We start from the raw sequence: 72,089 nt of genomic DNA, 5'->3' as shown, positions 1-72,089 counted from the left end.
TGGGGCGGCAGGGTAGCCTAGTAGTTAGAGTGTTAGACTAGTAACCGAAAGGTTGCAAGTTCAAATCCCTGAGCTGACAAGGTACAAATCTGTTGTGCTGCCCCTGAACAAGGCAATTAACCCACTGTTCCTAGGCTGTCATTGAAAATAAGAATTTGTTCTTAACTGACTTGCCTAGTTAAATAAAGGTGAAATAAAAAAATATACCCACACATACAGGCTAACCCCTCCACATACAGACAGTCATTTGGATGTTGGTTAATATGACATGTGAGAAACATTTATACAGGAGGTGTTAGTCGTAATTAGTAGCAGTTTGATGTTTTGACTTTAAAGCTTCTAATTGTGATTGGTTGGAACCATTTGTGGTTGATGTTTGTCAAAATAAAACTTTTTCTAATGCATATATTGCTTGTTTTCCTTATTCCACATCATATGTACTATAGAAAACCTTGGTGTTTCAGTACCCTCGTAGCACATTGTTGCCCTGAGGCAACAAACCAATATCTGGTTAGGGGGGGGACATTTTAAAAATTCATGCCATAGAGGGATAAGGAAGCCATTGTTTGAAAACAACCATATACTCTTGAACACTTTCAATGTTAGCAACAATTTGAAAACGAACTAAAAAAGTGCAGACTACAGTTACTGATGTTATTGGGAAACCCAGACTTAGTTAAACAACCACTGCCTTTCCATTGTGTAGACAGCCAGCCACTGAATCCACATGGGCCATTTTAGTCCTGCACTCAATAAAAACCCTCAACCTTCCTGGGCCACACAAAACCGCTGACAGTGTTTACCCCCAATTGTCCGTTCCATATGCCACAAGCAAGGAGAACAACTGTGGGACACAGAGTTGGATGTCAGTTTGCAACATTAATGGAACTTAGCAGCTTGTCTCGCTTTGTGTGTGTGTACAGAATGGTAGTGCTTGACACAATTCAATAACAAGTGAGTGTGTGATATTTTGTGTCTGCCTGTGTGTATATTCATGCAAGTGTGTGTACCCACATGCATGTGAGTGTATTTGTGTTTGCCAATGTTTAGGCTGAGCAGTGATGTGCTGTCAAGTTTGGCACCTGTATTGTAATGGAGAACAGTATGGATGGACTGCAACAGGAGCAGCCAGCAGCGTTTCACCTTGAGACAAGGGTCACACTCCTCCCTCATAATCCATAAAGCAGACCATAATAGCTTTTGTCCCAGACGTAACCCTGCTCAAAGTTAAGTAGAACAATATGGCCTGGGTGGGCCCCTCGACATTGGACGTCTACATAGGCATGACCTGGGAAATACACACATGTTGGAACGGATACAAATGCTCACACACACACACACACACACACACACACACACACACACAGTATTTTAATCGTGTCAAAATCTGTCATTATGTTAGACATTTATATGACCATCGTATAGGGAGAGTGTTGCACTTGATTCCAATTTAAAAAAGAAACATCATAATTATGCATAGAGGAGAAAACATATATTCTATCCAAGGGAAAGAACCTATCCTCTGTAACTAAATACAAATTATCATTTGAGAACAGCCTGAGACAGGAGCATTGTACCTCATTGGTTGCATTGTAACACTGATTCCACCTCCATGCCTGTATCCTAGCTTGCCTACAACCAGCTTCACCACATCTCTCCAACTGATTCCTCATAGTAATCTGATAAAATAACTGCATATAATGTCATTACTGGCTCCCCATTGATGCAGAAAGTCTTAAGAAGTTATCGGAAATCTGCAGTCACCTCATACCCACTGTTTATCTGCTTTTACCGGCCACAGACAGAGGCCATTATAAAGGGAGAGAGAGAGCTTCTGCCAAACTGTCCAGAGGCCTGATGTTAAATGAGCTCGGTGGCCCCTGTGTCAGCTCTCCTCCTCATTCTCCCCCCATCCATCTGTATCTCTACAGACATCACTCCGCCGAGCACACACCCGCTGTCTGAAAATGGGGAACTGAGACACTCTTTTTGTCCTGAAATCATATTATATTGTTACGTCTGGTCTGGTCTGGTCTGGTCTGGTCTGGTCTCAAAAGAATGGAAGACTGACGGGAGGGAATTATTTAATTGCCGCTGGGTAATCCAATCAGACCCGGTTGCGATGTCGGACTAAAGATGCTATGAGTCTGGCTGTACTTCATCAAAGCACTGCTGTTTCCTGACGTTCCGACTTACCTTTGTTTTGGTAGAGGCCGAAAAGAGCAAAGCCCATGAATTCACATTTATGATGTGTAGTAAACACCCTCAAAGTAATACCTTTCATCTATTAAAAGGACTATACACTGTACAAAAATATAAATGCAACATGTAAAGTTTCATGAATTGAAATAAAAGATCCCAGAAATGTTCCATATGCACAAAATCTTATTTTTTTCAAAGCTGAATAAACAGGATGATCATTACACAGGTTCACCTTGTGCTGAGGACAATGAAAGGTGCAGTTTTTTTTCCCTCAACACAATTCCACACAAGTTGGAGAGAGAGACTGTATTGGAGAGAGAGACTGTAGATTCCTCCAACAACAGCTTTATTAGATTAGCAAAAATTAAGCAATCAACATCACCGAGAATGGTTCAGAGTTGAATGTTTAGCAAACATAGCCAGGTCTCTGCTTTCATAGAGAAAATACAACCCCTTTCTGTATATGTGGCAGTCAGCAGATGGTGTGTAAAAGGTAATTCATTGTCTGTGCAAACTTAAGATCAGTCTAACTGCATTCACATCAACACATACTATAGTGTACTCCTTTCTGCAAGTTTCCATACATGTGACTTTTTGTAGATAGTAAAGCCACGGGATTTCACATGCTGCGGTTGCACCCAAATGCCTCTAGCTGTAAGCACAGTCTTATGACTAAGTCACACCAAGAAAGGTTTGTATGAGGTTCGAAAAAACTCGAGCATATAACAAGAGACTATTCTTTAAGCAGTAAAACACGGGATAGTATGACTAATTATGTAATTTTCCACGACACGTGCAATTGTCATAATGAATGCGGGAAGGTCCACCAGAAATGTTGCCAGATAATTGTATGTTAATTTCTCTACCATAAGCCGCCTTCAATGTCATTTTAGAGAATTTGTCAATGCCAGCCCAGGACCAAGAGATCTGTTTTTTTCCCCTGCGGGATCATCTGAGACCAGCCACCCGGACAGCTGATGATATTGTGGGTTTGCACAACCAAAGAATTTCTGCACAAACTGTCAGAAACCATCTCAGGGAAGTTCATCTATGTGCTCGTTGTCCTCACTAGGGCCTTGATCTGACTGTGGTTTGGTGTCGTAATCGACTTTAGTGGACAAATTCTCACTTTCGATGGCCACACATGCTGGAGAAGTGTGCTCTTCACAGATGAATGCCGGTTTCAACTGTACCGGGCATGGTATAGGCAGGCATAAGCTACGGACAATGAACAAAATTGCATTTTATCAATGGTAATTTGAATGCACAGAGATACCGTGAAGAGATCCCGAGTCCCATTGTCGTGCCATTCAGCTGCCGCCATCACCTCATGTTTCAGCATGATAATGCACGACCCCATATCTCAAGGATCTGTACCCAATTTCTGAAAATGAGATGTCCCAGTTCTTCCATAGCCTGCATACTCACCAGACATGTCACCCATTGAGCTTGTTTGGGATTCTCTGGATTGACCTTGAGATGATTGGGATGCTCTGAATCAACTCTGAAGTGCCAGGATGGACTCTCCTGCACTCCTAAAATCTGTCTGGTCACGGTATCTCTGTGCATTTAAATTGCCCAGGACAAGCACACCTGATTCAACTTGTCAACTAATCATTAAGCCCTCAATGAGTTGAAGGTGAGTTTGTCCGGGGTTACAACAAAAATGTCTGCTGTTGGGTGTACTGGAGGACTGGAGTTGGGGAAACACGGATTTGGCAGAAGCTCTAATCCAAAGCAATTTAAAGTTTAGAACTGTCTAGGTTTGTGAACATTCCCCAGAGAATCACAGATGGCCTTTTCCCCCAGTCCTGTGGTCAGGCCTAATTACAGTGCAATCAAAAAGTATTCAGACCCCTTCCCCTTTTCCATATTTTGTTACGTCACAGACTTATTCTAAAATGTATTAACTACATTGTTTTCCTCATCAATCTACTGTACACACAATACCCCATAATAAACAAGCAAAAACAGGTTTTTAGAAATGTTTGCAAATACAATAAAGTATTCAGACCCTTTGCTATGAGACTTAAAATTGAGCTCCGGTGCATCCTTTCCATTGATCATCCGTGAGATGTTTCTACAACTTGATTGTAGTCCACCTGTGGTAAACTCAATCGATATGGAAAGGCACACACCTGTCTATATTAGGTCCCACACTTGACTGTGCATGTCAGAGCAAAAACCAAGCCATGAGGTTAAAGGAATTGTCGGTATAGCTCCGAGACAGGATTGTGTTGAGGCACAGATCTGGGGAAGGGTACCAGAAAATGTCTGCAGCATTGAAGGTCCCCCAGAACACAGTGGCCTCCAACATTCTTAAATGGATGAAGCCAAGACTCTTCCTAGAGCTGTCCGCCTGGCCAAACTGAGCAATCGGGTGAGAAGGGCCTTGGTCAGGGAGGTGACCAAGAACCCGGTGGTCACTCTGACAGAGCTCCAGAGTTTCTCTGTTGAGATGGTTGTCCTAGAAGGTTCTCCCATCCATGCAGCACTTCACAAATAAGGCCTTTATGGTACAGTGGCCAGCCGGAAGCCATTCCTCAGCCTGCATGGAGTTTGCCAAAAGGCACCTAAAGACTCTCAGACCATGAGAAACAAGATTCTCTGGTCTGATGAAACCAAGATTGAACTCTTTGGCCTGAATGCCAAGCATCACATCTGGAGGAAACCTGGCACCGTCACTACGTTGAAGCATGGTGGTGGCAGCTGTGGGGATGTTTTGCTGTGGGGATGTTTTTTAGTGACTGGGAGACTAGTCAGGATAGTGGGAAAGATGAACGGAGCAAAGTGCAGAGAGATCATTGATGAAAACCTCCTCCAGAGCACTCAGGACCTCAGACTGGGGTGAAGGTTCACCTTCCAACAGGACAACAACCCTAAGCACACAGCCAAGACAACGCAGGAGTGGCTTCGGGACAAGTTTATGAATGTCTTTGTGTGGCCCAGCCAGGGCTCGGACTGTAACCCGATCAAATATCTCTGAAGAGACCTGAAAATAGCTGTGCGGTAACGCTCCCCATCCAACCTGACCAAGCTTGAGAGGATCTGCAGAGAAGAAAGGGAGAAACTCCTTAAATACAGGTGTGCCAAGCTTGTTTCGTCATACTCAGGGCTGTAATTGCTGCCAATTTTCAGTAGTTTATTCTTTATAAATGTGCAAAAAAATATATAGAAACCTGTTTTTGCTTCGTCATTATGGGGTATTTTGTGTAGATTGAGGATTTATTTATTTTTTATCCATTTTAGAATAAGTCTGTAACGTAACAAAACGTGGAAAAAGTCTCTCAAAGATAGGGGTGAAAATGAATGGCACCCCTGTTTTCAATACCTCAACTTGCGAGAATAACAGCACTGAGCACGTTTTCTCAGATGTTTTATGAGATTGGAGAATATATTGGGCGAGATCTCTATACCCAGATCCTTGATCTGCGCTTTGCCCTCTTCAATTCCAACCACAACATTTCAATTGGTGGTCATCAAGTGTGGACACTGAGATGGTCATTTCAAAATGTTGATGTTGTGGTCAATTAACCATTTCTTTGTGGAATTTGATGTGTGCTTGGGATTATTGTCTTGCTGGAAGATCCACTTTTGGCCAAGTTTCAGCCTCCTGGCAGAGGCAACCAGGTTTTTGGCTCAAATGTCCATTACAAGGGCCCCAGGACCAGTGGAAGCAAAAATGCCCCATAATATCAAATATCCACAACCATATTTTAAAGTTGGGTCGAGGAAGTTTTGGACTGGTGGAGACATTTCAGGGCTTCGTGTCTCATTGTTCTGTATCTGTCCAGTTGAAAGTGAGGCTTGGCAATGTACAAGGGGGACGAGTGATGGAGTTGTCCTTTTGTCTTTCTAAACTAGATTTAAAACTAACTTTCTTGAAGTAAAAATGTAAAGAAGAACATTTAAAATAACTTTATAAAAAATAGAAAGTAGGAGGATGGAAAAAACTTGCTCTTCAGGATACTGGGGAAGGGGTACTATTTGATTGCGAGTGGTTGGATGAGTGGTTTGTTGTTGTAATAAGCTTTGTTTTCCTTTGTCCAACAGCAGCGGACTGAAAGGATTACTTACGTCTGGTCGTAATCAGAACAGGTAAGTATTAAGTATGTTTTTAAAAGCCATGCATGTTTAGGAAGTCTATTTGTTTGTTTCCATTTAAAATGACCTAAAAAATTACTTCATAGCAATGTAAAAAAAATGTTTTAACTGATGTGAGCAAGTCAAATATCAACCTCCAAAATGTAAGATATCAGCGGAAGTAAAAGAGGATAAATCTGGTTGAAGTACCTCAGAAATCCACTTTTAAAATGTTTGAAATAGAGGTTTAAAAGTGCTAAAATTACTCAATATTTAAGAAGCACAGAGAGGGGGTGCTGGATAAAAATCTGTGTGGGTCCGTTCTTGGATAATGGTTTTTAGCGAGGGGTTCCCCACTGACCTGAGGGCAAACTTGTGTCCCAGAACAGCCATCCTGTTCTTAGTCCTGCCATCTGGTGGATGTAGTGGTTGTTGGTATACTTGGGGAGTCTTGATTGCCAGGTTCTGTATGGTTTTTAGCTTTTTCAGATGAGAACCTTCCATGTTACGCCAGGCAGGACAGGCATATTCGAACAGATTCGATCCTGTCAAAAATGGTTAATAATTTGGGATGTAACTAAGGACAGTTTTACAACATACCTGTATCTCTGAAAGTATATATTTCTCAGTTATCAGGGTCACACCAAGATGTTGTGGAACTTATATAAATAAATATGAAACTTTGTGAGAAGATGAAATGTGATGTTAGCCTTCTAAATGAGAGAATTGTTATTCATTTAAATGTTTAACTAGTCAGTGAGCACAGACAATATGTCGGCATCATGGATTGCCCCTTTTCCCAGAGTGCATAAAACCCACTCGTGACAAAATTTACATTAGACTAAGCAGGCGGACGTCACGAATGGTTAAGAAATCTACAAAACTAAAGTTTAGAAAAGGTAAGGACGGGAGTCCCCATGTTGAAATGGCTACCATTCTATAGACCAGTTACGTGCAGTTCCAGCTGAATACGTTACAAATGGTTTAAAGACTACAATACCAGAAAATGGTAAGATCCTCAAACTCTTGAGTGAAGAAGACTACACAGGAACATTCAGTCTGCAGCTGTCTGAATACTGTTAGCCTAAAACTCGACCGAAGAAGAGCGAGAACAGTTTCCTCTCACCATTATAGATACCTCTAATGTCTCTATTCTCGTTCAAATATTTTTTATTGAACACACACAGGAATGGTGTATAGGTATAAAAGGCAGGTATACAATTCTTATCTAAACATAAAAGAGCAGACAGAAACAAAAAGACCCAGGTTTCTGGGTACAAAACAAATATTACAAAACAAGACATACAGAACCAGGACAGGTAGAAAGAAAGAGGGTAGGTGTCACCCCCCACTTATTCCCCCCCTTTATCCCTCCCCCACTTCTTCCCCCCCTTTATCCCTTCCCCTTATTCCCCTCCCGCCTTCTCGGGTGGCGGTGCCAGCACATGCTGCCCAAAGGTGGATTAAAATATTATAATTGAGAGTGCGTTAAAAAGTACAAATTCACAGCGTCGAATGGTCCAAGTAAGAGAGGAAAGGCTGCCAGGTTTGATCAAATGCTGATAATTTATTGTTCAGAATATATCTAATCCTTTCTAAGTGTACAGTGTTTGCCAATTCGCTGAGCCATAATTTGGTAGTGGGCGCTTCCTTCTTTTTCCAAAACAACAAGATTAGTTTTTTTGCCGAAATGAGACTGTAAGAGATGAGTTGTTTTTGAGGGTTGGTTAATCCGTTTAGGGAATCAGACACTCCCAGGATTATCAGAAGCGGGTCTGGGTCAATTGAAGTCTCCAGAACTTCAGAGAGGATCCTAAAAATTCCACACCAGTAACCATACAAGCTAGAGCATAGGGCAAAGCAGTGGAGTAGTGTACCCTGTGCAGCCTGACATTTATCACACATAGGGGATGTATCAGGAAATATCCTATGCAGTTTGGTTTTGGAATAGTGTAATCTGTGTAATACCTTGAATTGTATGAGACGATGTCTGGAGTTAATGGAGCAGGTGTGGATATACTCCAAGCTATCTTCCCAGTCTGCCACCGAAATGTCAGTCCCTAGTTCTTCCTCCCATTTTGCCTTAATGGCATCTGTAGAAGGTGTGCTAACCGATTGAAAAGCATCATATAAACGAGATATCAGTTTGTCTGAGGTGGGGGATGTTTTTATGCATCCGTCAAACATGGAAGGCTTAGCATTCCCAAATGTTGGGAGGTGTTTTCTAACATAGTCTCTGATTTTAAAGGTATCTGAAAAAGTTACTTCTGGGAAGATTATAAGTTTCCCTCAGCAACTCAAAGGAAGCAAAGGTCCCTTCTATATATAAATCCCCTATGGTACTTATCCCCAACTCTCCCCATTGCTCAAAGGTGTTATCAAGGTTAGAGGGGGCAAAGGAGGGGTTTCTGGCAACAGGGAGCATGAATGACATTGGTCTAAGCTCAAAGTGGGTTTTAATTTGCTTCCAGATTCGGACTGTGCTATGTATAATAGGATTGTTACGATAAAGTGACCTCTCCAGATTGACAGGCGACAAAATCACAGCACCAATAGAGAAGGGGTGACACTCCTCCCGCTCCATACTAAGCCAGCTGGGTGACGGACGTGCGTCATCCAGCAAAAACGTAACAGCGCGGAGGTTAGTGGCCCAATAATAAAATATAAAATTTGGGAGAGACAATCCTCCTTCCATTTTGGATTTGCAGAGGTGTTTTTTACCTATCCTGTGTGTTTTATAATCCAAGATGAAAGGATTGATAATTGAGTCCAGTTGTTTATGAAAGGATTTAGGTATGAATACTGGGATGTTCTGGTATAGGTAGAGCAGTTGTGGGAGGAAGACCATTTTAATGGCATTAATTCTTCCGAGCAGAGAAATTGGGAGAGTTCTCCAAAATTGTATGTTTGTCTTGAGTTTTTGCATCAGAGAGGGGAAATTCTCTTTAAATAGTAAGGAGTATTGTTTGGTAACTACAATTCCTAGATAGGTAAATTTTTCTGAAGATAACTTAACTGGAAGATGTTCTAGCCAGGAGGTGTTTTGTAACCGTATGGGCATTAATTCACTCTTGTTCCAATTTATTCTGTATCCCGAGAAGGTACCAAACAAATTAATCACATCAAGAATAGCTGGAATACTAGCTTGGGGTTCTGTTACATAGAGGAGAATGTCATCTGCGTATAGGGAAATCTTATTTAGAGTATCTTTAGTATTATAGCCGTGTATTGCTGCATCAGATCTAATCGCCTGAGCGAGAGGTTCAATGATTAGGGCGAAGAGCATAGGCGACAGCGCACAACCCTGCCTTGTCCCTCTGTAGAGGTTAAATCGGGGCGACAATGATTGGTTAGTGAGTATTCTCGCACAGGGGTTCCTATATAAAAGCTGGATCCAATTTATGAACCCATCTCCAATATTAAATTTCTGTAGGACTTTGAATAGATAGGACCACTCAACTTGGTCAAAAGCCTTCTCGGCGTCAAGAGATATAACGGCAAGGTCCACGTTTGGTAACCTCTGAGAATACATAATGTTGAAGAGGCGCCTGAGATTGAAGAATGAGTTTCTGTTCGGGATAAAGCCGGTCTGGTCCGAATGGACCAATTTGCCAATTAAAGTGCTAAGCCTGTTAGCCAGGGTTTTTGCTAAAATCTTTTGGTCTGTATTAAGGAGGGATATTGGTCTGTATGACCCTACCTCTTCCGGATCTTTACCCTTCTTATGTATAACTGTAATGAATGCTTCATCCAAAGTAGATGGGAGAGCTCCATCCTCCTTGGCCTGAACCAACATTTTGTGCAGGTAGGGAGAGAGCATGTTGCTGAATGTTTTATAGAATTCACCAGGGTATCCATCTGGGCCCGGGGTCTTGCCACACTTTAGAGTTTTAATTGTTTCTCGAATTTCTTCAAGAGATATTTCCTTATTCAGGAAGTTAGAATCTTCCTGATTCAGGGCAGGAAGATTACAGTCCTCCAAAAAGTGTTGCATAATTAAGGGGTTAGGATCTGCTTTAGATGTATATAGAGTCTCATAAAACTGACGGAATCTGTCATTGATGTCTTTGGGGGAAGAGAGTAATTCCCCAGATGCAGATTTAACTTTGTGAATCATTCGGTCACTCACATTTTTTCGAAGTTGTCTGGCGAGTAATTTGTGTGGTTTGTCACCAAACTCAAAATATTTTTGCTTGGCGTAGAGAAAAGATTTAGCAATTTTAGCTGAGAGAATCTGATTATATTCAAATTTTAAAGAGGTAATTTTTTAATGTTTCTCCATAGATGGATGTCTAGCATTCTCCCTATCCAGTAAGTGAATTTGTCTCTCCAGTTCTACCAGTTTTCCCCTGTTTTGCCTACTCCTGGCAGTCTGATAGGAGATGATACAGCCTCTCAAATAAGCCTTAAGTGTTTCCCACAGTAATGCTGGGGAAGTCTCTGTGTTGTCGTTGGTATCAAAGAAAAATGTAATTTGGTCTTTAAGGTGTTCACAGAATGTTGGTTCTGTGAGGAGCTGAGGATTTAACCTCCAGACCCTCTCGTTTGGCACGATGTCACCCAATCTCAGGGAGAAGGTGAGTGGACTGTGGTCCGAGATTATAATATCATGATACTTCACATTACAGGTATAGGGGAGTAGTTTAGCATCAACCAAAAAGTAGTCAATTCGAGTATAAACTTTGTGAACATGAGAGTAAAAGGAGTATTCCCTACCCTTAGGGTTAGTGATCCTCCATATATCAAATAAGTTAGAGTTCTTTATGTAGGTATTCAAGAATTCACTTGAATAGGAGGTGGGGGTTCGCCGGGTAGAGGATCTGTCCAAATATTGGTCTAGCACACAGTTAAGGTCCCCTCCAATGATCAGGTTAGTATGGGAGATATCTGGAATCAGGGCAAGGACTCTTTTGAAAAAAGAGGGGTTATCAATGTTTGGCCCATAGATATTTAGTAGAGTTACAGAAGTAGAGTGGATCTCTCCTATTACGATCACATAACGACCCTCTTTATCCACAATAGTGGTTTTATGTAGAAAGGGAATTCCTTTCCGTACCAGAATCGCTGTGCCTCTCGTTTTGGCAGAGAAGTTAGAGTGATACACTTGTCCCACCCACCTACATTTAAGTCTGCTATGAGAATTGTTTTTCAGATGGGTTTCTTGCAAAAATATAATATCAGACGAGAGCGCTTTCAAGTGGGCTAGGACCTTGCCTCTCTTAATTGGTTCGTTTAAACCCTTGACATTCCAGGAAGTGAATGTGAGCCCTGCCCCCCTCTCATTTGTAGTTCCTATGGTGGCCTGCATAACATGTAACTCAATAAAAAGGTAAGAAAGCGCACCAAACCATCACGATCAGCATATGTAGCAGCTACACCCGAGCAGTATCCAACCAGCCCCTCCCCCCCTGCAAGCACCTTTACTTCCCACCCTGTTCCTCTACTTTCCCCACTATTTACCCCCCCGATCAACCCACCTTTAACAGGCATACACAAATAGGAAAGAAAAAAATAGAAAAATAAAAATAATAAACACATTGTCTGGCCGATGCCAAAAAAGCACGGCGCGACCTCGAACAAGAGGTAAAACAAAAATAAAATCCCAACTATACGTTCACCTCTCACTATCCTAGAACTTCTACTAACATATGAACTGAGGAGGCTCCCGCGAATAAAGTGTTCAATTAGCATCTAATAAACCTAGAGAGAATAAGTTGCAATTTAAGCATATTGCGCACTTAAGCGTCATCTTGGGTCAATCCCTGAGATAAGCAAGATATAGCATCACAAGATTATATTGCTAAGCAATGCCGGTCTAAACATGAACCATCAGCAACCGACATAGACAGCAGTACATTTACATATTGTGGGTTAGATCGGAAACAAGAATTTTTCTAAATTAAACGTACCCCCCAGTCAGAAAATAAATAAATAAAAAGGTTATATATATATATATATACACACATACACATACATACACACACACATACATACACACATATACGTACATACACACAAAAAATACATATAAAAGTATATATTTAAAAAATATATATACATATACACACACACACACACACACACACATATACATATGCATATATACACATACATACACATACATACACAAACATTCATGCCCCAGTGTAATAATCTACACTAATTTAAAATATACACAAACATAACAGTAAAATGCTAAGAGAAAATAATTATAAAGTACAAATAATAATTATATGTACGCACACCTACACAGACACTACAGAGGGCTGGTGGGGATCTAATCGGGAGAGCGGCCCTCGGCTAAAACAAAGGCAGAACGGCACAAAACATCAACTTGCTATTCAGGTGTCTGTGTCGGCCCCTTCCCAACCATCACCCCAAGTCCCCTGCAAGCAATAAATAAATGGTATTGTAATAACAATAAATGTAAGAATTGAAAAATAAATAACGAAACAAAACAAAAAATGGGGGAATATAAGTATATTCATCCGAAAGTGTCAATGATCAAACCTGGAAGGCATCCCAAATAGGCATCGCTCTGAACACAGCCAGAATGAAAGTGACTTTAACTGAGAGCTCAGACCGCCCTCCACAGCATCTTACATATTCGGTAGCCCTTGTTGAGACCGTTCAATACGGTTTCACCCGTTATGGTATAGTATGGATTCGATTCCATGAGCAGACCCTAACACACAATGACAAGGCACTCTAACCTGTACGGGGGATTGGCGTATGTTGCCGGATAAACTTCTCTGCGTCCAAAACCGAGGAGAGCCAAATCTTCTCACCGGAAGGCGGGGTAATTCTTAGTCTTGCAGGGAAGAGCAAGGCTGGGCGAAGATGGAGTTTGTAGAGTTTGGTCATGACATCTCTGTAGCCGCCGCGGTGCTTTGCCACATCGGGCGCATAATCATCATAGACACGGAAGGGGTGCCCTTTATGTAACAGGTTGCCCCTCATTCGGGCCTCGCGCAGGATAAGATCCTTGGTCTTGAAACTGTGACAACAGATGATTACTGGGCGAGGACGTTGGCCCGGTCCAGGCACTGGGACAAGGGCGCGATGTGCACGGTCCAGCTGGGGGTCCGAAGCCAAATCATCCGATCCCATTGCATCCTTCAATAGCTTGGCGAAGAAATCGGTGGGGCGGGAGCCCGCCTCTACCCCCTCTGCCAGACCAACAACGCGAAGGTTATTACGTCTGGAACGGCCCTCCAGGTCGACCACTTTCACAGAAAGCCTCTGCACACTATCCTGCAGTGACGAGCATAGCTTCTCTAACTCGTCGATCCTACCAGCGTTGAATTCAGAAGCTTTCTCAAGGTCCACAATACTCTGGCCCTGCGAAGCGACCGTTCGAATGGTGCTCTCGATTTTGGTGTCCAGTTCAGCAATAGTAGCCTTAAGATCCTCAGCTAAAGCAACACGTAGTTCTCCCAAAGCCCGGGTAAGTTCTTTAAGTGTCACGTTGTTGCTTGTGCCTTCCGCCATGTCTGTCTCGTTGTTTAGTGTGGAGTAGGCCTCCGATGTGGATTTATTGTCCTTTGGTCGCTTATTACTCGGCATTTTTACACAGAAATTTACAATGTTGTATTAGAAAGAAACGTTTGCTGTAAAAAGTATCATAAAGTAGGTTAAGTTAGATTATTTCGCAAAAAAGCTGCAGGAGCCTCTCACACACCGCCGTTCACTCCAACATGCTAGCTCCGCCCCCCCTAATGTCTCTATTCTAACGAACCGAGCCCAGAGAACCATCGGGTGGTACTTTGAAAGATCCATTCTAAAGAACATTTCCCTATCCAACAACCAATGGTACATCTGACGTATGCACTATAACAGACATAAGCTACAACTACAAAGGATCTGGGGGACAAACCAGAGACTTCTGTCAAACTACTCTCCACAGACGGACCGGCGATTTCAACAGAGAGACAACAAAGGCATACAATATTATATATATACGTTGCAATTCTTTTTCGAATGAGCGGCCATTCATGTGCAAAGTATTCACATTTCCATGAGCATAGTTATCAGTTGTATGTACTATAGTGAAGTCCTTTGTCTTTTCTCCCGCTCTTTCTTACATGTCCCTCCCTTTCCATTTTGTGGAACAAGCCGTCATATCGGTTTAGTCCACTAGGGACCTTTCATTGTATTGTGTTAGTAACCAAAAACTGTACTGTGTGTGTATGTGTGTGTGTGTGTGTTTATGTAATTCTGTGTGATTAGTTAATTAGTCAATAAATAATTAAGCCAATTTGTATATTGCTGATTCATCATTTATGCTAGGGTTCGTGCAGATATCCAAGGATTTTGAGACATTCAGAATGAGACTGATAGAAGGAAACAATTAATTGAATGACTGAGATAAGATATTTATTATTTATTGATTATATCTTTAAGAGTTAATTCGGAAAATGATAACTCGTTAAATAAACTTTCCCCGTGGTGTCCCAAGATTGCTAAGGATTTAATTTTTACAGGATTAATTTAATCATCATAATTATTTAACATAGTTAATCGATTTGCTAAAACAATCGTCATCACATTAATGATAGCCAAGACACAACAATGCTATGAAGAAAATGTCTATTTCAGAAAAGAATAGCATGCTCTGACTTGACCTTATGTTAAGTCCTGATGTGGCTATACCAGGCAAGATTTGCTTATAATAACGCTAGCACACCAAGCTAGCGTTACTGGTGCAGACTTGGTGACAGATAAACTCCAAAGCACCTATTCTGCATACTACTAGGGTCCTTCAGCAGCGCATGCAAACCATAGAACAGAGGTAGGCAACCCTGTTCCTGGACTGCCACGGGTACTGCAGGATTTTGTTCCAACTAGGCACCACACCTGACCAACCGAGCTAACTGATCAGTTCAAACTCAACACACTTGGGTCTTCCAGCTCAGTTAAATCAAAAACATGAAGTGCCTGTGGCACTCCCGGACCAGGGTTGCCTACCCCTACCATGGAACTTTGGCTGTGGAGGCATTGTCAATCCGTATAAGGCCCATGTTCCTTTCAACGCGTTGGCGGCAATGAAACAACGGAGCCCCATTCAATGAAGGGAAGCGAAGTCGGCAGAGGGGCGATTTGCACGTGGAGCTTGGCAAAGGGGAGCATGAATTGTTGACATCATTGTAATCCAAACCCAACCTTCCTTTACTCTCCAACCTTCCTTATTGTGACGCACAGGTTCCAAACTCCATTTTAGACGAGACTGACTTACCCTATTTACACTTTGTAGTTAATTTTGACACTAGAATAAATGATGCCACATAGGGCATTTTCAAAGGGATTCGGTTCTTTATAGGGGCAGTCGCTCTTTAAGATGCACAAAGAAAGGAGTGGTCCGACAGAGCATGGACTTTACTGCAGTAGACTTCCCTCACCGTCACTACAGCCTCCAGCACACACCCACATACACACACACTCCACCTCTGCACTAAACCATTGCTGTGTGCTCACTTGCCTGCTGTTCAGGACACTCCATAGTGGTTAAGAAAGTGAATTAAAGCCTGGCAGCAGATTTCAATACCCTGTGAGATGCTGCTCTCTTCCTCTGAGACAGACATTTACCCTAAATTGTCACTGAATATGTCAAATGGGGGACATTAGACTTGTGTAGGAGCCAACTCACGAGCCTATGCAAGTCACCCTGGACGACATTGTCTGCCAAGAATTGAGAATGATGGAGTGGACTGTGTATGCAGCGTGCCTATCAGACTGTAACTACATTTTTACTGTCCTATTCTCTAATGTAAGCCACCCAATAAAGCTCCCAATAGGAGCTCTCTGAACACGGTCATGTAGCCCAACACCCTTAAAAGGCTACCGAAAGAAATGGACAACCAAAATATAAATAAATAAAAAACCTATTTGCTCCTGATAAATGTAATGACTTGGGAACTATCATGAGCATGCGTTCTAAACTAAAGCATGACGCTAGCCAGAGAAAATATAAAACATTTATCTGATTTGCACATGAAAGGAATTTGTACTTATCTGATATACAAGTGGGAAAAGGTTTTGTGACTCAAAACAGGTAAAGTATGACAAGATTTAGTGACTAAAAGCATAGCTGTATTGCTTTAGGTCTCACAACAACTTGTAGCTGCCGCACATTTAAATGTATATATGGGAGATCCAATATTGTAATGTAGACAAACTGTACATACAAATGTCCCAAGTAAAAGTCATAAGACAGTCATTCTATAAATTAAACGAGGGAAGACTATGTAAAAAAAAAAAGATACAAAAATCCTATGACACATGATGTGATAACATTGTACTATGCCTAATGGTGTGGGTTATCCAGAATATGTAGGTGGTAAATCGTCTTCTCTCGTTTAATTGATAAACTGACATTATCTTATGACTTTTACTTGGGGTGTTTGTATGTTCAGATTGTCTACATTAAGACATTGGATCTCCCATGCGTACATTTAAATATGCAGCTGCTGCAAGTTGTTGTGAGACCTAAAGCAATACAGCTATGCTTTTTGTACATACAGAGTTGGAAATGTCACAACACAGAGGCAGGAGAAGCATCAAAGTATGATGCCCCCTACAGAAATTCCAGGAATATTTGGTATTACCATTGAAGGTTTGTCATATGCAGATTTTTCTGTCCATTTAAAATGACTTTTTGACAAATGATTTCCTATGATGACAGATGATAGGTTATTAACATTTTATTATGCCTAATGGTGTGGGTGATCAGGAATATGTGCATAAGGAAATGAACAGAAATCTGCATATGACGAACCTTCAACAGTAATACCAAATTTTACTGGAATTTCTGTACGTGGCATCATTTCTCTGATGTTTCTCCTGCCTCTGTGTTAATGACATGTCCATCTCTGTATGTACCCAGCACATAAAATCCTGCACCGTATTAATAGTAGTCCAGATATTAGAGTTTCTGTAAGTGATAGCATTTCTCCCATGCTTTTCTCTTTGCCTCTGTGTTATGACATGTACCCACACATAATCCTGTAGGCCTATGTTCTACAAAACACAAATGATCTGCTCATTATCTGCTTCCTAACCATGAATCCGTCTGATAAGATCGTAAACACACACAGCTGTAAATCTAAACGAAAGCAAAAGCAAAATCTCCGCTATACCCAACGCAAACGCACTTCTCCGTAATTAAAGCTGATTTGGCATGATATACACGCTGCAGGCATAAGCATGATTAGGTTAGACAAATAACAGGGTCAATATCTTTGCAGGCCTGGGAAATTACTAGTACATTTTATATGATAAACACTTGCACAGTCGGCAATCAAAGCATGCATGCTAAAGAGCTGTGTAGCCATCCAATGCTAGGCTACGGAGCCCCCTACTTTTAACCAACTCTATTATTGTTTACTAGTGACGGAATATCATGAAAATATTTGTCTGCTGTGTATTATTACCACAAAGAGGGATCTTGAGATATGCTGTTAGTTTCATTGGGTATTTGAGTGTGCTTGGTGTCTATGTGATGTAGTGAGGCTGTAAAGGCCAAAGTCATTCCAGCCATGCTCTATCATTAGTTTCGAAGGTACACTCTGAAATAGAGGAAGGATATTTTGTGTTTTTCAAGTGTCAAATTAAAGAGGGCATCCCTAATGGCGAACTAGACAACAGTGTGTGTGTGTCAACTGATTGACTGTGTATGCATGTGTAATAAATCAGGGGAGGAAAATCGACAGAGTTCTCCTTTAAGGAAAACCAGGAACACTGCATGAAGCCAAAAACCGTGAACGTGCCTACCATGGGTTAAATTATTACTGTTTTGTAGGTTTAATCTCGTTGTTTGGCTGTGAAATCAACAAGATCTGGCGAAACTATCTCCTTCGCATTCTTCCTCACACGCTTATTGGAACCTGATAAGAAAAAAGGTGTCGCTCATTGTGAGGTGCTTATCGCAAACACTCAATTGGTGTCATCCTCTAAAATGTGCATGTGGTGGCTGGGCCATATCGAGTGCTGATAAAAGGGATGAGTTATGAGGTGGGTGTTACAGAGGGAGGTGTGGAGAGAAAGAGAGCGAGGAGAGCCTGAGCTCTTGAAAAAAAAAAGCATTTTGCTAAATGAGTTTGCCAGTCTCACCTGGCATAGTTAAGTGTGAGAATGTGTCAGAGCGAGAGAGGGAAACAGAGAGAGAAAGGTAGAGAGAGAAAGGTAGAGAGAGAAAGGGAGTCAGATAAAGAGAAGAGACAGGGAGAGCGAGATAAGAGAGGGAGAGACAGATGATGTGGGGCGTGCAGAAAGAGGATTGAGGGAGTTGGAGAATGATAGCCAAACTAGCTTAGAGTGCAGGAGGCTGGGGTGATAGGAGTCTTCATAAGGGAGGGTCAGGAAATCACTGCATCCAAGGTGTGAGAAGAACTGTAAACGCTTGGCTACCTTTTCCCTGTACACACACTCAAACAGTTGCGCGCACACACACACGGTTGAAGCACGCACACACACACACTCCCCTGTGATAGTCTACACCCTTTACATAAGGCCTTTTTAACGTTTTGGATTCCAGTCATTTACGCTCTTATCCAGGACAACTTACAGTAAGTGCTGACTCAACCGTGGCATCATACAAGCATAATCACACAATACAAGCATCGAATCCTTCATTAATGCTCATAAACTTTTTCAGTTACTCATATTGATAAGAACAGAGGCTATTTTATATCAGTTTTGCTAAATGAAATGGCATTTCTGTAACGGCTGTCAATGTCGTTCTCCTCCTCAGACGAGGAGGAGCATGGATCGGACCAAGATGCGGATTGGTAAGTATTCATGATTTAATGGCAAACCAACAAACACTACAATTTAACAAAACAACAAACGTGACTAACCTGACACAGTCCTGTGTGGCCCAAACGCTGACACAGGAACAAACACCCACAAAACACAAGTGAAACCCAGGCTGCCTTAGTATGATTCTCAATCAGGGACAACGATAGACACCTGTCTCTGATTGAGAATCATACCAGGCCGAACACAAAATCCCAACATAGAAATAGAAAACATAGACTGCCCACCCAAAACTCACGCCCTGACCAATAAACACATACAAAACAAGAGAAAACAGGTCAGGAACGTGACATAACCCCCCCCCTTAAGGTGCGAACTCCGGGCGCACCAGCACAAAGTCTAGGGGAGGGTCTGGGTGGGCATCTGACCACGGTGGTGGCTCAGGCTCTGGGCGAGGTCCCCACCCCACCATAGTCACTCCCCGCTTCCGTATCCCCCTCCCAATGACCACCCTCCAACTAAACCCACCTAAATGAAGGGGCAGCATCGGGATAAGGGGCAGCACCGGGATAAGGGGCAGCAGCTCCGGGATAAGGGGCAGCAGCTCCGGGCTGAGGGACTCTGGCAGGTCCTGGCTGAGGGACTCTGGCAGGTCCTGGCTGAGGGACTCTGGCAGGTCCTGGCTGAGGGACTCTGGCAGGTCCTAGCTGAGGGACTCTGGCAGGTCCTGGCTGAGGGACTCTGGCAGGTCCTGGCTGGCGGCTGGCTCTGGCGGATCCTGGCTGGCGGCTGGCTCTGGCGGATCCTGGCTGGCGGCTGGCTCTGGCGGATCCTGGCTGGCGGCTGGCTCTGGCGGATCCTGGCTGGCGGCTGGCTCTGGCGGATCCTGGCTGGCGGCTGGCTCTGGCGGATCCTGGCTGGCGGCTGGCTCTGGCGGATCCTGGCTGGCTGGCTCCGGCAGCTCCTGACTGGCTGGCAGCTCCTGGCTGGACGGCTCTGGCTGGTCCTGGCTGGACGGCTCTGGCAGGTCCTGGTTGGACGGCTCTGGCAGGTCCTGGTTGGACGGCTCTGGCAGGTCCTGGTTGGACGGCTCTGGCAGGTCCTGGCTGGACGGCTCTGGCTGGTCCTGGCTGGACGGCTCTGGCTGGTCCTGGCTGGACGGCTCTGGCTGGTCCTGGCTGGACGGCTCTGGCTGGTCCTGGCTGGACGGCTCTGGCTGGTCCTGGCTGGACGGCTCTGGCTGGTCCTGGCTGGACGACGGCTCTGCAGGCTCAGTCCAGACGGGCAGTTCATGCGGCGTTGGGCAGACGGGCAGTTCAGGCGCCGCTGGGCAGACAGCCAGCTCTGACCGCTCGGGACAGACGGGCAGCTCTGACAGCTCAGGACAGACGGGCAGTTCTGGGCAGACTGGCAGACCTGTAGGGAGGAGACGGAGAGACAGCCTGGTGCGTGGTATAGGCACTGGCTGCGCTGGAGAGGAGGAAAGCTCTGACAGCGCTGGACAGGTGGGAGCAGCTGGAGAGAGAACCCGGAGAGACAGCCTGGTGCGGGGGGCTGCCACCGGTGGACTGGTACTTGGAGGTGGCACCGGGTATACCGGACCGTGAAGGAGGACACGTGCTCTTGAGCACCGAGCCTGCCCAACCCTACCAGGTTGAATGGTGCCCGTAGCCCTGCCAGTGCGGCGAGGTGGAATAGCCCGCACTGGGCTATGCTGGCGAACCGGGGACACCATCTGTAAGGCTGGTGCCATGTATGCCGGCCCGAGGAGACGCACTGGTGGCCAGATGCGTTGGGCCGGCTTCATGACATCCGGCTCGATGCCCAACCTAGCCCTCCCAGTGCGGCAAGGTGGAATAGCCCGCACTGGGCTAAGCACGCGTACTGGGGACACCGTGCGCTTTACCGCATAACACGGTGTCTGACCAGTACGACGCCCTCTCACTCCACGGTAAGCACGGGGAGTTGGCTCAGGTATCCTACCCGGCTTTGCCACACTCCTCGTGTGCCCCCCCCCAAGAAATTTTTGGGTCTGACTCTCGGGCTCCCAACCGCGTCGCCGCGCTGCCTCCTCATACCAGCGCCTCTCTGCCTTCGCTGCCTCCAGCTCCGCCTTGGGACGGCGATATTCCCCTGGCTGAGCCCAGGGTCCTTTGCCGTCCAGGATCTCCTCCCATGTCCATTCCTCTTCTCTCCATTGCTTTTGTTCCTGCCGTCCTTCTCCAATCCGCTTGGTCCTGGTTTGGTGGGTGTTTCTGTAACGGCTGTCAATGTCGTTCTCCTCCTCAGACGAGGAGGAGCATGGATCGGACCAAGATGCGGATTGGTAAGTATTCATGATTTAATGGCAAACCAACAAACACTACAATTTAACAAAACAACAAACGTGACTAACCTGACACAGTCCTGTGTGGCCCAAACGCTGACACAGGAACAAACACCCACAAAACACAAGTGAAACCCAGGCTGCCTTAGTATGATTCTCAATCAGGGACAACGATAGACACCTGTCTCTGATTGAGAATCATACCAGGCCGAACACAAAATCCCAACATAGACTGCCCACCCAAAACTCACGCCCTGACCAATAAACACATACAAAACAAGAGAAAACAGGTCAGGAACGTGACAATTTCAAGTCACTTAATGTCATGCATTATAACTTGCTGTTTAAATAGGCTCCTTGAACGCTTGAACAGGAAGCGCTGTGATGCTATGAGCCAACATGACATTCGACAGGTCATCCAGAGTCGCTCATGCATCGAAATAAGTCAGAAAAACAAGGAGTCCATCAGTGGCGGTGCATCCACAATTCATGACCAACGCTGGCAGGTTGGAAAATGCCTACATGACACAATCTTCCCAATGATAAAATCCAGTGCAGCATGATCCAACTGGGTAGTTTAGAGAGGAGGATTTGGGATAAAGCAGATATAAAATATGAATGGCCGCCGTATTTAGAACAAACATGGTGGTGGCCCATGAATATTTCACGCGCCATGTAATGGAAAAGTATAAAAGGAAAACGGCGACATAGGAGACCATTAGTTGCACAAAATGACCTTCTCAGACATGACTGAGTGGATGGTAATGACAAAGAGTTGATGGCAAGGCTTCACCCCTCCTCTCGTAGGCCTATGGCAAGCGACTCCATGATAGTCAAAGGATTTGACACACACACACAACTTTGTTCATGTGTTTCACCTAACCTTATGACCAGAAAAAACACATTGCTCTAAATGTCATAACCCTCAAGTCTTCAGTGGTGTTATGTGGACTGTGTCATTGTGCATTCCTTTTATATTTTACGTTTTCTCTACTTTTGCATATTTTTTATACTGAATGCTAACAGATCTTCAATCAAAACCTACTATTAGATAAAGGAAACCTGAATGAACAAATAACAACTATTACATACTTAATTCATTAATTTCTTAAACAAAGTTATGCAACACCCAATGCCCCTGTGCAAAAAAACAATTGCCTCCTTACACTCAATAACTGGTTGTGCCACCTTTAGCTGCAATGACTGCAACCAAACGCCTTCTTTAGTTGTTTATCAGTTTCTCATGTCGCTGTGGAGGAATTCTGATTCCATATGTGTTATTTCGTGGTTCTGATGTCTTGACTATTATTTAAAAAAGTAGAAAAAAGTACAAATAAAGAAAAACCCTGGAATGAGTAGGTGTTCTAAAACTTTTGACCGGTACTATATCTATCTGGTGTATTCGTTAAAATAAGATCAATCAGAGTTGACTTTGAAGGATCTATCGGGTTGGGTCCTGTAGGCATAGTCACCAGCTGGGTTAGGTTTAGATGGTGACACATGTTTTTTAGATTGGGAAATGCAGGCTTCGGACAATCATAATTTAGGTCACCCAGGATAATAACTTCTGATTTAGTAAAAGAAGACAAACTAGTTAACTCCTCAAGTGCACAAAGGTTGGCAGAGGGAGCACGGTAGACCCCTACTTTAAATGAAATTATGGGCAGAAAGACAAATTCAACATCGAATCAGATGGCTTATTCATCACAAAACCATTTGATGTTGCCAATTATTTTAATCATTACTTCATAAGCAAAGTGGGAAAAAATTAACCATGAAATGCCAACAACGAACAGTAAGCCATTGTATTCATGCATTTAAAAAAAAAACATAATGAAAGGGAAGCATGGTAAGTTTTAATTTTGTAAAGTTAGTGTGGAACAGGTAGTGAAATTATTATTGTCAATCAATAATGACAAACCTCCTGGCATTGACAACTTAGATGGAAGGCTACTGAGAATGGTAGCTGACTCTATGGCCACTCCTATCTGTCATATCTTAATCTGAGTCTAGAGGAAGGTGTTTGGTCCTGGAGGGAAGCCACAGTATAAAATCGAGCACATAGCCAGCCATACAATCTCCATAGACAAACATTGGCAGGAGAATGGCCTTACTGAAGAGCTCAGTGACTTCCAACAAGTCAGTTCGTCAAATTTCTGCCCTGCTAGAGCTGCCCCGGTCAACTGTAAGTGCTGTTATTGGGAAGTGGAAACATCTAGGAGCAACACTCACTACTGAGTTCCAAACTGCCTCTGGAAGCAACGTCAGCACAATAACTGTTCGTTGGGAGCTTCATGAAATGGATTTCTATGGCTGAGCAGCAGCACACAAGTGTAAGATCACCATGCGCAATGTCAAGCGTCGGCTGGAGTGGTGTCACGGCCGTTAAAAGAAGTGGACCAAGGTGCAGCGTGGTGAGCGTACATTTCTCTTTTTATTTAAAATGTCACCAACAAACGAAAAACAACCGTGAAGCTTACAGGGCAAAGTGCCACTAACAAAGATAACTACCCACACTGAAAGGAGGGAAAAGGGGCTACCTAAGTATGATTCCCAATCAGAGACAACGATAGACAGCTGTCCCTGATTGAGAACCATACCCGGCCAAAACATAGAAATAAAGAAACATAGAAAACAAAAACATAGAATGCCCACCCCAAATCACACCCTGACCAAACAAACTAGAGACATAAAAAGGCTCTCTAAGGTCAGGGCGTGACAAGTGGTGTAAAGCTCGCCGCCTTTGGACTGCAGTGGAAATGCGTATGTCAGTCCGACGGACAAATCTGGGTTTGGAGGATGCCAGGAGAACATTACCTGCCCGAATGCATAGTGCCAACTGTAAAGCTTGATGGAGGAGGAATAATGGTCTGGGGCTGTGTTTCATGGTTCGGGCAAGGCCCCTTAGTTCCAGTGAAGGAAAATCTTAACACCATAGCATACAATGACATTCTGTGCTTCCAACTTTGTGGCAACCGTTTGGGGAAGCCCCTTTCCTGTTTCAGCATGACAATGCCCCCGTGCACAACGCGAGGTCCATACAGAAATGGTTTGTCGAGATTGGTGCGGAAAAACTTGACCGGCCTGCACAAAGCCCTGACCTCAACCCCATCGAACACCTTTGGGATGAATTGGAACACCTACTGCAAGCCAGGTGTAATCGCACAACATCAGAGTCCAACCTCACTAATGCACTTGTGGCTGAATGGAAACAACTCTCAAGCAACAATGTTCCAAAATCTATTGGAAATCATTCCAAGAAGAGTGGAGGCTGTTGTAGCAGCAAAGGGGATCAACTCCATATTAATACACATGATTTAAGAATGAGATGTTAGACGAGCAGGTGTCCACATACTTTTCAGTCCTTCCAGGATTCCGCGATGGCATAATTGAATGCAAAATCAACCAATCAGCGCATATTATGCGAGAGCTCATGATTTTGACCAATCCCCGCACTTTTAGTGCATAAAAGGGTCCAAACAAAAGCAGGTTTGTAATTTTGACCAAATACTGCACTGTTGCGGTGGAAAATGGCCCAAAGCAAACACACGTCAACAAAGTTTTCCCCCTGGCCTGTCAGCGTATTCACGTGTGAAGATGATGGGTGATTGTTGATGGCTAACAGGCAGTACAATGAACAGAAATCAAATCTCATTTGCCAACAAAAAGAACAGCTAAAGACCGTGCGAAACAATTTCCAAATGTTTTTGGAAACAAGAGAAAGTCGACAATCAACGGTCACTTCGAATCAGCATAGCATATTAGAATGTCCGAACAGTTCCCACAGCAGCGGTAGATCACCATGACTGGTGGTAGCAGGGAAGACTGTGGCAAGCGCCGGAAGAATCAAGGTGAGTGCCGTTTTACTCAAACTTTTACTCCGCTCATCTTGGCTTTAGTATGGTGGTCGACACTCTGCTCTCCCGTCTGTCTATGGAGAGCGCTGCTCAAAGCACTGAGTGCAATTTGTCATCTTTGCCGTTTTAAACTCTTTGTAAAACTTCCTACGGATCACGAAAGCACAATCTTTCTGGATTTAAAAAAAATCGTAATACTGTTGTAAAAGTACATATCAACCACAATACTCTATTTTTACTTTTTCTGTTATTTTACCACCGTTTTAGAAAAAATAAATCACAATCAAGTATTTTGTAAACAATTTATGCAAAATAAATATCGATCCTCAAATTGAAAGTGATTGATCAACTTTGAATGTATTTATTATTATTTATTTATTTTTTAGAGAGAGTGGGAGAGGGAGGTGTATCTCGTGTTGATAGCAAGCGCCAAGCCTGATGGAGAGGTGTGTGTGAGTGAATGTGTGAGTGGAATATGACAGAGCTGTTTGTTCAGGAAAATAACTAAAATGAAGCACTTTAGATGTTTAATTATTTTTGTATTATGTATTCTGCTTAAAATCGTCCTAAAACTGAGCACATTTGACTTTGTATTGCTTTATATGAAATTATCATGAAAAAAAACATTGCAAAATGTATCACAGAATTTCATAAAAGCTGCCACAAAATCAAGTATTTTTGGCCACAGAAATCCCTCTCTTTTTTTTTCGCAAAATACTGGAGGGACTGACTTTTGCTCATGTAGTGTACACCGGTTTTCAGCCAATCAGCATTCAGGGCTTGAACCACCCAGTTTATAATGGGAAATATAGAAAAGCTCTATCAACTGTCTTTACTGCATGCACTGTTGAACTTGCTTGCAACCAACATCAAACTTGTGGCTTTCACACAATTAATGTTATGTTATTTTAGTAATATAACTGTCATAATATTAATAATATAATGATGATGATATGTATTATGTTGAAATGTGCTGTAGATGGCTTCCCTAGTAGACACAGAAGATGATTCTGGATAGGTTTGTTCTCCATTTAAACTTTCTCTGTGGCTTTTAACCTTTTCTCAATGGGGGGTGCTGTTTTCACTTTGTAAAAATTTCGTTCCCAAATTAAACTGCCTCGTACTCAATTCTTGCTCGTACAATATGCATATTATTATTACTATTGGATAGAAAACACTCTCTAGTTTCTAAAACCGTTTGAATTATATCTGTGAGTAAAACAGAACTCAAGTTGGAGCAAACTTCCTGTGAGGAAGTGAGAAATCTGAAATCAGGCAGGCTGTTCTGGGGTCAGTTTATTAATTTGCATGTCTTCTATTGGTCGAGATGCACTGCATACGCCTTCCCCTAGATGTCAGCAAATAGTGAGAATTGGAATGGAGTTGCTAGGCAGATCTGAGGCCATATAAATGGGCTTGGAACGTGGGGTGCACTCTTTTCAACATTCGCCATGACGCAAGACAGACCTCAGGATGGCGTTCTGGAAAGCTCCCGTTATAGGCCTTAGATATATCCGGCTCTGATTTTATTCGATATAGGTGTTAAAGACATCATAATGTTGTTATTTTAAACCGAGTTATATCAGTTTATATCAGTATATTGCGATTTTCGGATATTTCTTTGTGCTGCGTTATAGTGAGTTGGGCATGTCTGGGCCACATGGCTAATGTTTACTGCTAATTCCAAAGTTGAAGGCGACAATCTACAACCGAGCAACGATTCTTTTGGACAAAGGACAACTTGCCCAAGATTCTGATGAAAGCTCATCAGAAAGTAAGAACTATTTATGATGTTAATTCGTTGTTCTATTGAAAAATGTAAAACTCCTATTCCGCCATTAATTTCGGTGCGGTCTCGCTTTAACGCACGCTGTATGTCGTAGTAACGTTAATTTTAAAAATCTAACACAGCGGTTGCATTAAGAACTAATGTATCTTTCATTTGCTGTCCAACCTGTATTTTTTTGTCAAGTTTATGATTGGTTAATGATTAGATTAGGTGCCTCTCCCAAGATTTCTCCCGACATTTTGTTGGCAGCTTGGCTACTATTCTCATTGTATAACCACGATTTGTGCCGCTAAATATGCACATTTTCGAACAAACTCTATATGTATTGTGTAATATGATGTTATAGGACTGTCATCTGAAGAAGTTTGAGAAGGTTAGTGAAAAAATTAATATCTTTTGCTGGTTTATTCGTTATCGCTATTGTTGGCTTGAATCAATGCTGTTGTGTGGTTGGCTATTGTAGTAAGCTAATATAATGCTATATTGTGTTTTCGCTGTAAAACACTTAAAAAATCTGAAATATTGGCTGGATTCACAAGATCTTTGTCTTTCATTTGCTGTACGCTGTGTATTTTTCATAAATGTTTTATGATGAGTATTTAGGTAATTCACGTTGGTCTCTGTAGTTATTCTAGTTGCTTTGGTGAGAGTTGTGATGGTGGCTGCAATGTAAAACTATGATTTATACCTGAAATATGCAAATTTTTTCTAAGAAAACATATGCTATACGACTGTCATCTGATGAAGTTGTTTCTTGGTTAGTGACTATTTATATCTATATTTGGTCGAAATTGTGATAGGTAGCTATGCAGGAAAAAAATGGTGGGAAAAAAAGTTGTGTCTTTAGCTATCGTGGTTAGCTAATAGAAATACATATTGTGTCTTCCCTGTAAAACATTTTAAAAATCAGAAATGATGGCTGGATTCACAAGATGTGTATCTTTCATCTGGTGTCTTGGACTTGTGATTTAATGATATTTAGATGCTAGTATTTACTTGTGACGCTATGCTAGGCTATGCTAGTCAGCTTTTTTACTGACGGGGGTGCTCCCGGAGCCGGGATTGTGATGAAGTAGAAGTTAAATGAACTAGAGACACCTCAATGGCCCTTTACTGCCCAGACAGAAAATAGAGGAATTTACTGTTTTAATAAGGATATATTGGGCACAAGATGAAACAAGGCACTTGGATAATCAAGTCATGTCTCATTGGAAAAGTGCAAAACACTTTTGACAAAAAGTATCATTCTAATTTAAAAGGTCAGAACTGCCATTGCCAATACAGCATGGCCCCGGGACGCATAGTTACCCTTTCAATAGGATTTCACTCTTCTTTATGTCTTGTAGTTCTAGATCTGCCACTGTAGGATCTTGTTTATAAAGTTGACAGAGTTGAACCAGACAAATAGGCTTGTTTGGTGGTATTACTTGTCCAAGAATACTGTCTTCACATCTATCACCAGCAATAGTAGAGGAAAGCGGTTTATTCTGACTTTCAACAAAATGCATGTTTACTGGCTGACCTCAAATATATAGATCCATCCACAAACACACACACATCCAACTCACCCACCCACCAACATGCACAAATACACAAGCACACATCCAACCCGCACACACACACACTTACAACCACCCACCCAGAGGCTCGCACTCGCACCCACACACGCTTGGACACATAAAAACACACACCATGCACCTCCACTTTCAAGCTTTAATCCAGGAGGCTTGCCGTCTAGCAGAGCTGAATAAATAACCAGTTATTTCATGTTGTACTTTGTTTATAGCTCATTTCAAAAACTGGGTGGCTTTCTTTTCAGAGGTGATGGAGGGGAAGGGAAAAATCAATAGGTAGAATAATGATGTGAGTCCTGTCTGCACTGCCTTTCTTCCTTTTATATTCAGAATCACCAGTTAAAGACACAGCCTTTGGACCTCAAAACTAATTTCATTCATCTGCTCTCTTATTTACTTGGTGCTGAGGTTGGATTGAGTGTGCAGGGGTGCGTGTGTTTGTGGCAGAAGGAGGAGAGGGGGGAGTAAGGGAGGGATGGAAAGATACAGAGAGAGAGAGAGAGCCTGATGGAGTGTGATGGAGAGAAAGCGAAGAGAGAAGCCAAGAAGCCACTCAGTGTGCTTTTCAAAGCCTCCTCAATGTAGCAATACAGCAACAGAAAATAACAATTTTGGCTAATGAGGTGGTTAGCGGTCCGTGGGCTTTCCTCTCTGCATAATAATAAAATAATAAGGAAATGTACTGACACAGAAGGAAGATAAAAGGATTTGTAAGGGTATGTAAGTACAGAAGAGGAGTTGAGAAGCAAATCAATAATTAATTTACTTTCAACCAGTCAAGGGCAATTAACACGCTTTTTTCCCCCATTACCCGCGTAAAAGGAGCAGTCGCCGTCTGAAACTCCTGCCTGTCGAGAAGGGCTCAAAGATGGATGATAGGGGAGGCTTTGGGGAATATACAGTCTCTGACACACGTTAGTTATTTGTTTCTTTGGAGGTCAAACACCTTTTAAACACATTTTAAGAGCTTGTGTGTGTTTATGTGCGTGTCTGTAATTAGCATATTTTTTTATTTTACCTTTATTTAACTAGGCAAGTCAGTTAAGAACACATTTTTACCCTGTCAGCTCGGGGATTCAACCGAGCAACCTTTCGGTTATTGGCCCAACGCTCTAACCACGAGGCTACCTGCCACCCTGTAGACACAAGTCTTGAATTTTATAGATGGCCTCATTTTCCCCCAAGCCCATCCATTACATACACTGTAAATGTAGGCCCCTGAACAGCATCACAAGTCTCAGTTACAAGATGAATGTGTAGATGTCTGTTTGTAGTCCTGCTATGAGTGAAACAGAAACGGGCAGAGATCATTACAGCTGCGAGAAACTGACAGCTCTGTCATGGATAACAGTAGTATGTCTGGTGACCCTCTGTGCCGGCCCCAGCCACCGCACTCCAGCCTGCCAAGCACAGTGGGACTGAACATCTCACTCTCGAACTGAGGCCAGTGATATTCTGTCATGTGAGCTAGAGGGGGATTTAGGCTAAACCTCTTGTGGACCTCTAGACTGGAACTACTTGGAACCTCATGTTGAGCATGCCGGAGAGTGTTGAGTGCATGGGGTTAAAACATCATAGCTTGAGAATCAGTGCACTGCCTGACTCGCTCTGTCCCCCTTTGTATGTGATATACAAGTTGCCCGAGCAGGAAGGCATTGGGGGAAATTGAAAAGTGGGAGAGAAAAAATAAAAAATAAAACCTCCAGCTGCTAGTTCCAGATATCTCTAACCCCCGGTGTGTGTACGTTGGAGATGAAGACAGTCTCAGATTGGAATCCTAATTTCCTTTTTTCAAATTACATTTTCACAATGGAGTCATTCATACAGACTACAGTACAGGTGTAAACTGATCGAGTGGTCCAATACTGCCTCCTTGTGGATGATTGAAATACATTTAGATTTCAGTGAATTTCCCATGATCCAGGTAGGAGGCTGTCAACACTGGAGCATGCTCAGGAGTGATTTAACCAGCTAGCCAGCCAGCCTTGGTGAAGGCTCTATCCTGAAACACATAGGGGTTGTAATCTGCTATAAATGTCTGTAAAAGAAGTGGAAGTAAGAATAAGCGTACCAGTGTTGTCCATCTTAGCCAAAGCCATTTGCCTTCTTCCACTTCTGACCTCTGACCGGCAGCGTTGTCCCTCTAGGCCGGCCAGCTCGACTGTTGCTTGGTTGGTAGTTTAGTCCATTCTAGGCCAACCAGCACCAACGTTCCCTGGTAGATCAGTCTATTTAGGCCATCCTGCTCTAGTATTGCCTGGTAGTTTAGTGGTTTAAATTGAGGTGACACAAATACAAGGTACTTCAAAGGGACTGAAGTCCCACATTAGTCCATCTAGTCTATGTGTAGGAGCACAATAACATGACCATCTCTCTCACCACGTGGTATCAAGAAACCCCAAATACAAGAAGCTAGACACACCCTTCATTTTATCAACTCCAAATGGGAAATTGCCTCAGAGTATACTTACTGCCATCTACACAGTGATTGTGTGGTAGTGCTATCTTAACTCAATGCGTTATGAACTGCCAATACTTAACACACAACATTCATCTTTTGTACCATGTTCATAGGAGTGGGACAGGGTGCCAAAGCAAGGCATACAGTCACACCTAATAGGCCGTCAATGAATACAAATGAGTTTTACATACACTTTATAAAAAATTCTAATGTGCTTAGCGAGGAAATGTAATAAATTATATATAGATTTACATAAAAAAATAAAATATTGTAACAGAAGAACATTGTAATGCTACATAAAACTGCAATATGAAATGTTTAATGATCAATGAAGAAAGATTTTAGTGAAGGAAAATTATTGTATGTCAACTTGGACCTCTTTAGGCTAAACTAATTGAAAATAACGAAGGGAGAATAAATGGAGGAAACTACAGCACTTCTTTAGAACGGGTAAAACAAAATAAATTAAGCACAAGGACAGAGCTAGTGTGCTGATTTTTACATAAAATACAGAAGCAGAAATACGTTCAGTTTATCCCCCAAAAGAAGAAAGTAAAATGGTGCCTTAAAAAAACATGTTTGGCAAATTTAAACAACATATTTTGTATTCCAATTCTCATGGTTATTCCACCGTTCATCAAAGGTAAGGTATAGGTTTGTTTCGGGGCAGATATGAATGAGAATATTTTTTGGGGAATCATATTGCAATTGATTGAATGAAAGCAGTCGAATTCTCTGTGCTGAAGCTTTGGTTTCAATTGGGTAACAGATTCAACAGCATTTCAATGAACGCCATGGAAGCGGAACGGAAAAACAACCAAGCAAACAAACATAAATAAACATAAAATAACTCTCATGTTGGAGTAGTCTAAGGCACTGCATCGCAGCGATAGCTGTGCCACTAGAGATCCTGGTTCGAGTCCAGGCTCTGTCGAGGCCTGCGACATTGAATACTACAGTAATTGGCCAAGTGTTGTCCGGGTTAGGGAAGGGTTTGGCCGGCAGGGATGTTTTTGTCCCATCGCGCACTGTTGTCCATATCACGAGTTTGTCTCCTTTCGTTCGGATGTTGACTACTGCCCCGCAAACATCGTCGCTATGGTCATCAAAAGCTTCACCCACAAGGCACAGGAGCTGCATCGCAGATGGACAGCCAGATGTTTTTAACATTTTAATGACAGATAAACATAGTCAACTTTCTGAGACATTAATTACATGCGTGGATGTACTATGTTGTGTGTGTGTAAGAGAGAGGTCAATAGATAGCAGTTACAGCTGAAGTCGAAAGTTACATACACTTAGGTTGGAGTTATTAAAACTTTTTTTCAACCACTCCACAAATTTCTTGTTAACAAACTATAGTTTTGGCAAGTCGGTTAGGACATCTACTTTGTGCATGACACAAGTCATTTTTCCAACAATTGTTTACAGACAGATTATTTCACTTATAATTCCATGTGTCACAATCCAGTGGGTCAGAAGTTTACATACACTAAGTTGACTGTGCCTTTAAACAGCTTGGGAAAAAAAAATTATTAAACATTTTTGTCACAGGCTATGAGCCGGCTTGTGACAAGAAAAATGAGGGGACACGAACAACGGGTATAGGCCAATTTAAAAGTGTTCTTTATTATAAACAAACTATTAACTTAAACTAAGAAAAAGGAATGAGGTGTGGAAGTATCATGATGTAAGGTGTATGTAAAGTGCATGGATGCGTGAATATGTGTGTGTGAACATGACTGAGTGAAAACTATGCAAAACTACAAAGGAACAAACAAATCATGAGCATACCTGGAGGAGCAGAGAGAGAGAGAGAGAGAGAGATGATTAGTGAAACAGTTTAAATACTTAGAGCCCAGGTGACTCCAATCACTGACGACCCTCCTCTGCCTGCAGGAGGAACCGCCCCCTGCACTGCAGAGGAGGAGCCGTGACACCAGATAAAAGGTGCCCATTTCAAAAAGGCCTCGTACTCAATTCTTGCTCGTACAATATGCATATTATTATTACTATTGGATAGAAAACACTCTCTAGTTTCTAAAACCGTTTGAATTATTTCTCTGAGTGAAACAGAACTCATTCTGCAGCACTTTTCCTGTCAGGGAGTGAGATTTCAGAAATCCAGGTCCCTGTTCTGAGATCAGTTTATAAGTCCCCATGCAAGCTATGAGGGTACATGCACTGCATACGCCTTCCTCTAGATGTCAGTAAGCGGTGAGACTTTGAATGGAGTCGATTGCGCAATCTGGGACCTTATATTAGACCGTGGAACAGGAAGTACCGTTCTTTTCAACAGTGCGCTTGACGCATGAAGACATCAGAATGGCGTCCTGCAAACGCTTTCGTTTTAGTATTTCTATATCTCCGGTCATGTTTTTATTCGTTATAGGTGTTAAAGACATCATAAGGTAGTTAATTTAAACCGACTTATAGCAGTTTATAGCAGTTTATTGCGATTTTCTGGGATTTCTTTGCCATGCGCTTTCACGAGTTGGACACCACTCCAGTTGGCGGCTAACGTTTAGCGGCTAATTCGACCGGACAAGAGGACATCTTTCAACCCAAAGACGATTGTTTTGAAGAAAGGACACCTTGCCCAAGATTCTGATGGAAGCTCAGCTAATAGTAAGCAGTCTTTATGCTGATAATTCATTGTTCTGTTGAAAAATGTCAAATGCATGAAACGCCATTGCTTGCAGTGTAGCATTGTGTTATCGCAGCCTGTATTGCGCAGTAAGGTTAATTTAAAAAATGTAATTCGGCGATTGCATTAAGAACTAATTTGTCTTTCGATTGCTGTCCAACCTGTATTTTTTTAGTCAAGTTTATGAATAGTTTTCGATAAGAGTAGGTGGCTTTCCAAGATGGCGCCGGACAGATTGCTTGACGTTATGGACACTGTTCTCATTGTATAAGCACAATTTGTGCCGCTAAATATGCACATTTTCGAACAAACTCTATATGTATTGTGTAATATGATGTTACAGGACTGTCATCTGAAGAATTCTGAGAAGGTTAGTGAAACAATTAATATATTTTGGTGGTTTATACGTTATAGCTATTTTTGCCTTGAATCAATGCTGTTGTTATGTTTGCTATTGTGCTAAGCTAATATAACGCTATATTGTGTTTTCGCTGTAAAACACTTGATAAATCGGAAATATTGTCTGGAATCACAAGATGCCTGTCTTTCAATTGCTGTACACTATGTATTTTTCAGAAATGTTTTATGATGAATATTTAGTTATTTGGCGTTGGTGTCTGTAATTTTTCTGTCTGCTTTCGGTGCAATTTCTGACTGTAGCTGCAATGTAAACTATGATTTATACCTGAAATATGCACATTTTTCTAACAAAACATATGCTATACAATAAATATGTTATCAGACTGTCATCTGATGAGGTTGTTTCTTGGTTAGTGGCTATTTATATCTTTATTTGGTCGAATTTGTGATAGCTACTGATGTAGTAAAAAACGGATGGAGTAAAAATAGTGGTGTCTTTTGCTAACGTGGTTAGCTAATAGATTTACATATTGTGTCTTCCCTGTAAAACATTTTAAAAATCGGACATGTTGGCTTGATTCACAAGATGTGTACCTTTCATCTGGTGTCTTGGACTTGTTAATGTGTGAAAGTTAAATATTTAAAAAAAATATCTTTTGAATTTCGCGCCCTGCACTTTGAGCTGGCTGTTGTCATAAGTGTACCGGTGTCGGGCTTGCAGCCCAAACAGGTTAAATGTCAGGAATTGTGAAAAAATGAGTTTAAATGTATTTGGCTAAGGTGTATGTAAACTTCCGACTTCAACTGTATGTCCCACACACTTAAATACATCACAGACATAAGCGGTCGAGGTCGGTCCTGCGCTGCAGTTTGGACAGTGTGATGAGCCACCTGCCGCCACGCTTGTTCCTCTCGACCTCCCACATGGGCTCGATACCATCCTGCAGCACAAAAACAGGCCAGGCTCAGGGGGTAAAGGTCAAGAACATTACCTTATTTTAGCCCTACACCATGTTCACCTTTATAGGTCAGGGGTTGATTGCCGTCTGCGCCGAGGTAACTGTAGAAACCTCAACAATTGCTTGTTTTTGTTGCATTACTTGACACTACATGATAGGAGATGGGCTTTGGATTAACTTCTTATGGCTGCAAGGGGCAGTATTGAGTAGCCAGTTAAATCGTGCCCATTTCAAACGGCCTCGTACTCAATTCTTGCTCGTACAATATGCATATTATTATTACTATTGGATAGAAAACACTCTCTAGTTTCTAAAACCGTTTGAATTATTTCTCTGAGTGAAACAGAACTCATTCTGCAGCACATTTCCTGACCAGGAAGTGGAATGTCAGAAATCGATGCTCTGTTCAACTTCCTGCCTATACATGGGCATGATACGTAAGAGTCTACGTACACTTCATACACCTTCCCCTGGTTGTCAAGAGGCGGTGAGAGAAGAAATTTCGTGTTTATCTTGGTCTGAGGTGGAATTAAAGCTCTTTGTATGACGTGACCGTCCATTTCCTGTTTCTGGAGCGCGCGAAAGGGGACATGGATTTGCCTTCTGTTTAGCTGTCGTTATGGATGACTAACATCTCCGGTTTAGATTTTATTTGATACATGTGACCATATCATCGTAAAGTATGTTTTTTCAATATAGTTTAATCAGATTATTGAAATTTTTTCGGGAGTTTTGCCGTGTTCCGTTCTCTGACTTTGTTGACGTTGGAGAGATCCGTGCCACTTGGCAAGTGCCCATGCTAAATGATGAGGGAAATTTGCCGTTCCAGATCCAAACAACGACTGTTCTGGACAAAGGACACCTTGTCCAACATTCTGACGGAAGATCACCAAAAGTAAGAAACATTTTATGATGCTATTTCTAATATCTGTCGTGCATGTGAACTGGTCGTCGGCGCCCAAGTGTTTCTGGCTATTGTGGCTACGCTAATATAACGCTACATTTTGTTTTCGCTGTAAAACATTTAATAAATCGGAAATATTGTCTGGAATCACAAGATGCCTGTCTTTCAATTGCTGTACACTATGTATTTTTCAGAAATGTTTTATGATGAGTAATTAGGTATTTGACGTTGGTGTCTGTAAATATTATGGCTGCTTTCGGTGCAATTTCTGATTGTAGCTGAAATGTAAACTATGATTTATACCTGAAATATGCACATTTTTCGAACAAAACATATGCTATACAATAAATATGTTATCAGACTGTCATCTGATGAAGTTGTTTCTTGGTTAGTGGCTATTTATATCTTTATTTGGTCGAATTTGTGATAGCTACTGATGGAGTAAAAAACTGATGGAGTAAAAAAGTGGTGTCTTTTGCTAACGTGGTTAGCTAATAGATTTACATATTGTGTCTTCCCTGTAAAACATTTTAAAAATCGGACATGTTGGCTGGATTCACAAGAGGTGTACCTTTCATATGCTGTATTGGACTTGTTAATGTGTGAAAGTTAAATATTTAAAAAATATATATTTTGAATTTCGCGCCCTGCACTTGAGCTGGATGTTGTCATAAGTGTACCGGTGTCGGGCTGCAGCCCAAACAGGTTAACTTCTTGATGCACGGATCCCTTTAGCGGGATCATTTTCATCAACAACCTTTGAATTGCAGAGCGCCAAATAAAATAAAAATGCAAAAAATATTTATATTCATAAAATCACAAGTGCAATATAGCAAAACACAGCTTAGCTTGTTGTTAATCCACCTGTCGTGTCAGATTTTGAAAATATGCTTTACAGCGAAAGCAATCCAAGCGTTTGTGTGAGTTTATCGATCACTAGACAAAACCTTACAAACACCTAGCCGCAATGTAGATTGGTCACGAAAGTCAGAAAAGCAATCAAATTAATCGCTTACCTTTGATGATCTTCGGATGTTTGCACTCACGAGACTCCCAGTTACACAATAAATGTTCCTTTTGTTCAATAAAGATTATTTTTATATCAAAAAAACTCAATTTGTTTGGCGTGTTATGTTCAGTATTCCACAGCCTTAGGCAGGTCATCAAGGCTTGACAAAAATTCCAAATAGTATCCGTAAAGTTCGTAGAAACATGTAAAACGTTTTTAATAATCAATCCTCAGGTTGTTTTTAACATAAATAATCAATAATATTTCAACCGGACTGTAAACTATTCAATACAGGAGAGAAAGAAAATGTCGAGCTATCAGTGTCGCGCACATGAACTAATGGAAGGACATTCAGCTATCCACTGACGCGATTTGATAAATCTCGCTCAGTTTTCAGAACAAAAGCTTGAAACTATGTCTAAAGCCTGTTCACAACCTGTGGAAGCCATAGGAAAAGGAATCTGGTTGATATCCCTTTAAATGGACGAAAGGCAGGCAATGGAACAGTGATTTTTCAAAATAAGAGGGACTTCCGGGTTGGATTTCCTCAGGTTTTCGCCTGCAAAATCAGTTCTGTTATACTCACAGACAATATTTTGACAGTTTTGGAAACTTTAGAGTGTTTTCTATCCTACTCTGTCAATCATATGCATATTCTAGCATCTGGACCTGAGAAATAGGCAGCTTACATTAGGAACGTTATTTTTCCAAACATAAAAATTCTGCCCCCTAGCTTTTAAGCTCTACCCAAGAACAACTCTGTTCTCAGCTTCTGCATGTTTGGTTGTTATTGAAAGATAAAACCTAGAACTGAAATCACGTTCGCCATTAGGAACGGAACTGAAATTGGAAGTGGATTGAAGTGAAAAGCAGCCAACAGACACTGGAAGCCAAGCATGACATTTAATTATCACTGGGAGAGGCTTGTACAATTGCATCAATCTGAGTAGTGGTCTATTTGAGGCGGACAGACCTCCCTGGGAGGAGTCATAACCCTTGCAGTAAAAGCTAAGGCCACAGGCTGAAACGAGACCGTGGGAAATGTCACAACTCCCTGTCATAGTGTAGCCCTCTGTCTGAAAGGCACTGGGCAAGTCAAGAACTCAACTGAACTTTGGTGAATTAACGGAATGTTATGGACGATTAATTGGTTGCTGCTACTGGCCACAACCTGAACAGACAAAAATGTGCTGTTATAGATGTTGAAACGTGTATGGAAGAAAAAGGAGCAGGGAAAATGACCCTTACCTTGAAAAGTGAGTAGTCACAGCCAGAGATCAAGTTATTTGATAGTTGGATGTGATTATACAGACTGAGGAAATGAGAAAAGGCATAGTAGTGAGAGGCAGTAAGTCAGAATAGTCTTTGTCATCAATGTAGGATGTAGGCCAGGTGTTCCCAAACTTTTTCACCCAAGACCCCCTTCCTGCAATGGGGAACATCCTACACACCCCCTGCTATGTCTATTTCTATGGACACAAGCACTGCTTATGACCCAAACTGTTCACACCCCTTTTGATGGCAGAGAGAACATTTTTCAGGTTTAAAGCTTATTTCCTACAACTCTACACATTTTGTCATGGAGGTGCAGAGAAAAATGTGCCGTTTTAAAGCAATTTTTTTGCAATTGTATATACATTTTGCCATGTCTAAATCAAATCAAATCTTATTGGTCACATACACATGGTTAGCAGATGTTAATGCGAGTGTAGCGAAATGCCTGTGCTTCTAGTTCCGACCGTGCAGTAATATCTCACAAGTAATCTAATAATTTCACAACAACTACCTTATACACACAAGTGTAAACGAATGATTAAGAATATGTACATATAAATATATGGATGAGCGATGGCTAACGTCTAATGTGTATTCATGTGATATTTGAGTGACTCGAACACTACTACAAAATCTATGGGCTAGCTAAAAAGCGGGGCTGATGTGCTAATTGATCTGGACATTTGACAAGTTATAAATAACTCTTTAAGGTATGCAATGACTGACATGACAAGAGGAAAACTGATGATGCACTGCCCAATTTCGAAATTGCACCTTGTACATTCTACTATTACAACTTTCAAGAGTATTTTTGTTATTTAACTAGGCAAGTCAGTTAACCTGTTTGGGCTGCAGGGGGAGTATTGAGTAGCCAGATAAAAGGTGCCCATTTCAAACGGCCTCGTACTCAATTCTTGCTCGTACAATATGCATATTATTATTACTATTGGATAGAAAACACTCTCTAGTTTCTAAAACCGTTTGAATTATATCTGTGAGTCAAACAGAACTCATTTGGCACAAACTTCCTGACCAGGAAGTGGAAAATCTGAAATCGATGCTCTGTTCTACTCCCTGCCTATACATGGGCATGATACGTAAGAGTCTACGTGCACTTCATACACCTTCCCCTGGATGTCAAGAGGCGGTGAGAGAAGAAATTTCGTGTTTATCTTGGTCTGAGGTGGAATAAAAGCTTTGTATGACGTGACCGTCCATTTTCTGTTTTCTGGAGCGCGCGAAAGGGGACATGGATTTGCCTTCTGTTTAGCTGTCGTTATGGACGACTAATATCTCCGGCTATGATTTTATTTGATACATGTGACCATATCATCGTAAAGTATGTTTTTTCAATATAGTTTCATCAGATTATTGAAAATTTTTCGGGAGTTTTGCCGTGTTCCGTTCTCTTCTGTTTGTTGACTTGGAGAGCTTTGTGCCACTTGGCAAGTGCGCGTGCTAAATCGAGAGGGAAAATGAACGTTTTAAATCCAAACCACGACTGTTCTTGACAAAGGACACCTTCTACAACATTCTGATGGAAGATCACCAAAAGTAAGAAACATTTTATGATGCTAATTCATATATCTGTCGTGCATGTGAATTAGTCGTGGGCGCCCAACTTTGGGGTACTCAGCTATACCGAAGCTGGATGTCGTAATGAAGTTATTTTTTAGAATTCTAACACTGCGATTTCATTAAGAACTAATGGATCTATCATTTCCTATACAACATGTATTTTTTACTTATGTTTATGAATAGCTATTTGGTCAGAATATGTGTGTCAGAAAAATATCGTTGCTGTTTAGACGTTGTGGGAAAAAGATGCTACGTTAGCACAATGTGTAACCACTGATTTCAGCTCTAAATATGCACATTTTCGAACAAAACATAAGTGTATGTATAACCTGATGTTATAGGACTGTCATCTGATGAAGAAAATCAAGGTTAGTCAAAAATTATATATCTTTTGCTTGTTTGTTACGATCGCTAACTTTTGCTACTGGGAAATTGCTTGTGTTTTTGGCTATTGTGGTAAGCTAATATAACGCTCTATTGTGTTTTCGCTGTAAAACACTTGATAAATCGGAAATATTGTCTGGAATCACAAGATGCCTGTCTTTCAATTGCTGTACACTATGTATTTTTCAGAAATGTTTTATGATGAGTATTTAGTTATTTGGCGTTGGTGTCTGTAATTATTCTGTCTGCTTTCGGTGCAATTTCTGATTGTAGCTGCAATGTAAACTATGATTTATACCTGAAATATGCACATTTTTCTAACAAAACATATGCTATACAATAAATATGTTATCAGACTGTCATCTGATGAAGTTGTTTCTTGGTTAGTGGCTATTTATATCTTTATTTGGTCGAATTTGTGATAGCTACTGATGGAGTAAAAAACTGATGGAGTAAAAAAAGTGGTGTCTTTTGCTAACGTGGTTAGCTAATAGATTTACATATTGTGTCTTCCCTGTAAAACATTTTAAAAATCGGACATGTTGGCTGGATTCACAAGATGTACCTTTCATATGCTGTATTGGACTTGTTAATGTGTGAAAGTTAAATATTTAAAAAAAATATCTTTTGAATTTCGCGCCCTGCACTTTGAGCTGGCTGTTGTCATAAGTGTACCGGTGTCGGGCTGCAGCCATAAGAAGTTAAGAACAAATTCTTATTAACAATGACGGCCTACACTGGCCAAGCCCGGACAATGCTGGGCCAATTGTGCGCCGCCCTATGGGACTCCCAATCAAAACTGGTGTCAGGTGTTAGTTGTGCAGAGGTGAGAACGGAGTCAGGCGCAGGACACAGAACTGAGTAAAATAACAAACTTTACTCTGGAAAATAAATCCACGCAGGGATCACAAACCCTAACACAAACCAGGAACAATCACGCACAAAACATAATGGGAACCAGAGGGTTAAATAGGGATATAATAATAACTTAATGGGAACCAGGTGTGTACACTTAAGACATAACAAATGGAAAACAGAAACATGGATCGGTGGAAGCTAGAAAGCCGGTGACGACGAGCGCCGAACGCCGCCAGAACAAGGAGTCGTGACAGCCGGTTGTGATACAATCTGTATTTTCACCGGCAACCAGTTTCCCCACCTACTTTTTTTAAAGACTACATCTAAGTGTAGCCTTCACTAGGATCTGATTAGGGTCCTAATTTGGGCTATTTTCTCCCATGTTTTCTAAAAGGTCTATTCACAGCTGTGTTCCAGGGTAGGGGTTAGGGTTGGGGCTTAGTCATAGCATGCAGATACTCCAAATACTTCTCAATGTTCAATCACGATTGTCATACATGCTGTGATTTTGATGTCGCTTTCAATGATTTCCCCATGATCATTCAAATCATGATGCATAATTAAACAATTTGTTTGTGTAACTTTGGATGATTGTTAGGCTTTAATATGATTAAATGGCCAGCTGAGGCAGGGGAGCCTGGTGATCACGGCTGAGGCATGAGAGCCTGACGATCCGGAAAAGGCATGAAAGCCCGGTGAGCCGGCTGAGGCAGGGGAGCCAGGCGATCCGGCGGAGGCATGAAAGCCCGACGAGCCGGCAGAGGCAGGGGAGCCTGGCGATCTGGCTGAGGCGTGAGAGCCTGTAGCGGCTCCCGGACCCGACGTCTGTACTCCGACGAAAAAATAATAAAAAATAAACACTCCCCCGATGCTTCCCTTAGGTGAGGCGTTATTCTGTAACGATGTGCGCTGAGACTCGGGAAGCAAGTTCAGGGAGTGAGTGATTTAATCAATAAACAAACCATAATACAAAACAAGAAACACAAACAACGCACAGACAAGAAACAGGAACAGAAACAATAATGCCTGGGGAAGGAACCAAAGGGAGTGACATATATAGGGAAGTTAATCAAGGAGGTGATGGAGTCCAGGTGAGTGTCATGAGGCGTGTGACAATGGTAACAGGTGTGTAGGATAATGAGCAGCCTGATGACCTAGAGGCCGGAGAGGGAACACACGTGACAATATAATTCTGAAAGGTAAGAGCTACAGCGATTGAAAGGTGATTGTTTATAAAAGGCAGAGGTGAGTGAGGCTCAACATGGCAGGCACTTCAGAACGGCACGGATACTGGAATAGACAAATTAAAATGAAGTGGTTAGCATACAATTTTAAAGGACTTCAATAAACTTTGTGCTGGAAACTTTTCAATTTGAACAAAGATGTGAATAGACTAACGTAACTAATTAATGTAATATGATGCAACACTTGATCTATTCACCTCTTTCCGGCATGCAGGAGGTCAAAGCCCTCATTGATCTGGTCAAAGGGCAAGGTGTGGGTCACAAACTCATCCACCTTCAGCTTCTTGTTCATGTAGTCGATCACTAGTTTTGGGGACGCTCTCCACACTCTTCCAGCCTGGGACAGGGGAACAGGAAAACATGAGTAATCTATGCATTACCTTACGGCATTACCATACTTCCAGAAAAAACTGTACTTATTTTGTATTACTAGTATTATAGCTAGTGCCACATTGCTGCTCATTTATTAAAAAGACTAAATATATTGATGTCAGAAAAGTCAAGGTTCTTCGTCAAAAATCATCCACGACATTCACCTCCAAATGCTATGCTCCTCCACACACGGCCGGTAAGCAGCTGGAATGGACAAGTGGAGATCTCCTGTCCTGCACCTGCCAACCCGATGATGATGTTCTCGCCCCAGCCTTTGTGGCACGCCTCCAGAGCCGCCTTCTGAAACAACTGATTGAGTATCATCAGAAGACAAGTATTTAGGGGAAGCCAATCTACTTAGCAAAGTGAAAGGTATTTTGCCGTTGCGGTCCAAGCCTGAAGTGCCAACTACAGTGACCTCTGGTGCTGAAGAGTAGAACACCTTCCATATGTGAGAGCAAAAAAGGGGCCACAGTTCAATTACTTTCCCAGGTTCCTGCCTCACCATCTCAGTCGGAGCTGTGGAAAGGTCATGGGCAGCAGGGGTGTGTTCAGTGAGGGAAACCATTCAGAAAGTTGCAGACAGAATTACAATGGATAGAGCTGACATGATTCCCTATTCACATGACAGACATCTTTAACTTGTCTACAATCAAATCAAATTGTATTTGTCACATGTGCAAAATACAACAGTGAAATTCTTACTTACAAGCCCTTAACCAACATTGCAGTTTCAAGAAAAATAAGTGTTTGGTAAAAAATACATTCTGTAACATTACACCATTCTGAACAGCCCCCTGAGCCCCAAACTCCTTGGCCTTGTCAAACTTGTCCGGGTTGATGTCCACACCGATGATCCTGGTTGCCCCAGCAACTTTGCAGCCCATGATGACGGCAAGGCCGATGGCACCCAGACCAAAAATAGCACAGGTGGAGCCAGGCTCAACCTGCAAGTAGGTACCCTTGAGAGTAGGTTGATAAAACAAGAGTTACAGAATGGCTTTTGTCAGTAAAACGATGATATTATTTTTGTGTAAGATGTGTGTTATGATCATAGTCTATTAATTGAACTGTGTTTGCACTAGTGGAAAGTTAATTCACAGGATATAAAATATAACAAGATGACAAAGCTGTGGCTCTTTGCTTGTGCTTTCCACTTCTAGACGGGGTATTTTGTCTTGCAACCTGGCATCACCCACCCACCTTGGCAGTGTTGAGGGCAGCTCCGCACACCTTGTCCAGAGGGGCCTTCTCATCTACCTTGGCCACCGAAATGTCGGCCACCACCGTGTACTCGGAGAAGGTGCTGGTCCCCATGAAGTGAAACAGCTGCTTGCCCTTGCAGGTGAACCGCGAGGTGTTGTCAGGCATCAGACCCCGGCCCTAGGTTATCCTGGTGAGAGGAAGGATGAGTATCAGTAACAGGCAAGGGTCAAAGCCAGTGATCTCTATATGCTTTAGCCAAATATTTCAGAGGCTATTTCATACATACATTGTCTTGTCATTTAGCAGACACTCTTATCCAGAGTGACTTACAGAAGCAATTGGGGTACAGTGCCTTGCTCAAGGGCACAGACAGATTTTTGTTCACCTTGTCTGATCAGGGATTCAACCCAGCGATCTTTTGGTTACTGGCCCAACGCTCTTAGCCGCTAGGCTACCTGCCTGACAGAATTTGGCCTGAATTTGGTGGAAGTTGCAATGTTGGTGTTTGCAAGCCTGGTTGCTTCTTCGCTTGCACAGCACCAATTGCAATCCCAAGATTGGAGTAGAATACTGTCGTACTATTTCTAAGATTAATCTAACTATCATTATAGATATGCTCACTGTCTACTTGGCAACTTTGAAAATGGGGAGTCAATAATGAATGATCCTGACTAGGGTTGCATAATGCCGGGAACTTTAAATAAGTGCCCTGTTTTTCCTGAAATCCCGGTTAGAAGTTCCCGGAATAAGCAGGAAATTCGAAATCCTCCAACTGGGATTTCTGGTAAACCAGGGAATTTATTGAAATTTCCTGGAATTTTGCAAACCTAATCCTGACCACAACCTTCCAAGCTATAGTTGACGACAGGCGAGATTGCATTCCAATTACCTGATCTTCTGGTAGATGTTGGTCTTGGTGTTTTTGCAGAATTTGCACTCACCACACTGTGGCACATATAATGGGATGACGGTGTCACCTTGGGAGAGAAAATAGACTTTCAGTAAACATCTGATTCAACATAATCAAGTCATTGCATTATTTGATTCTGGAGTGTTTGTACTGGACGGGAACAAGTATGTTCCCCTGTGGGTCGCCGGGACAGGAAACCACTGTTTTAGGGAGAATACATTTGCTGATATTTACAGTCCTTCACCTGGCTTGAACTTGGTGACTCCCTCGCCCAAGCTCTCGATTGTCCCGGCGCCCTCATGACCCAGGATGACAGGGAAGAGTCCCTCAAGGTTGCTGCCGCGCAGAGTGTAGGCATCCGTTTGACACACCCCCGTCGCAAAGACCTGAAACGCACAACATTGCCATTAGGATCTCTCATTCAATACAACCAGTAAGCTATGAAGCATGTGTTGCCAACTAGTCTAAAACATCCTAAATGGTTCAACCAAGTCCCAACCCTCTAGGACTATTCCTTTAATACCAACTACTGCACCTGCTATGTTGATAATAGAAACTATCACAAGGTTGTGTCTCAATGGTGCAAGACAGACAGCTAGCTAGTACAATAGAGGAACGTGGTAAAATTCTTAGAATAACAATGTTTTATAAACACTGGACCAGATCGGCCCTGTAGAACACATTCCAAAGATGGCTTCCTCACAGCTGGCCCACTAAATCCATTTGGGCAGGGAGACAGGAAAACACTTGATGCTCCCCACAGTATTCCATCAGCTGAACAGTTCATCCCTGCCAAAATGCAGCCTGCCTCAAACAGTATGTCCTTTTGTTTTACAGAGCAAAAGAGCTCACATACATATTATTCTAGGGGGAAGATATATTGAATCACACATACAAACCAAAGATACTGCACACAAAACAAAGGTCTGCTGCAGGCTGGGGTTGTTGGTTATGTTGTTGCTGGAATTGTCATGTGAGTGCAAATACAATACAGGAGCATTTGTCTGAGACATTTTTGTCGTAGGGAAGGGGCTGTTACCTTGATGCGCACTTCATGGACCTTCGGTGGGGCCACCTCCACCTCCTCAATGGACAAGGGTTTCCCAGCCTCCCATGCTACAGCTGCCTTGCACTTAATCCCCTGAAAGAAAGAGAACCGCAATGTGTCAACTGTCCATTTCATACACAGAAAATATGATTTTGAAGATTGATTGTGGTGTCTGTCTGTGGAGAGTGCAGTTGGAGAGGAGAGTGCTGGTCAGTGATTACATATTCAATGTGCACCTGGCCTCCTTACAGTTGGAAGGAATTTGATCTGTAGTCTTGCTACTACAGTCAGTTTAACCTATTACCTACATACCTTAGGATCAACTCCTTTGCCAATGATTGGGTAAAAGATCAGAATTGGGCTGCCTGTGTAAGGTATTCTGGAGAGGACTGGTTCAGACAAGAGAACTTGAAACAGCAAGGAACCATGATCCTAACTAATATTACTGTACTGTGAGGCCAATGTACACTGAACAACAACAAAAAACGCAATATGCAACAATTTCAAAGATTTTACTGAGTTACAATTAATTTAAGGAAATCAGTCAATTTAAATAAATTCATTTGGCCCTAATCCAGGGCTGTCCAACCCTGTTCCTGGAGCGCTACCCTCCTGTAGGTTTTCACTCCAACCCCAGTTGTAACTAACCTGTTTCAGCTTATCTACCAGCTAATTATTAGAATCAGGTGCGCTAGAAGAGGGTTGGAGTGAAAACCTACAGGATGGTAGCTCTCCAGGAACAGGGTTGGACAGCCCTTCCTAATCTATGGATTTCACATGACAGGGAATACAGATATGCATCTGTTGATCAAAGATAGCTTAAAAGAAAGGTAGGGGCTTGGATCAGAAAACCAGTCAGTATCTGGTGTGACCACCATTTGCCTCATGCAGCACAACACATCTCCTTCGCATAGTTGATCAGGCCTGTGGAATGTTATGTTTCACTATATTGGATCACTCCAATATATCGTTATCACTCCGCGGCGGAGGGATACGTCCGAGGTGAGGATTTACAGATTTGCTCCCGTGTACACCTGTGTCACGGCTGGGGTCCGCCCCTATATATCGACCCCATGGCCGACACACGTTCTTTTTCATTTTCTCGGCAGACGTCTGTATGGTTTAAGGTACAAACTTTCTGAAGTTCGCTTGGTAAGTCACTGATAAGTGTAATATCTTGCGTGGAAGTAAACCTACTGGCTGTTTACAGCCTGGAGCAGCTGGTCACATGGCCAGCCCCTCTTTGAGTGCTCCACTCGGTGCGTACGGTTGATCTGTATCTTCCGCCGTGGTTTGTCGTACTTGTGTTTCGTTAGCGTTACACTACGACTCCGTGTGCATCCATTAGTATGGTGGCTCTTGCTGCCACAAACTGTAATTTACACCTTTTGCCGACTGGCTTCTTCTATGTGTGTGCTGTGAATTGCTTTTACATCAAAGCAGAGGCTCTCTCACTGGATCGTGGACATGATTACGACACCATACCGCCTGGCTGGCAGGCCGGTGCTGGGATCTGTGGTGGGACATTCAACACGAGGTGTGGCTGCGTCCTGGGCTCTACTGAGAGGAGTGCCCGTCGCTGATATCTGTGCTGTGGCCAGCTGGGCTTCCTCTTGCACCTTTACTAGGTACTATCGGGTAAATATGGCACTTCCCTCCGCGTTTGGTTCAGCGGTCCTGGGCATCGCCTGCGTCTTGGTCCAGCCGCTGGCTGGCCAGATCCCTCTAGCACCAACTAAATCTGGTACGGGTATACCAAATATATTGGAGTGATTCAATACAGTGAAACATAACGAAGGTTTCATATGTAACCACGTTTATGTGAGCTACAGTGGGGCAAAAAAGTATTTAGTCAGCCACCAATTGTGCAAGTTCTCCCACTTAAAAAGATGAGAGGCCTGTAATTTTCATCATAGGTACACTTCAACTATGACAGACAAAATTAGAGAAAAAAAATCCAGAAAATCACATTGTAGGATTTTTAATGAATTTATTTGCAAATTATGGTGGAAAATAAGTATTTGGTCACCTACAAACAAACAAGATTTCTGGCTCTCACAGACCTGTAACTTCTTCTTTAAGAGGCTCCCGTTCATACAGCAGGTGATAGGGTGAGTACTCTGGAGGCCTGGACGCTGCTGTTGTGTGCAAAGAGAATGACATTCAGGTTGTCCTCCCACCATTCTTGGAACGCGTCAAGGGACTTGCCCATGGCAGTCTTGAGGGTGTGGTTGGTCCCATTCATCCAAACCTGGAGGAGGGAGTCGGAAAGGGATATCTGTTGACAATGGAAGATGTTGAAATGTCTTATGTACCATGCAGAAAACAAAAACGAATTGTAAAAACCATTGTTGACAGACTATAACCTGTAACATCTGTGCCTTGTTCCAGAGTTCACGACCTCGGTCACTCAAGATGACCTCAGGAGAACCATGGGTATTGAAGATGTCCATCATCGCTTTGGAGGTGGCCTTGCCAGTCTTGTCCTTGATTAATATCATACAAAAGAAAATACATTTTTGGTTCCAAGCACCCTTTTTAATTGGGTTACAGAAGGGAATTTAGAGTTAAGCACGTTCTCTTCCTTTACAGACCTTAATGGGTATTGCCTCTATCCAATAATCGATCACCTTAATGACACCAGCTGTTGCCATTCCTGGATTTCGTGAAGGGTCCAATGAGGTCCACCCCTAACATAAAAAGTGTTAGAGAGAAGACTGCTTTATTCTTCCCCATATCTGTGTCATTCACTATGCAGATGTTCATATTTGTAAGGATAATGACACACAATCTATACTATTGAACTATGCTGTGGTTAAATAAAGCAACTGTTAGAAAACAACTTATTAGGGCAAAATGTGAACAGTGACACTGGTGCCATGGTGAAACAACGGATGGTCTTCAACACCTGCGCCACAGTCTAAAACCTCTCAAACTTCTGTCAGGCTAGACAGTTACTGACCTTTAAGCACAAGGTGACAAATTGAAACATTGTGTTCTCTCTGAAATGACATTCATTGAAATCATAATAATTTCAGATATAATAGAATGTGATCGATAAACAAAAGGTTATTTCACTTGCCCAGCTGTCTACATCCTTGATAATCCCATGCCAAAAGAAGCGTATGTTGATTTTGGCAATCATGCGCTTCACTCCGAAATGGCCGACATGCATCTCAGTCAGCATGGCTTACTTCACCTCAGTGAAAATCACCCTCCTGTGTGGCTGGCCATCCTCCTGTGTGGCTGGCCCTCCTTCCCTCGTCAGTACATATGATTGCCTAACAAGTTTGAAGACAAGAGTTGTTGAAATACTCAAGTCTAAGTCATTTTACACGACTGTCTTTCTCTGTTTCTCTCCCCCCCCCCCCAATCTCTCTCTGTATTTCATTCTTCCCACTTTCACTCTCACTTTCATCCTCTTTCACTCTCACTTTCATCCTCTTTCTCCCTCTTCCCCTCTTTCTCTCTGTCTGTGTGTCTGCCTAGCAAAGACACCTAGTTAAGGGCAGTTGGAATGACCATAAGTGCTTAGACCTATCCATTTGATTGATCAGGGTTAACTTATAGCTAGATACGTCAATATGACAGACACATAACTTAATGCATAACTAGCAACTTCTAGATGACCAACTAGCTAGATGGAAAATGGTTGTTGAAAAATTGATGTTCATAGCTAAATCCTTCCAGTTGTGTAATAGAAGTTAACTGCTTAACATTGAATAGTGAATTTCTGCCCCCTACGAATGTTGAGCGTCTTGTCGAGATCAGCAGTGCCTTCATAGTACTTCACCTGGTTGGAAAGATCAAATAACATATCCCCGAGGGATGCCATTGAAGTGCAAGCTACATACATACAAAAAGCTACTAAAACAATTAGCTAGCTAGCTAACATTAGCTAAACAACTGTCTGGCTAGCTAGCTGGCTGTATATCAGCCCAAATAATTAACAAAACACAAATAAACAAAAACAAAAGCCAACATACTCCTTTATTCAGATTCAACTGCCAATGTCCATCTCTACAGCCTTATGGGGCCTGAGAAGGAAAAGCATCTTCGGACAGTATTCTTTGCAATGTTTCGGGAATGAAGTCCTGGAAACACAAAAATCTTTTTTGCAGGGGGACACTATTTGGCATGACAGGCCCTTTTGATTTTTGATTTGTTTTCCATAAATGACTACTGTAGTGGAAGGATGAGACAGTGATAATACTCCTGACTGGCTGGCGTTCCCATTGAAGATGTGAAGACCGATTAAAACATGAATCAACTAAATTAATGTTACTGCGTGAATTCAATTGTCATGTTTGTTCAAGATTTAGTAAAGAACTATGAATTGTAATATTTTTTTATTGTACTGCAGGTGCTATGGATTTATAGTTACAGGGAAACTGTGGATAGTTCAGAGGGAGAGACACAAGGGTGCGCTCCTATCATTGAAATATAGTTGATTAGATTAGAATCTGGTTGTGTTTTCCTTTCTTTTACTTTTCCCCACGCCATATGTGTACCCAATTCGGCTAAATGTAATCCTATGAATAAGCTTGAAATGTTTTCCTATTAATTTGCATAGGTTGACCATTGTGATTAATGATATTTACTATCTTCTGCTTTTTGTGAATAAACAAGAATCGGTAAAAACAACAACAACAAAAAGTTTAGATTTTTCATTTGTTTTCCATGAATGACGACTGTAGTGGAAGAATGAGAGAAGGTGATATACTCGTGACTGGTGACTGGCTGGAGTGCGAGGCCCAGCATGATGACTCAATCACAATTTATTACATTGTCTGGATGGCAGATCATCTGTGGGCTATCGCAAGATTCAAACACACCTTATCTGTTGCGATCTCTATGAAGAGACATTCTCATGGAAGTCCTTTGGTCACTGATGCCAGGAGAGGTGTGAATTAAGATGAAAACATCAATCAACCAAATTAATGTTCTTGTGTTAATAAAATTGTCATGTTTGAATTTTTCAGGAGTTCACAAAGAGCTACGAATTATATATTTTATTGTACTGTAAGTGCTATGGATTTATTGTTACAGGGAGTGTTCTTTTTTTCGTCAGTCGGCGGAAAGTTCAAAGAGGGAGCGACAAAAGGATGCACTCCTATCATTTACAATGAGTTGATTCGATTTGAATCTGGCTGTGTTTTCCTGTCTTTTGAAATGTTCATTCAGGTTGGGCGTGAGTTTCTGCATGAATTTGGTTAAAAGGACAGTGAAGTTTCTCTTACAGATTATTCTGAACTGAAGACACGTGTCACCACGTTGTTTTAGCCTATTGGTGATAGTCATTTACTCTGTGTGATTCTGAAATGTATAATGTATTTCATGTACACTGTAATTGTTTGAGTGTCAATTCTTTCATCCATTAGTTAAATAGAATAACTGCATTCCTCGTTTTACAGAGCAATTCTTTGATTGACTAAATGCTTATAATTCAGTAAGTCTATTGGTAGTTGTTATTTACACTATACACATACTGTAGCATATTCTTGGGTACCACCTTGACATCTCTGGTTAATTAATGCTAGAACATTGGTCGCCAGGATTAGCTATTTGTAGTCTCTTAATAATTGCATAACGGTGCATGTAAGACATGTTCACTATAGTCATACTGAGTTGGTGATCCAATGACTCGCTGTCTTGCTAGATCCTCCAGTGACGCACAGGGCCTGTTGCATTTATTTTAACAGAAAACCACGGGATCACCACTGCAATATAGGCCTACACTCAGAAAAAAAGGTGCTATCTACAACCTAAAATAATTATTTCACTGTCCCCATAGGATCTTTTTTTTTTGGTTCCAGGTAGAAACATTTCTGTGCCCCATTCCACAGAGGGTTCTACATGGAACCAAAAATACTTCTAAATTCAGCAAAAAAAGAAATGGCCCTTTTTCAGGACTCAGGACAGATCTTTAAAGATAATAAGTAAAAATCCAAATAACTTCACAGATCTTCATTGTAAACTGTTTAAACACTGTTTCCAAATGCTTGATCAATGAACCATAAACAATGAACATGCACCTGTGGAACGGTCGTTAAGACACTAACAGCTTACAGACGGTAGGCAATTAAGGTCATAAGTATGAAAACTTAGGACACTAAAGAGGCCTTTCTACTGACTCTGAAAAACACCAAAAGAAAGATGCCCAGGGTCCCTGCTCATCTGCATGAACGTGCCTTAGGCATGCTGCAAGGAGGCATGAGGACTGCGGATGTGGCCAGGGCAATAAATTGCAATGTCCGTACTGTGAGACGCCTAAGACAATGCTACGGTAAGACATGACTGTCAGCTTATCGTCCTCGCAGTGGCAGACCACATGTAACAACACCTGCACAGGATCGGTACATCCGAACATCACACCTGCGGGACAGGTACAGGATGGCAACAACAACTGCCTGAGTTACACCAGGAACGCAAAATCCCTCCATCAGTGCTCAGACTGTCCGCAATAGGCTGAGAGAGAATGGACTGAGGGATTAAAGGCCTGTTGTAAGGCAGGTCCTCACCAGACTTCACCGGCAACAACGTCGCCTATGGACACAAACCCAACGTCACTGGACCTGACAGGACTGGCGAAAAGTGCTCTTCACTGACGAGTCGCGGTTTTGTCTCACCAGGGGTGATGGTCGGATTCGCGTTTATCGTTGAAGGAATGATTGTTACACCGAGGCCTGTACTCTGGAGCGGGATCGATTTGGAGGTGGAGGGTCCGTCATGGTCTGGGGCGGTGTGTCACAGCATCATCGGACTGAGCTTGTTGTCATTGCAGGCAATTTCAACGCTGTGCATTACAGGGAAGACATCCTTCTCCCTCATGTGGTACCCTTCCTGCAGATTCATCCTGACATGACCCTCCAGCATGACAATGCCAACAGCCATACTGCTCGTTCTGTGCGTGATTTCCTGCAAGATTGGAATGTCAGTGTTCTGCCATGGCCAGCGAAGAGCCCGGATCTCAATCCCATTGAGCACTTCTGGGACCTGTTGGATCGGAGGGTGAGGGCTAGGGCCATTCTCCCCAGAAATGTCCGGGAACTTGCAGGTGCCTTGGTTGAAGAGTGGGGTAACATCTCACAGCAAGAACTGGCCAATCTGGTGCAGTCCATGAGGAGGAGATACACTGCAGTACTTAATGCAGCTGGTGGCCACACCAGATACTGATTGTTACTTTTGATTCCCCCCCCCTTTGTTCAGGGACACATTATTCCATTTCTGTTAGTCACATGTCTGCGGAACATGTTCACTTTATGTCTCAGTTGTTGAATCTTGTTATGTTCATACAAATATTTACACATGTTAAGTTTACTGAAAATAAACGCAGTTGACATTGAGAGGACGTTTCTTTCTTTGCTGAGTTTACCTGGAACCAAAAAGGGTTCTCCTTTGGTGACAGCAAAAGAGCCTTGTTGGAACCAATTTCATTCTATACTCAAGCATCCACCACCTTTGAAGGCTTTCATCACCCTCTGCTCAGACTTAAATAGCAGTGTTCCAAGAACCTAGGGGTGACTGTAGTATCCTCAATTGGACAAAAAGGAGACACAAGAGGGCCCCCCACACTCATTTTAGATCCCAAGGGGTCTTTATTTTCATACTGCATGCTCTTACTGTCATCTTCTCATGTCTTTTCTTGGAACTCCATCCATACACACACACACACACACACACACACACACACACACACACACACACACACACACACACACACACACACACACACACACACACACACACACACACACACACACACACACACACACACACACACACACACTACTGTAGCATCTTGTTCACATTTCTCACATTTTAGGCATCCAGCGGAGGGCTTGGATGGATCATGTTGCAATGAGATGGGCACAGTGGTATGTATGTACAATCATTTTCAGTGTGGCAGCAAATTAGTTAGAACAGGAGAAGAGGATGTGGTTGATAGTGGAGGGAGAGCAGTGTGGGTGGTCTGTAGAACAGCTGCAGTGACGCTGATTGGTTTCTCTGGCTCATCACTTCTTAACTTAAAGAAAGATAGGTTTAGAAATTAGTCAGACATTGCCATAGTTCAACAGCTGAAAAGCCTTCATTAACATTCTCCCACAGATAGCAAGACATTCAGGATTCACTGAATGAAGTAGCCTACCCATCCCCATTTACAATTGTATTAATCAATTAAATAAGTTATACTATAGCACATTCAATGACTGTCACGTTCCTGACCTGTTTTCTGTTGTTTTGTATGTGTTTAGTTGGTCAGGGCGTGAGTTGGGGTGGGTATTCTATGTTGTGTGTCTAGTTCGTCTGTTTCTGTGTTCAGCCTAATATGGTTCTCAATCAGAGACAGCTGTCAATCGTTGTCCCTGATTGAGAATCATATAAAGGTGGCTTGTTTTGTGTTGGGGATTGTGGGTGGTTGTTTCCTGTCTCTGTGTTTGTGTTCTGCACCAGATAGGACTGTCTCGGCTTTCACTTTTGTTATTTGTTAATGTTCATTGTTTATTGTTTAATTAAACATGTTGAACACTAACTGCGCTGCATTTTGGTCCTCTCCTTCATCCCAGGAAGAAAGCCGTTACAATGACATTATTATTGTAGTGTATAGGCTACTCCTGTATCTACCTTGTACAATTGAATGATGTAGCATACCCATCCACATTTACAATTTAATTTATCAATTAGATAAATAATACTAGCACATAGTTACATTATTGTAGAATAGGCTACCCCTGTCTCCAGACTATATTAGGATACCGTTATGATTTCAACGGTCTTGTCAGGCATGATTTTAGGTCTTCGATCAAAGTTGTATGTTGTACCTCATTTCCCTTCTTCAGTGAAAAGTACTTATGCATCCCCCATTCAATTCAGTTCAAGTGTGAATGTGTAGGCCTATTGACAGTGGAAAAACAAACCCATAGCTCCAGCACACAATGGCATGTAGGGGTAGCGTATTACAATGTAAAATATGTATATATCCTATAGTACAATGGCATGTAGGGGTAGTGTTTTACAATGTAAAATATGTATATCCTATAGCACCATGTGTATATTTTAATTTACAATTGATTTAATAAATAATAATAAAAAATAATAACATCAAATTGCGTTATTATTGTACACTAGCCTACTCTACACAGTAAATAATATTGCCTATGGGCTTTCAACTCGTTATCAACGAAAATGTATTATTTTCAAATAAACCAAATTTGCATTATCAACACAATAGGTCTAAATATTTCCTAAAGATATCACAACTTAAATATAGCCTACTTACTCCTCAATTGGATCACGGACATCTCGGTAATTCTTTTCATCGTCTCTGACGAAACTACCGGGGGCAGACACTCGAAAATCGTCTCTGCTGCTTGTAAAAAAATAAAATAAATCATGTTTCTGTCGCCGCCGAGCTCTCAAATACAGCGCCAGCCTCTCACTCTATGAACGGTCACTAAACCCTAAACTAACACAAAACTTAACCATTTTACATTTATACTTGACAGAGGAAGGGACATCCCAAGGATCCCGAATACCACGGACCCACTGGGAAAGCATGTGAACTCCTCTATTCGACTGAAAGCCACGGACACAACTCTTATTGTTTGTCTGATTTAGGCTACTGGGGAACTGGTCACAACACAGTCTGCGATTGGCTAACAACATTTAGATCTGTATACAGTGAGATAAGATAACATACCATGCCATGAGGTGTTGAGGGAAAGACAGATTACATATAGATTGGACATAATCTTTTCTAGGCCATTAGCGATAACAGGAAATACACAAGCCATAGGCTACACTCGGAGGCTACTTCGGAATGTCGGCTTGCACGGGAAAAAATTGTACATTTCTAACATTTATGGTTGAGATTGAATTAACACCTTATGACTTTCATTAACACGCAGGCGTCCCACAGACGTTAGTAAGACGATGGTATAACGACATGTTAGTTAACGTTACACGCAGGCGTTACGCAGACGTTAGTAAGGCAGACAAACGGTGGTACCGTTGCATAGGCCTAATTAAGTCTCTTAACACCCCCTATACATTTTAGTCATTCGTTTGACCTGCTGGCAGCAACGAATTCTACAGCAGGATTAATAAACGCTCATGCCGTGACGTGCTCCGACCCAACAACTGTCCTCTTCTTCTTTGGTATAATAGCTTTCACAACAAATATGTGTGCATTCCACCAACTACCGTGCGGGTGGAAAATAAAGATCCCCAAAATGAAATAATGCGGTGTATTTAAAAAAATATACAGTTGAAGTCGGAAGTTTAAATACACCTTAGCCAAACACATTTCAACTCAGTTTTTCACAATTCCTGACATTTAATCCAAATAAAAATTCTGTGTCTTAGTTCAGTTAGGATCACCACTGTGTTTAAAGAATGTGAAATGTCAGAATAATAGTAGAAAGAATTATGTATTTCAGCTTTTATTTATTTCGTCACATTGCTAGTGGGTCAGAAGTTTACGTACACTCAATTAATATTTTGTTGCATTGCCTTTAAATTGTTTAACTTGGGTCAAACGTTTCGGGTAGCCTTCCACAAGCTTCCCACACTAAGTTGGGTGAATTTTGACCCATTCCTCTGACAGAACTGGTGTAACTGAGTCAGGTTTGTAGGCTTCCTTGCTCGCCCACTCTTTTTCAGTTCTGCCCACAAATTTTCTACAGGCTTGAGGTCAAGTCTTTGTGAAGACCACTCCAATACCGTGGCTTTGTTGTCCTTAAGCCATTTTGCCACAACTTTGGAAGTATGCTTGGGGTCATTGTCCATTTGGAAGACCCATTTGCGACCAAGCTTTAACTTCCTGACTGATGTCTTGAGAGGTTCCTTCAATATATCCACATAATTTTCCTGCCTCATGATGCCATCTATTTTGTGAAGTGCACCAGTCCCTCCTGCAGCAAAGCACCCCCACAACATGATGCTGCCACTCCCGTGCTTCAAGGTTGGGATGGTGTTCTTCGACTTGCAAGCCTCCCCCTTTTTCCTTCAAACATAACGATGGTCATCATGACCAAACAGTTATATTTTTGTTTCATTAGACCAGAGGGCATTTCTCCAAAAAGTACAATCTTTGTCCCCATGTGCAGTTGAAAATTGTAGTCTGGATTTTTTATGGCGATTTTGGAGCAGTCTTCTTCCTTGCTGAGCGGCCTTTCAGGTTATGTCGATATAGGACTCGTTTTACTGTGGATAGATACTTTTGTACCTGTTTCCGACAGCATCTTCACAAGGTCCTTTGCTGTTCTGGGATTGATTTTCACTTTTCGCACCAAAGTACGTTCATCTCTAGGAGACAGAACGCGTCTCCTTCCTGAGCGGTATGGCGGCTGCGTGGTCCCATGGTGTTTATACTTGCATACTATTGTTTGTACAGATGAACGTGGTACCTTCAGGCGTTTGAACATTTCTCCCAAGGATGAACCAGACTTGTGGTCTACAATTACATTTTCTGAGGTCTTGGCTGATTTCCCCATGATGTCAAGCAAAGAGGCACTGAGTTTGAAGGTAGGCCTTGAAATACATCAACAGGTACACTTCCAATTGACTCAAATAATGTCAATTAGTCTATCAGAAGCTTCTAAAGCCATGACATCATTTTCTGGAATTTTCCAAGCTGTTTAAAGGCACAGTCAACTTAGTGTATGTAAACTTCTGACCCACTGGAATTGTGATACAGTGAATTATAAGTGAAATAATCTGTCTGCAAATATTGTTGGAAAAATTACTTGTGTTATGCACAAAGTAGATGTCCTAACTGACTTGCCAAAACTATAGTTTGTTAACAAGAATTTTGTATATATACAGTTGAAGTCGGAAGTTTACATACACTTAGGTTGGAGTCATTAAAACTTGTTTTTTTAACCACTCCACAAATCTATATGGTATAGTCTGTCTCCATTCTCATGAGAAAAGTAAATAGCATTATAAAACAGGATAGGTAGTAACTGTATATATATGCTCAATGAAATAATATAATTACAAAGTTATGACATATCAACACAATGTTAACAGGGCATGACATACATAACAAGTCTGTTGTTCAATGCAACAATATCAGTAGCTTGTCTCAAATACAGCATGAAGCAAACAGTGTTACAACACATGTGCTGGTACCACTTTATATAATATTTCTTACGATCTTCAACAATTAAATACATTTTTATTCAACGTGTGCCTTGTACAAACATGTGTTTTCTATTCAGTGTGTGACTGTCATACCTCAGATGAAAGAAAAAAAAACACTGGTGGGCAGAGTCAAACATCCGCCCACATTGAGCCCGGCCCCGAACTGCACACTGCAGTCAGGGGTACTTGATACGCTCCGCAAAGAGTAGTTCACAATCTAGTCCAATTGCGGCCACAAATAGACATTGTTTCAAATGTACCAAGAAATAATGTGTATGCCTAGCAAGCAACACATGTGCATTGTTTAAAGCACACGTATACAAGTCTGTCACAATTGACAGCTCCAATAAGCCCCTTATGGTGAACGAGAGGCTTGTAGAATCATTACTATTTTGAGTTGTCCATTCGTTTGCCGGTAGAGGGTCCTGCATGCTCTGGGCATTACTGTGTCAAATGAACACAATTAGATGAACGATTCACTCTTTTGACTGAACCAGATGAAAAGATCTGAGTCAGTAAAGAGCCAAACTTGCGGGCAGCTTAAGAACTAGTCTAGAGACCAACCAGGAACGCTGTTAGCACGCCGAGTTCCATGATTTGCCAAAACCCTATGAAATCCTCAAACTACATATGCAGTGAATGGGCAGGAAATGTGGGCTAAATACAATTACAGCAAACATCTTATAAAAGGATAATATCACAGTCAATTGGTACATTTGTAACAAATTGAGGGGGGGGGGGGGGGGGGGGGGGGTATGCTTGAAGCAGCAACATTGTGGTTTGAGGCAAGTGGACTAGTTACCTATTTGTGACACACAAAAAGCCCCGGCTTCTTGGATGACAGTATTCACATATAGGGAGGGGCTTTACTACCCCTTCTTAGAAGCACCCTGCATTCAAACTGAACAGGGAAACCAGCCACTGAAGTAAGGCATGAACATATGACACTGCAATGCAATTTCCTTTAAGTGTGTGGAGTAGCTCTCATGTTGACCACATAGCTGTTAAAGCAAGAAGTATTACCCAAGATTAGTCACTGTAGCCATTCAGGAGACATAATGGCTGGATATAGGACATCAATAAGCTGGACCGAAATGAGACCCTGACAAAAGTGTGCGGTATGACAATTCAAATGCTCACATTTCATCCATATAAGCAGCTAACAAACGGCAACATTTTTATGCTGCCTTCATCAGAACGATGGGGCATGCCTTTGCAGAGAGAGCTGCTGGATTATTTGCTTTGACAGTTGTACTAGCAAGTTTAATTCAGTACCTGAACAGTTTGGACAAACGGGTGTTGAAAACAGACACACAATCAGCTTGAATTTGAAGGATGTGCTTCAGGAACACTAGGCTAATATCGCATTAGTGGAAATAAGACACCAAGTCAGATGTCCAAATAAATTGGAGATACCTACAGAGCACTGTTTAATCAAAGGCTTTTCTTTACAAAAAGACAGCAATACTCTAATCATATTTCATCATCTGTGGGCAATACAATATTTTCCACTTATTGTAATGAAAACAAATTAACTCATGTCCATCATATCATCCACAAACAAACAGTCTTATAAACGTCAGGGTGTCATCGATTTCTGGCTTTATCAACATTGAAATGACTGTTGCACTCCACCATGACATTGATAAAACAGTCCAGTGCCCCCAAGGGGCCCATATTTTGGTCTAACTGAAAGCTCCGAATCATAGCCAAAGGTATTGTTTTTCTTATGTGACATATCCAAAATATACCCACAAAACCATCCAGTGTGAACAATGTTGAAGAGTTGCAAAAGCAACTGGGCCATTAATGATTGCTGTCACAGGGAATGCTGAGTGCATTCAAAGGTCATTGAATAAAAGCCAACCATTCACACATTATTTATCAAAGATCGGTGTACAAAAACACAAATTGACAGCTGAGCAGTATAAAATGATGCAATGCCTGTTCTCCATAAGTCAAGTTCAAAAGAGCCAAGCTCAGGCATTGCACCGATTTGCTTCCTGCCGGGTATGGACACTTGGCGAGGATCCGACACAAAACAGTTTGTCATCATCTCCCACCTGGATGATAGAAAAAGGCATATCAACACCACAGAAACATGAAATGCAAAGCAGCTTTACAACTTGTCTATTCACGTTCATTTAAGATTCCTTTTCTAGGATTTGGACTTACCCCTGAATCCTCGTCCACCGCCACCTCCTCTACCTCTGAACCCTCCTCCTCGACCACCGCCAAAACCTCCTCTGCCAAATCCACCACGGTCACCACCCCCCCTGCCACCACGGAATCCACCTGGGAGGGCAAAAGTATTTTCTTGGTATAAAAATGTACTAACACCCCCCCCCCCCCCCCCCCCCCCTTTTTATTTACAAGAAAAACAGCCATGGGGCCTGAGCTGTTGACATTTTGCTCTTACCTCCACGGGGACCTCCTCTTCCACCTCGACCTCCTCTGCCTCCCCTTGGGGGACCCTTCTCACCCGGAGGCCTGGGAAGGAACCTCTGGAGTGGTAGGAGTTTCATTGGGTCTACGTAGAACTGTGGACCAGAATATGATGAGTTACGGAATACATGCCATAGCAATGTTTATGCTATAGATGGACTAGCTGACAAAGTCACAGAAACGATGTACGCGCTTCCATAGGACAGTAGTCAGCGTTATGTGATTCTGGAGGCAAGCAGGAATGACAAGAAACTGCCACGTGGGGAATCTTAAGTGTTTTGTTTCAGCTTGTTCTTGACACGGTCTTGTTTCGAGTTGTTGTCACCATATTTCATGTAAATGCTAATATGGCTTAAAAATTACTAACTAGCTCAGAAACAACTACGTATTTGAGACATGGGCTCATTGTCCAAATGTATTTGTTTTCAATAAAACAGACGAAATTTGGCTTACATGTTGTCAAAAGTCTAAGCCAACCTCTATTTTGCCCCATAGTGGCGCATGTGTCGGTTGTTGCTAAACAATCAACCAATTGACCAAATTTATGGTCAATCTGGAAGAGGTTCCACGAGAAAATGGAAGTACACGTTGGCTGTATGGAGGTGCCACGCAGCGCTCAGTGAACCTCCATAAAAAGGCCTTTGCGTACAATTTATAGATGATTGGTTGACAAGCGAGCAGGGGGGGGGGGGTTCTGATATCTTGCATTCTCTGTTAACACCATGGACGCCAGTTTGGGTCACGTCGACCATGAAAGCACTTTTAACTACCATCAGTTCTGTTACATGTAATAATACACTGAAATTGCTTACCTTCTGTAGTTTCTTGAATGAGGATGCCTTCATATTATCGGAGAGTTTAACAGAGAAATACTGTTTCTTTAGGTTAAGGGGCAAACCAGTGTCACAAATTACATGAAACTCATTGTTAACCAGTAGAAACGGGAATTAAAGCATACAAGTTTTACAGTGTTATTAATGAGATCAAGAAAATTAAACATGTTCCCAACCACTTCACAGATGACTCTGGTTAGACAAGGAAAGATTGAAAGGATACAAAGTCACGTAGTTGGCCGAAGATTTCGTCCACTTTCCCGATCTGCTCCTTGTTTTCCAAGTACACGGGTGCATTGAAGTAGGGAACTTTGTTCTCCTCAGTTACACACTTGCACACAATTTCATCCTCACAGGGGTGCATGAATTCTCCTAATGCTGCAGAGACAAGAGCAAGGATATCTGGTCAGTACAGGAATTTTTTTAAACTGGGAACAGTATGTGAAAGTACAAATAGGGCAACTGATGTTACAATGCCAGGCAGACTATATGGACATTCCAGATGTGCAACTGGTGTAGTGTAAATTCAAGATGCAAAGCATTAACAATGCCCTTTCCATCACTGGGACTCGATATGGGTGCATCACATGGCGGTCTCATTCATCTTACCAACAACATATTCTGGAGGGCCATAGTCTTGGAAGCCTCCTCGACCTCCTCGTCCACCACCTCGGAAACCGCCGCCGCCACCTCGACCCCCATATCCTCCACCACCACCACCGTATCCTCCTCCACCACCACGGTTGAATCCGCCACCACGGCCCCCTCTTCCACCTCCTCCTCCTCCTCGGAAGGACATTTTCTAGTGTACCTGAGAGAGTTGGAGGACGGGAGATAAGATTAAGTTGCATAGATACAATTCAATGCAATTCACTTTCAAATACTACACGTTCTTCAAACATTGTCAGTAACGTTAGTGGATGTTTCCAAATGCTTTGCTGGCTAAATACGACGATAAAACTAGCTAGGTAAACAACGAACAGTAAAATGATTAACTAATGACTTGATCAATGCATGATTTGACGTTTATGAACTATATCAGTACAGCAACTTGCAAGGGATCAATTGAACAAGCTAGCTAGCCAGCTCGACTACTTATTTTCAACATATCAAAAGACTACAGTACCACGATATGCTTTGCTGAGCACATTGTAACTTATGAAATACACATATATTGCACATTATTGCAACTTATGAAATACACATATATATTTGATTGACATACCTTTGTAACACAAATAAGCTCAGCTGATGGAGTGAAGTGTGCCAGACACAAGTTCTACGTGACGAAAACACATGTGCTTTCAGGTGGTGCCGTAAAGTGAGACCTATAGAGATTGATAGAAGTCTCTTCAGGGATATTTAAATCATAGGGCCCGAAGAGGTGTGGTATATGGCTAAGGGCTGTTATTCGCACGACCCAACGTGGAGTAGCTGGATACAGCCCCTTAGCCGTGATATATTGGCGATATACCACAACCACCCCGAGGTGTCTTATTGCTATTATAAACTGGTTACCAACATAATTAGAACAGTAAACAAGTAATGTTGCGTACTACCTGTGGAATATAGTCTAATCGACCACAGCTTTCAACCAATCAGCACCCAGGACTCCAACCACCTGGTTTAAAAAACATTTTAGCATGGGCATTGCCATTGAGGGCTTCCACAATGTTAAAGTGGTCAACTGGGTGGGGATTCCTATGAGTTGAGACCAATCAGCCAATGAAGAAGAAAATGGACTACTTTAAAATTGAGATAGCCTCAATGTTGCTGCCCCTAGTGGGTCTGACAAGGTAAAAATCTGTCTTTCTGCCATTGAGAAAAGGCTGTTCCCCGGGCGCCGAAGATGTGGCTGTCGATTAAGGCAGCCCCCGCACCTCTCTGATTCAGAAGGGCTGGGTTAAATGCGGAAGTCACATTTCAGTTGAAGGCATTCAGTTGTACAACTGACTAGGTATCCCCCTATCCCTTTCCCAGTAATGTCACAGACGCTATAATGGCACAGATACAAAGATGAGTCGTCTATCTATCTCTATGGTGAGAACTGAAGAGAAATCCGGATTGTCGTAAAACTCAGACTGTCGTTCATTCACGACTTCCTGTGAAAAACACTAGGGGAAGATCTCAATTGCTTATCCGCGCGTCCTTTCCTCGTGTCTTTCTCAAAATTCATTGGAGGAGAAGGTTAGTGGGGCGGGACCGCTGACTTTCCCATCCAATGGGGTTTAAGAAGGAGGCGCGCATAGAAGAAAGAGGGCGCGAGGATGAAACAATTGAGATTATCCCCTGCCTGAGAACACCGCACACCCACTTTGACAACGCTGCAAAGTCTGGAACTGGATTTCCTACCAAGTCAACAGTAAGACTTTTGAGAAAAGACACATGCTTTCTTTACATATTCTTTAGAGAAGGCTAATTTAATTAAGGCTGTATAAGAATAAAATAAAAATAAATACTAATTTGTTTAAAACTGCAATTGTGTGCCCCCTTTGCATTGCGTAGCTTTTGTCCAGGGCGTTACCTGAGACCAATGATATGTATTGTAACGACCCTGGTTTATAAGCGCGGAAATCGACTCGAGCATGCTTTTGCGGCACAGTCGATAGCGCGCCGGACCTCGGGCTGGCTCCCTGCTGTTTCATTACAGTATTAACCCTAGATAACTGACAGTGGCGCTGTTTTGAAGCCACGGTGCAGCCATTTTGTTATTCCTCCTCCGTCGTAAAAAATAATGATATTTTGAAGCTATAGAAATGCTTTTATTAATGTCTACATTAATTTTTGATAAGTATATTCTATTACAGACACCTTAAAGCTGGAATCCTTAATGGTGAAACTACCACTTCCGTTTGCGATATTACAACAACAAAGAAGTACACTGAACAACTAACAGTGTTTTTTCCCCCCCCGCGGACATCATTGCAGCGTGATAGAACCTGTACTGAATTTTTTTTCTGCCATGTTGTGCAACGCTCCTCACCTCCGCTTCGTCAACAAAACAATAACAACAGCCGTGGGGCGGTCAGTGACACTGTTTCCCCTACTGCGGAGTCCATCTTTAATGTATACTTTTAAAGTGAACTGAACATTTTAAAATGAAAAAAAAAATATATAAAAACATATTCAATAATCTTTTTGGAGAGTACTTATGTTGCAACAAAGAATGACTTAAATCCGTGTAATTTTATCCTTTATAATGCATATATTGAATCTATTACTATTACCCCAGGTGATCAAGTGCAAGGCAGCAGTAGCGTGGGAGCATGTCTATTGAGACGGTGGAGGTTGCCCCACCTAAGGCTCACAAAGTGCGTATAAAGGTAACCACAACTTTCCCCTAAGATTAACATTTCCCAGACCAATGCTTATGTAAAGCCAAGTGCTCACAGGGATATTAACCTAAAAATAAACTGTGTTCTGTTTCTGTTGATGGAGAGATTGCAGCAAGTGGAATGTGCCACACTGACTAGGGGTACCTCTATGAGACTGGTGTACGCATGCACCTGAGGCTTTTCCCACTGGTTCTGGACCACAAGGGGTCAGGTGTGGTGGAAGGTGTCGGCCCTGGAGTCTCCAAATTCTCACCAGGTAAACCAGTAAGAATCATGTTTTTGTGAATACAAATTTCGATATACAGTAATAAACATACTGTGTTGTTATTCTTCTACCATTGATCTGTTCTAGGCTATTTTGAGACCTTAAGGCTAGAATCCGTAGTTGCTACATCCATGTTTTGACTTAAATGAATTACATACACATTGATTCTTAAAGAATATAATTTATAAGTTCCTCATGAGCTAGTTCAATTGTTGTACCCCATCAGAACCCAAAATATAAGCTTGTTTTACTCCAATAACGTGAATGTAAACAAACACTGTATAACATGGTTAAAACTATACATTTGATATTATGGATGGTCCTTGCATCCTTTCCTGTGGCGGTCCTCGTGAGAGCCAGTTTCATCATAGTGCTTGATGGGTTTTGTGACTGACTACACTTGTCGAAACTTTGAAAGTTCTTGAAATTTTCCGCATTGACTGACCTTCATGTCTTAAAGTAATGATGGACTGTCGTTTCTCTTGATTATTTGAGGTGTTCTTGCCATAATGTGGACTTTGTCTTTTACCAAATAGCGCTATCTTCTGTATTCCATCCCTACCTTGTCACAACACAACTGATTGGCTCAAACGCATTGAGAAGGAAAGAAATTCCACAAATTAACTTTAAACAACGCACCCCTGTTAATTGAAATGCATTCCAGGTGACTACCTTGAGAGAATGAGTGTGCAAAGCTGTCATTTCTTTAAAAATTGAGCAAAAACAAAGTTTTTTGTGTTATTTATTCATATACATATATACTTTTTTAACAACCTTTATTTAACTAGGCAAGTCAGTTAAGAGCAAATTCTTATTTACAATGACAGCCTACACCAGCCAAACCCGGACGACGCTGGGCCAATTGTGCACTGCCCTATGGGACTCCCAATCACGGCCGGTTGTGATACAGCCTGGATTTGAACACCTCTAGCACTGAGATGCAGTGCCTTGGACCGCTGCGCCACTTGGGAGCCCAAGGCAAAGGGTAGCTACTTTGAAGAATATAAAATATATTTTTATTTGTTTAACACTTTTTTGGTTACTAGATGATTCCATTTGTTATTTCATAGTTTTGATGTCTTCACTATTATTCTACAATGTAAAAAGAAATAGTAAAAATAAAGAAAAACCCTTGAATGAGAAGGTGTCCAAACATTTGACTGGTACTGTATGTACTTTCAGTGCTGTTTCGTGCTAAGTGCAGTCTTGTGTCTCAACAGGCTTAAATGTGATGTCAAGACAATTATAAAGGATTCCATAACCCTCTTCGGGTTGATCCTGGCTCCACATGTGTAGTGCTCGGGTTGGGGCCTGTGGGCCTAGCTACAGTCATGGGCTGCAAAGTTGCCGGGGCTGCCAGAATCATCGCAGTGGATATCAATCCGGACAAGTTTGACAAGGCTGACGCGTTTTGGGCCACTGAGTTTGTGAACCCCAAGGACCACAGCAAGCCCATCCAGGAGGTGCTGGTGGAGATGACCGGCGGAGGGGTGGACTTCGACTTCTGTTTTTTTTATCCTTTCAAATGGTCAAATTCAAAGCAATTGGGCTACAGGTAAGACGGTTTGTGTGGTCACTCACCATCGTTGTGGGTATTGGCAAGCTATAGTTTGGTGGTATCAGTATACAAAAATGGCCAGAATAACATAGCTAATGGACAAACCGTCTCAGTTCTGAAATGTTTTCCTTTTTCTTCCAGAGAGCTGCTTGGAGAGGTGTAAGGATGCCTGGGGTGTCTGTGTCATAGGATGGACAGAGGTAGGGTAGATATCTCTAGTCCCTGAAGACCTCTTGGTGGTCTTGAAGTGGACATACTTTGGAGGTGAGTTGACGGTATGAGACACATTAAAGCCAGATCTAAACATTGTTTGTACCATAACAGTGAAAAGTGAATTGTCATAAGCTAACAATAACGATCTTGACTATGCATGTCATCTGTAATGTCATGTTATAATGCCGTTTTGTACCCCCTATGATGAAGGGTTCAGGTGTAGTGTTACCAATGTACTTCATATGTATATATGAAATATATGACCAAACAATGAACAAATACACATGCACATGGTGTCATTTTCCAACAGGGTGGAAGAGTGTGGAGAGTGTCCCCGAACTCGTTGGGGAGTACATGAACAAGAAACTTACGCTGGGTGTGTTTGTGACCCACACTCTGACCCTGGATCAGATCAATGAGGCTTTGGACCTCCTGAACGGTGGGAAGAGGTGAGAGCTCTCAGTGTGTGTGGAAACTAGACAGCTGAGTTATGTCCAATATAGTGCCGTGAAAGACCTAAAGCCAATGAGATGTTCTGTCAGGACCTGAAGTGAGCAGTTCATGCTCGAAAAACCACAAATGTCGCTGAGTAAAAGCAGTTCTGCATGGAAGAGTGGGCCAAAATTCCTCCACGGGGATGTGAGAGACTGATCAACAACTACAGGAAGTGTTTGGTTGGAGTCATTGCAGCTAAAGGTGGCACAACCAGTTACTGAGTATAAGGGGGCAATTACTTTTTCACACAGGAGCATTGGGTGTTGCATAACTTTGTTTATGAAATAAATGAATAAAGTATCAATGTCTTTATTATTTGTTCACTCAGGTTCCCTTGACCTAATATTAGGTTTTGGTTGAAGATCTGATAATTCAGTGTCCAAAATATGCAAAAATAGAGAAAATCAGAAAGGGGGCAAATACTTTTTCACAGCACTACTTAACATTGGATAATTACATCACAGCTTTAGAGTTGGAGTTGTCGAGTAGGATTACATACAAATAGTTCAAGCTCATATGATGTCTTCGTGTCGTTGTCCCTTAATTGTTAGCTAAAGTATGTGATAGATTGTAAGTGTCTCAAATAAATGCTCTTTAGCTCACCTATGGGTTTTTGGTCTTTCTCCCATCCCCCTCTAGCATTCGAACAATTATCAATATGTGATACTGACTGGCCTGAACCAGCTGGATGAAGATTAAGTTTCTAGGTCGATTATTATCCTCCTGACCGTGGACTTCAGATAAGCGATATACCTTATAAACTACCTTCTACTTCTTTCCTAGGTTACTACGGTCCAAAGATTTTAATTACCTCTGCAGAGTGCACTCAAATTTAGGAAATGCCCAATACCAACCTCATTTTATTTCCATAATTATAATATCACTGTAATAGGATATTTTCTATGCACAGCAGATTTTTATGTTGCCCTGCATTGAATACATCTACCAGTAGATGGCAGACACACCCCACAGAAAGCCTCTGACACCATCCTCATGCACAGAATGAATCAAATACTGAGGGATATATTAGACCCAACTGCTTAAGCCTCAGTGTTGAGATGTGCAGTGTTGTCACTGGTAGGGACTTCCTTAATTGTGACAATCAATGTTTTTAATTAATCATGGAAAATATGAGCTATTAATTGAGACAAAAGCTATTAACTTAATACAATCAAATACTTTCAATATTTCCCCCTATGTAACACTTTAATAGAGCTTGCTAGCATGTAATGTTACGCTTGTTTGATGGGAGACACAAGACACATTTCCCCGAGGGTATTCAATGTGAAAGAAACTAGTATTACATACATTTGCACTGGGGAGAAGGCAGAAGAATCAGCAAGAATGTATTGTGATAGAGAGACAAATGGGACATTGTCATCAGCGGTTGAGAAATATATGCTTCATGTAGCTGGGGTATAGTTTCGACTTTGGTAATATTATATATTGATTTAATATAGAGCGCTCTGGCGGGCTAAAATAACAGTTCCAGCCTGTCAGGGCCCAAGACAAAAGGTTGCTTGGGGAATACCTCCCAATGATGAACTGAAATAGCTGTCTTTGTATTTGCTTTATTGAAGTTCCATTCAGATCAAATGAATAGCCCTGGCAGTTTCCCTGATTTTCCATCTTTATTTAAAATGGAAAATGAACCGGTGCCTCCCCTCTCTGCGTTCGGCTCCGGGTTCTGTGTGTAATCAATCAGAGATCCAAAGCTTACATTTTTTCCTCTCCCCGTCAAAGAAAGTTTGCAAAAAAGGGAGGAAGGGAGAGAGAATGGGGGTATGGGTACGAGAGGGGGAGAGAGAGAGAGATCAAAAGGCGAGAGAAGAAAGGAAGAGACAAGTTTTGACAGGTGCTTATGTGACTTGGCACTCTCATCAATAAATGTTGGACAAGCCCACCCTTCTAGATGTATACGGCTTGCTTTGGGGACAAGTGCCTATGTGTCTGTCTAATCTGTGGGAAAATATCCATGTTGCAGTCTGTTTTCTTTTTTTGAGGGTGTGTTTGAATTTCTCAACCTTTTAGGTTGTCACGGTGCTAGGACACTTAATACACCAAGGAACTGCTGTTTGAATTACATACACCACTACCTCACTACATGTTTGAGAGACTTGGGCCATATCTTGTTCCCTGTTTCATCATGTATCTCGCCGTGTGATATGCTGTGTCAACCATCTCAACCACTGATCTTCTTCAATCCGTCCATGTTTTTATGTTATGGTGAATTATGAGATATCTCTGTTTTGTTTCACTATGAGAATGCATAGGCATTTTATTGCAATACAAATCATGCCAAATGTCTACTTTTTTCACGACTTGATCAAAACATTCAATTGTAATAAAATGATTAGTGAACCGATCTACAATGTCTGCCTGTCTCTGATTTAAATCCATCTCATTAGTATAGTAGAACATTTATTAAAGGTTGAAAATATATGTCAAATTTCAATAATATGAAAAACGACAAACTATTTTTTAAGTGAGAAGTAGTCATAGGTCTGAAGCCGAAAAAGAAAGGAAGTTCATGAGCACCAAAATGTAAATATGTATATATACAGCACCAGTCCAAAGTTTGGACACCTACTCATTCCAGGGTTTTTATTTTTACTATTTTCTACAAGACATCGAAACTATGAAACAGCACATGGAATCATGTAGTAACCAAAACAGTGTTAAACAAATCAAAATACATTTTATATTTGAGATTCTTAAAAGTAGCCACCCTTTGCGCTGATGACAGCTTTGCACGCTCTTGGCATTCTCTCAACCAGCTTCATGAGGAAAGCTTTTCCAGCAGTCTTTGAGTTCCCACATAGGCTGAGCACTTGTTGGCTGCTTTTCCTTCATTCGGCAGTCCAACTCATCCCAAACCATCTCAATTGGGTTGAGGTAGGGTGATTGTGGAGGCCAGGTCATCTGATGCAGCACTCCATCACTCTCCTTCTTGGTCAAGTAGCCCGTAAACACCCTAGAGGTGTGTTGGGTCATTGTCCTTTTGAAAAACAAATGATTGTCCCTGTCACGCCCTGGCCATGGAGAGGCTTTTATTCTCTATTTTGGTTAGGCCAGGGTGTGACTAGGGTGGGAATTCTAGTTTCTTTATTTCTATGTTTTGTATTTCTATGTTTTGACCGGGTATGGTTCTCAATCAGGGACAGCTGTCTATCGTTGTCTCTGATTGGGAATCATACTTAGGCAGCCTTTTTTCCTTTGGTGTTTGTGGGTAGTTATCTTTGTTAGTGGCACTATAGCCCTGTTAAGCTTCACGGTTGTTTCTTTGTTTCTTGTTTTGTTGGCGACATTTACAATAATAAAAGAAAATGTACGCTCACCACGCTGCACCTTGGTCTCCTTCCGACGATGGCCGTGACAGTCCCACTAAGCGCAAACCAGATGGGGATGGTGTATCACTGCAAAATGCTGTGGAAGCCATGTGTGCCTTGAATTCTAAATAAATCACAGACAGTGTCACCAGCAAAGCACCCCCACACCATCACACCTCCTCCTCTATGCTTCACGGTGGGAACCACACATGAAGAGATCATCATTGGAAAAAAATCTCAAATTGTACTAAACAGACCAAAAGACAGATTTCCACCGGTCTAATGTCAATTGCTCATGTTTCTTGGCCCAAGCAAGTCTCTTCTTCTTATTGGTGTCCTTTAGTAGTGGTTTCTTTGCAGGAATTCGACCATGAAGGCCTGATTCACGCAGTCTCCTATGAACAGTTGATGTTGAGATGTGTCTGTTGAACTCTGTGAAGCATTTATTTGGGCTGCAATCTGAGGTGTAGTTACCTCGAACGAACTTAACTTATAACTCTAGGTCTTCCTTTTCTGTGGCGGACCTCATGATACCCAGTTTCATCATAGCGCTTGATGGTTTTTGCGACTGACTGCACTTGAAGAAACTTTGAAAGTTCTTGAAATTTTCCACGACTGACCTTCATGTCTTAAAGAAATGATGGACTGTCATTTCTCTGCTTATTTGAGCTGTTCTTGACATAATGTGTACTTTGTATTTTACCAAATAGGTCAATCTTCTGTGTACCACCCCCACCTTGTCACAACACAACTGATTGGCTCAAACGCATTGAGAAGGAAAGAAATTCCACAAATTAACTTAACAACGCACACCTGTGAATTTAAATGCATTCCATGTGACTACCTCAGGAAGCTGGTTGAGATAATGCCAAGAGTGTGCAAAGCTGTCATCAAGGCAAAGCGTGGCTACTTTGAAGAATCTCAAATACAAAATATATTTTGCTTTGTTTAGCACTTTGTCTGGTTACTACGTTATTCCATATGTGTTATTTTATAGATTTGATGTATTCACAATTATTCTACAATGTAGAAAATAGTAAAAATAAAGAAACTCTTGAATGACTAGGTGTGTCCGAACTTTTGACTGGTACTGTATGTATGTGTATGATATGTGTATCTATATGAAAAATCAAAAACCCATTTAAGCCAATTCGGAGTCAACTGTAACATCCCCCCCCCCTGATCTCTCTTAAGACAATCGAGTAAGCTCCTGGAAAATACACAAATGATCAACATGTACCCATTAGCATGAACATGTACCTTAAAGTTTACTGAAAAAAGGCCTAGTACGACATTGTCTGTAAACAAAAGTGAGTTATCACTAAATATAAAGTGCACAACCAAATTCATCAGATATAGTAAACTTAGTAAATACAATTCAGGGATGGCCATAATTGCTCTTGACAATCTACAGGTTTATGCAGGCTTTTCTACCACACCTGATTCTACTATTCATGGTGAACAGCTGAGTAGTAGAACCAGGTGTGGTAGCACTGGGCTTGAATAAATAAAAACATGCATAACCCTGTGGCTCGTCAAGAGCAATTTTGGTAACTCCTGAAACAAACCCTGCTGAGAAACACCTGTAAAATATAACATTAGACAAGTACAAAACACTCTTAAGAAAAATTATATACACATTTACAAATCTGACATTGGATATGTGCTCT

General features: G+C 41.9%; 2 protein-coding genes and 2 pseudogenes across 2 annotated transcripts; 1 reads left to right on the top strand and 3 right to left on the bottom strand.

Moving 5' to 3' along the window:
• Window positions 1-31,191: 31,191 nt before the first annotated feature.
• LOC120061880 (eukaryotic translation initiation factor 4E-1A-like) lies at window positions 31,192-41,759 on the bottom strand. Its single transcript, XM_039011657.1, has 6 exons — window positions 41,668-41,759; window positions 38,173-38,236; window positions 34,891-34,993; window positions 32,922-32,938; window positions 32,075-32,179; window positions 31,192-31,197 (listed from the first exon to the last, which is right to left on the bottom strand). Exons 1-6 carry the CDS (start codon window positions 41,757-41,759, stop codon window positions 31,192-31,194), a joined length of 387 nt encoding a protein of 128 aa, XP_038867585.1.
• Window positions 41,760-42,275: 516 nt separating this feature from the next.
• LOC120061879 lies at window positions 42,276-48,895 on the bottom strand (annotated as a pseudogene).
• A 10,440-nt stretch (window positions 48,896-59,335) lies between these two features.
• On the bottom strand, window positions 59,336-62,533 carry LOC120061987 (H/ACA ribonucleoprotein complex subunit 1-like). The gene is made up of 7 exons (XM_039011775.1): window positions 62,450-62,533; window positions 61,834-62,035; window positions 61,448-61,602; window positions 61,204-61,263; window positions 60,366-60,486; window positions 60,122-60,241; window positions 59,336-60,009 (listed from the first exon to the last, which is right to left on the bottom strand). The coding sequence occupies exons 2-7, from the start codon at window positions 62,021-62,023 to the stop codon at window positions 59,999-60,001; spliced, it is 657 nt and encodes a 218-aa protein (XP_038867703.1). The 5' UTR covers window positions 62,024-62,035; window positions 62,450-62,533; the 3' UTR covers window positions 59,336-59,998.
• A 912-nt stretch (window positions 62,534-63,445) lies between these two features.
• On the top strand, window positions 63,446-67,221 carry LOC120061878 (annotated as a pseudogene).
• Window positions 67,222-72,089: the final 4,868 nt, after the last annotated feature.

The sequence above is a fragment of the Salvelinus namaycush genome, chromosome 17 (genome assembly GCF_016432855.1).
Source record: "Salvelinus namaycush isolate Seneca chromosome 17, SaNama_1.0, whole genome shotgun sequence".
Taxonomy (NCBI): domain Eukaryota; kingdom Metazoa; phylum Chordata; class Actinopteri; order Salmoniformes; family Salmonidae; genus Salvelinus; species Salvelinus namaycush.
Note: the sequence above shows the minus strand (reverse complement) of the source record. Positions and strands in the feature narration are given on the sequence as shown.

Coding starts and splice junctions, on each gene's coding strand:
- LOC120061880 (XM_039011657.1), bottom strand. CDS start 41,759: ATGCCTCCGCCGGATCGCCTGGCTCCCCTGCCTCAGCCGGCTCACCGG. Junction 38,237..41,667: donor CAGGCTCTCATGCCTCAGCC/GTGATCACCAGG, acceptor TCATTTCCTCAG/TCTGTATAATCACATCCAAC. Junction 34,994..38,172: donor GTGACTACTCACTTTTCAAG/GTAAGGGTCATT, acceptor TTTGTGCTGCAG/GATGGTATCGAGCCCATGTG.
- LOC120061987 (XM_039011775.1), bottom strand. CDS start 62,023: ATGTCCTTCCGAGGAGGAGGAGGAGGTGGAAGAGGGGGCCGTGGTGGC. Junction 61,264..61,447: donor TCGGCCAACTACGTGACTTT/GTATCCTTTCAA, acceptor CTAAAGAAACAG/TATTTCTCTGTTAAACTCTC. Junction 60,487..61,203: donor CATTCAAGAAACTACAGAAG/GTAAGCAATTTC, acceptor TCTGGTCCACAG/TTCTACGTAGACCCAATGAA.